At 34.5% G+C, this 72,089-nt stretch overlaps 2 protein-coding genes across 2 annotated transcripts; both read left to right on the forward strand.

The window, feature by feature from the left end:
- Positions 1-42,920: 42,920 nt before the first annotated feature.
- Positions 42,921-45,095, forward strand: LOC138911707 (uncharacterized). Its single transcript, XM_070211089.1, has 3 exons — positions 42,921-44,280; positions 44,361-44,626; positions 44,718-45,095. Exons 1-3 carry the CDS (start codon positions 42,921-42,923, stop codon positions 45,093-45,095), a joined length of 2,004 nt encoding a protein of 667 aa, XP_070067190.1.
- A 1,460-nt stretch (positions 45,096-46,555) lies between these two features.
- On the forward strand, positions 46,556-47,937 carry LOC138911708 (uncharacterized). Its single transcript, XM_070211090.1, has 3 exons — positions 46,556-47,071; positions 47,220-47,621; positions 47,713-47,937. The coding sequence occupies exons 1-3, from the start codon at positions 46,556-46,558 to the stop codon at positions 47,935-47,937; spliced, it is 1,143 nt and encodes a 380-aa protein (XP_070067191.1).
- The last annotated feature ends 24,152 nt before the right edge of the window (positions 47,938-72,089 follow it).

Consider the following 72,089-nt stretch of genomic DNA (forward strand, 5'->3'; position numbering starts at 1 on the left):
CGTTCCTATGGTAGCAATGTATATTATATAGTGGTCCGATCTTAATAAGATTTTGCATATATCTGAGGAGCATAGTAAAACTAATAAATGCCGAGTTTGGTCAATATATCTTGATAAACAAAATGTTTTTACATATAAAAACTTAATTTTCGACCGATCATTCCTATGGCAGCTATATGATATAGTAGTCCGATCTTAATAGGATTTTGCATATATATGAGGAGCATAGTTAAACTAATAAATGCCTAGTTTGGTTACGATATTTTGATAAACAAAATATTTTTTATACAGAAACTTTTTTTTTTAACGATCGTTCTTATGGCAGCTATATGATATACTGGATTTAGCATATATATGAGGAGATAATAGTCCGATCTTAATAGGAGATTGCATATATATGAGGAGCATAGTAAAACAAATAAATGCCGAGTTTGGTCGAGGTATCTTGATTAAAAAATTTTTTTTTAATAAAAAAAAATTAAACTTCGACCGATCGTTCCTATGGCAGCTATATGATGTAGTGGTCCGATCTTAATAGAATTTTGCATGTATATGAGGAGCACAGAAAAATTAATAAATGCCGTGTTTGGTTACGATATCTTGATAAACAAAATGCTTTTTATACAAAAACTTTTTTTCAACCGATCGTTCCTATGGTAGCTTTATTATATAGCATTCCGATCATAGTAGGATATTGCATATATATAAGGAGCATAGTAGAAATAATAAATGCCGAATTTGGTCCAGAAATCTTAAACAGCAAAATGTTTTTTCATACAAAAACTTAAGATATCTTGAAAAACAAAATGTTTTTTATACAAAAACTTAATTTACGACCGATCGTTCCTATGGCAGCTATGTATATTATATAGTGGTCCGATCTTAATAGGGTTTCGCATACATATGAGGATATAATGGTCCGATCTTAATAGAAGATTGCATATATATGAGGAGCATAGTAAAACTAATAAATGCCGAGTTTGGTCAAGATATCTTCATAAACAAAATGTTTTTCATACAAAAACTTAAGATATCTTGATAAACAAAATGTTTTTTATAAAAAAACTTAATTTTCGACCGATCATTCCTATGGCAGCTATATGATATAGTAGTCCGATCTTAATAGGATTTTGCATATATATGAGGAGCATAGTTAAACTAATAAATGCCTAGTTTGGTTACGATATTTTGATAAACAAAATATTTTTTATACAGAAACTTTTTTTTTTAACGATCGTTCTTATGGCAGCTATATGATATACTGGATTTAGCATATATATGAGGAGATAATAGTCCGATCTTAATAGGAGATTGCATATATATGAGGAGCATAGTAAAACTAATAAATGCCGAGTTTGGTCAAGATATCTTCATAAACAAAATGTTTTTCATACAAAAACTTAAGATATCTTGATAAACAAAATGTTTTTTATAAAAAAACTTAATTTTCGACCGATCGTTCCTATGGCATCTATATAATATAGTGGTCCGATCTTAATAGGGTTTCGCATATATATGAGGAGATTGGAGAGGAGATATAATAGGAGATTGCATATATATGAGGAGCATAGTAAAACTAATAAATGCAGAGTTTGGTCAAGATATCTTTATAAACAAAATGTTTTTCATACGAAAACTTAAGATATCTTGATAAACAAAATGTTTTAACATACAAAAACTTTATTTTCGACCGATCGTTCCTATGGCAGCTATAAAATATAGTGGTCCGATCTTAATAGGGTTTCGCATATATAGGAGCATATAATGGTCCGATCTTAATAGGAGATTGCATATATATGAGGAGCATAGTAAAACTAATAAATGCCGAGTTTGGTCAAGATATCTTGATAAAAAAAATGTTTTTCATACAAAAACTTAATTTTCAACCGATCGTTCCTATGGTAGCTATGTATATTATATAGTGGTCCGATCTTAATAAGATTTTGCATATATATGAGGAGCATAGTAAAACTTATAAAGGCCGAGTTTGGTCAAGATATCTTGATAAACAAAATGTTTTTTATACAAAGACTTTTTTTTCGAACGATCGTTTTTATGGCAGCTATATGATATACTGCATTTAGCATATATATGAGGAGATAATAGTCCGATATTAACAGGAGATTGCATATATATGAGGAGCATAGTAAACAAATAAATGCCGAGTTTGGTCGAGGTATTTTGATAAAAAAAATGTTTTTTTTTTTATAAAAAAAATTAAACTTCGACCGATCGTTCCTATGGCAGCTATATGATGTAGTGGTCCGATCTTAATAGAATTTTGCATTTATATGAGGAGCACAGAAAATTAATAAACGCCGTGTTTGGTTACGATATCTTGATAAACAAAATGTTCTTTATACAAAAACTTTTTTTCAAGCGATCGTTCCTATGGCAGCTATATTATATAGTGTTCCGATCATAATAGGATATTGCATATATATAAGGAGCATAGTAGAACTAATAAATGACGAATTTGGTCAAGATATCTTGAAAAACAAAATGTTTTTTCATACAACAACTTAGTTTTCGACCGATCGTTCCTATGGCAGCTATATGATATATTGGTCCGATCATAATAGGATTTCGCATTTTTATGAGGAGCATAGTAAAACAAGTCAATGCCGAGTTTATTCAAGATATCTTGATAAACAAAATGTATTTCATACAAAAACTTAAGATATCTTGATAAACAAAATGTTTTTTATAAAAAACTTAATTTTCGACCGATCGTTCCTATGGCATCTATATAATATAGTGGTCCGATCTTAATAGGGTTTCGCATATATATGAGGACATAATGGTCCGATCTTAATAGGAGATTGCATATATATGAGGAGCATAGTAAAACTAATAAATGCCGAGTTTGGTCAAGACATCTTTATAAACAAAATGTTTTTCATACAAAAACTTAAGATATCTTGATAAACAAAATGTTTTTACATACAAAAACTTAATTTTCGACCGATCGTTCCTATGGCAGCTATAAAATATAGTGGTCCGATCTTAATAGGGTTTCGCATATATAGGAGCATATAATGGTCCGATCTTAATAGGATATTGCATATATATGAGGAGCACAGTAAAACTAATAAAGCCGAGTTTGGTCAAGATATCTTGATAAACAAAATGTTTTTTATACAAAAACTTAATTTTCGACCGATCGTTCCTATGGCAGCTATATGATATAGTAGTCCGATCTTAATAGGATTTTGCAAATATATGAGGAGCTTAGTAAAACTAATAAATGCCTAGTTTGGTTACGATATCTTGATAAACAAAATGTTTTTTATACAAAAACTTAATTTTCGACCTATCGTTCCTATGGCAGCTATATAATATAGTGGTCCGATCTTAATAGGGTGTCGCATATATATGAGGATATAATGGTCCGATCTTAATAGGAGACTGCATATATATGAGGAACATAGTACAACTAATAAATGCCGAGTTTAGTCCAGATATTTTGATAAACGAAATGTTTTACATACAAAAACTTAATTTTCGACCGCTCGTTCCTATGGCAGCTATATAATATAGTGGTCCGATCTTAATGGGGTTTCGCATATATATGAGGATATAATGGTCCGATCTTAATAGGATATTGCATATATATGAGGAGCACAGTAAAACTAATAAATGCCGAGTTTGGTCAAGATATCTTGATAAACAAAATGTTTTTTATACAAAAACTTAATTTTCGACCGATCGTTCCTATGGCAGCTATATAATATAGTGGTCCGATCTTAATAGGGTTTCGCATATATATGAGGATATAATGGTCCGATCTTCATAGGAGATTGCATATATATGAAGAGCATAGTAAAACTAATAAATGCCGAGTTTGGTGAAGATATCTTGATAAACAAAATGTTTTTCATACAAAAACTTAATTTTCAACCGATCGTTCCTATGGTTGCTATGTATTTTATATAGTGGTCCGATCTTCATAAGATTTTGCTTATAAATGCCGAGTTTGGTCAATATAGCTTGACAAAATGTTTTTACATATAAAAACTTAATTTTCGACCGATCATTCCTATGGCAGCTATATGATATAGTAGTCCGATCTTAATAGGATTTTGCAAATATATGAGGAGCTTAGTAAAACTAATAAATGCCTAGTTTGGTTACGATATCTTGATAAACAAAAGGTTTTTATACAAAAACTTTATTTTTCGAACGTTTGTTCTTATGGCAGCTATATGATATACTGGATCTAGCATATATATGAGGAGATAATAGTCCGATCTTAATAGGAGATTGCATATGTATGAGGAGCATAGTTAAACAAATAAATGCCGAGTTTGGTCGAGGTATCTTGATAAAAAAAATGTTTTTTTTTTATAAAAAAAAATTAAACTTCGACCGATCGTTCCTATGGCAGCTATATGATGTAGTGGTCCGATCTTAATAGAATTTTGCATTTATATGAGGAGCACAGAAAAACTAATAAATGCCGTGTTTGTTTACGATATCTTGATAAACAAAATGTTTTTTATACAAAAACTTTCTTTCAACCGATCGTTCCTATGGCAGCTATATTATATAGTGGTCCGATCCTAATAGGATATTGCATGTATATAAGGAGCATAGTAGAACTAATAAATGCCGAGTTCGGTCCAGATATCTTGATAAACAAAATGTTTTTTCATACAACAACTTAGTTTTCGACCGATCTTTCCTATGGCAGCTATATGATGTAGTGGTCCGATATTAATTTTCGACCGATCGTTCCTATGGCAGCTATATGAAATAGTGGTCCGATGTTAAGAAGATTTCGCATATATGTGAGAATATAATGATCTGATCTTAATAGCAGGTTGCATATATATGAGGATTATAGTAAAACTAATTAATGCCGAGCTTGGTCAAAATATCTTAATAAACAAAATGTTTTTCATACAAAAACTTAATTTTCGACCGATCGTTCCTATGGCAACTATATGATGTAGTTGTCCGATCTTAATAGGAGACTGCATATATATGAGGAACATAGTACAACTAATAAATGCCGAGTTTAGTCCAGATATTTTGATAAACGAAATGTTTTTCATACAAAAACTTAATTTTCAACCGATCGTTCCTATGGCAGCTATATGAAATAGTGGTCCGATCTTAACATGATTTCGCATATATATGAGAATATGATTAGCGATCTTAACAGGAGATTGCATATATATGAGGATTATAGTAAAACTAACAGTTGCCGAGTTTGGTCAAGATATCTTGATAAACAAAATGTTTTTTCATAGAAAAACTTAATTTTCGACCTATCGTTCCTATGGCAGCTATATGATGTAGTGGTCCGATCTTAAAGGGAATTCGCATATTTATGAGGAGCATAGTAAAACAAATAAATGCCGAGATTGATCGAGGTATCTTGATAAAAAAATGTTTTTTTTTTATAAAAAAAATTAAATTTCGACCGATCGTTCCTATGGCAGCTATATGATGTAGTGGTCCGATCTTAATAGAATTTTGCATTTATATGAGGAGCACAGAAAAACTAATAAATGCCGTGATTGGTTACGATATCTTTATAAACAAAATGTTTTTTATACAAAAACTTTTTTTTCAACCGATCGTTCCTCTGGCAGTTATATTATATAGTGTTCCGATCATATTAGGATATTGCATATATATAAGGAGCATAGTAGAACTAATAAATGCCGAGTTTGGTCAAGATATCTTGAAAAACAAAATGTTTTTTCATATAACAACTTAGTTTTCGACCGATCGTTCCTCTGGCAGCTATATGATATATTGGTCCGATCATAATAGGATTTCGCACATTTATGAGGAGCATAGTAAAACTGGTAAATGCCGAGTTTATTCAAGATATCTTGATAAACAAAATGTTTTTCATACAAAAACTTAAGATATATTGAAAAACAAAATGTTTTTTATACAAAAACTTAATTTACGACCGATCGTTCCTATGGCAGCTATGTATATTATATAGTGGTCCGATGTTAATAGGGTTTCGCACACATATGAGGATATAATGGTCCGATCTTAATAGGAGATTGCATATATATGAGGAGCATAGTAAAACTAATAAATGCCGAGTTTGGTCAAGATATCTTCATAAACAAAATGTTTTTCATACAGAAACTTAATTTTTAACCGATCGTTCCTATGGTTGCTATGTATATTATATAGTGGTCCGTTCTTAATAAGATTTTGCATATATATGAGGAGCATAGTAAAACTAATAAATGTCGAGTTTGGTCAATATATCTTGATAAAAAATTGTTATTACATATAAAAACTTAATTTTCGACCGATCATTCCTATGGCAGCTATATGATATAGTAGTCCGGTCTTAATAGGATTTTGCATATATATGAGGAGCATAGTAAAACAAATAAATGTCGAGTTTGGTCGAGGTATCTTGATAAAAAAACGTTTTTTTTTATAAAAAAAATTAAACTTCGACCGATCATTCCTATGGCAGCTATATGATATAGTAGTCCGATCTTAATAGGATTTTGCATATATATGAGGAGCATAGTAAAACTAATAAATGCCTAGTTTGGTTACCATATCTTGATAAACAAATTGTTTTTTATACAAAAACTTTATTTTTCGAACGTTCGCTCTTATGGCAGCTATATGATATACTGGATTTAGCATATATATGAGGAGATAATAGTCCGATCTTAATAGGACATTGCATATATATGAGGAGCATAGTAAAACAAATAAATGCCGAGTTTGGTCGAGGTATCTTGATAAAAAAATGTTTTTTTTTATAAAAAAAAATTAAACTTCGACCGATCGTTCCTATGGCAGCTATATGATGTAGTGGTCCGATCTTAATAGAATTTTGCATTTATATGAGGAGCACAGAAAAACTAATATAACAAAATGTTTTTTATACAAAAACGTTCTTTCAACCGATCGTTCCTATGGCAGCTATATTATATAGTGGTCCGATCCTAATAGGATATTGCATGTATATAAGGAGCATAGTAGAACTAATAAATGCCGAGTTTGGTCCAGATATCTTGATAAACAAAATGTTTTTTCATACAACAACTTAGTTTTCGACCGATCGTTCCTATGGCAGCTATATGATATAGTGGTCCAATCATAATAGGATTTCGCATATTTATGACGAGAATAGTAAAACTAGTAAATGCCGAGTTTATTCAAGATATCTTGATAAACAAAATGTTTTTCATACAAAAACTTAAGATATCTTGAAAAACATATGTTTTTTATACAAAAACTTAATTATCGAGCGATCGTTCCTATGGCAGCTATGTATATTATATAGTGGTCCGATCTTAATAGGGTTTCGCATACATATGAGGATATAATGGTCCGATCTTAATAGGAGATTGCATATATATGAGGAGCATAGTAAAACTAATAAATGCCGAGTTTGGTCAAGATATCTTCATAAACAAAATGTTTTTCATACAAAAAGTTAAGATATCTTGATAAACAAAATGTTTTTTATACAAAAACTTAATTTTCGACCGATCGTTCCTATGGCAGCTATATAATATAGTGGTCCGATTTTAATAGGGTTTCGCATATATATGAGGATATAATGGTCCGATCTTAATAGGAGATTGCATATATATGAGGAGCATAGTAGAACTAGTAAATGCCGAGTTTGGTCAAGATATCTTGATAAATAAAATGTTTCTTATACAAAAACTTAATTTTCGACCGATCTTTCCTATGGCAGCTATATGATGTAGTGGTCCGATAATAATTTTCGACCGATCGTTCCTATGGCAGCTATATGATATAGTGGTGCGATCTTCATAGGATTTTGCATATATATGAAGAGCATAGTAAAATTAATAAATGCCGAGTTTGGTCAAGATATCTTGATAAACAAAATGTTTTTTATACAAAAACAAAATGTTCGACCGATCGTTCCTATGGCAGCTATATGAAATGGTGGTCCGATGTAAAGAAGATTTCGCATATATGTGAGAATATAATGATCTGATCTTAATAGCAGATTGCATATATATGAGGATTATAGTAAAACTAATTAATGCCGAGCTTGGTCAAAATATCTTAATAAACAAAATGTTTTTCAAACAAAAACTTAATTATCGACCGATCATTCCTTTGGCAGCTATATGATATATTGGTCCGATCTTAATGGGATTTTGTATATATATGAGGAGCATAGTTAAACTAATAAATGCCGAGTTTGGTCCAGATATTTTGATAAACGAAATGTTTTTCATACAAAAACTTAATTTTCAACCGATCGTTCCTATGGCAGCTATATGAAATAGTGGTCCGATCTTAACAGGATTTCGCATATATATGAGAATATGATTAGCGATCTTAACAGGAGATTGCATATATATGAGGATTATAGTAAAACTAACAGGTGCCGAGTTTGGTCAAGATATCTTGATAAACAAAATGTTTTTTCATAGAAAAACTTAATTTTCGACCTATCGTTCCTATGGCAGCTATATGATGTAGTGGTCCGATCTTAATAGGCATTCGCATATTTATGAGGAGCATAGTAAAACAAATAAATGCCGAGTTTGGTCGAGGTATCTTGATAAAAAAATGTTTTTTTTTTTATAAAAAAAATTAAATTTCGACCGATCGTTCCTATGGCAGCTATATGATGTAGTGGTCCGATCTTAATAGAATTTTGTATTTATATGAGGAGCACAGAAAAACTAATAAATGCCGTGATTGGTTACGATATCTTTATAAACAAAATGTTTTTTATACAAAAACTTTTTTTTCAACCGATCGTTCCTCTGGCAGCTATATTATATAGTTTTCCGATCTATAAGGATATTGCATATATATAAGGAGCATAGTAGAACTAATAAATGGCGAGTTTGGTCAAGATATCTTGAAAAACAAAATGTTTTTTCATATAACAACTTAGTTTTCGACCGATCGTTCCTCTGGCAGCTATATGATATGTTGGTCCGATCATAATAGGATTTCGCATATTTATGAGGAGCATAGTAAAACTAGTAAATGCCGAGCTTATTCAAGATATCTTGATAAACAAAATGTTTTTCATACAAAAACTTAAGATATCTTGAAAAACAAAATGTTTTTTACACAAAAACTTAATTTACGACCGATCGTTCCTATGGCAGCTATGTATATTACATGGTGGTCCGATCTTAATAGGGTTTCGCATACATATGAGGATATAATGGTCCGATCTTAATAGGAGATTGCATATATATGAGGAGCATAGTAAAACTAATAAATGCCGAGTTCGGTCAAGATATCTTCATAAACAAAATATTATTCATACAGAAACTTAATTTTTAACCGATCGTTCCTATGGTTGCTATGTATATTATATAGTGGTCCGATCTTAATAAGATTTTGCATATATATGAGGAGCATAGTAAAACTAATAAATGTCGAGTTTGGTCAAAATATCTTAATAAACAAAATGTTTTTCATACAAAAACTTAATTATCGACCGATCATTCCTTTGGCAGCTATATGATATATTGGTCCGATCTTAATGGGATTTTGTATATATATGAGGAGCATAGTTAAACTAATAAATGCCGAGTTTGGTCCAGATATCTTGATACCCAAAATGTTTTTCATACAAAAACTTAATTTTCGACCAATCGTTCCTATGGCAACTATATGATGTAGTTGTCCGATCTTAATAGGAGACTGCATATATATGAGGAACATAGTACAACTAATAAATGCCGAGTTTGGTCCAGATATTTTGATAAACGAAATGTTTTTCATACAAAAACTTAATTTTCAACCGATCGTTCCTATGGCAGCTATATGAAATAGTGGTCCGATCTTAACAGGATTTCGCATATATATGAGAATATGATTAGCGATCTTAACAGGAGATTGCATATATATGAGGATTATAGTAAAACTAACAGGTGCCGAGTTTGGTCAAGATATCTTGATAAACAAAATGTTTTTTCATAGAAAAACTTAATTTTCGACCTATCGTTCCTATGGCAGCTATATGATGTAGTGGTCCGATCTTAATAGGAATTCGCATATTTATAAGGAGCATAGTAAAACAAATAAATGCCGAGTTTGGTCGAGGTATCTTGATAAAGAAATGTTTTTTTTTTTTATAAAAAAAATTAAATTTCGACCGATCGATCCTATGGCAGCTATATGATCTAGTGGTCTGATCTTAATAGAATTTTGCATTTATATGAGGAGCACAGAAAAACTAATAAATGCCGTGATTGGTTACGATATCTTTATAAACAAAATGTTTTTTATACAAAAACTTTTTTTTCAACCGATCGTTCCTCTGGCAGCTATATTATATAGTGTTCCGATCATATTAGGATATTACATATATATAAGGAGCATAGTAGAACTAATAAATGCCGAGTTTGGTCAAGATATCTTGAAAAACAAAATGTTTTTTTCATATAACAACTTAGTTTTCGACCGATCGTTCCTCTGGCAGCTATATGATATATTGGTCCGATCATAATAGGATTTCGCACATTTATGAGGAGCATAGTAAAACTGGTAAATGCCGAGTTTATTCAAGATATCTTGATAAACAAAATGTTTTTCATACAAAAACTTAAGATATATTGAAAAACAAAATGTTTTTTATACAAAAACTTAATTTACGACCGATCGTTCCTATGGCAGCTATGTATATTATATAGTGGTCCGATGTTAATAGGGTTTCGCATACATATGAGGATATAATGGTCCGATCTTAATAGGAGATTGCATATATATGAGGAGCATAGTAAAACTAATAAATGCCGAGTTTGGTCAAGATATCTTCATAAACAAAATGTTTTTCATACAGAAACTTAATTTTTAACCGATCGTTCCTATGGTTGCTATGTATATTATAAAGTGGTCCGATCTTAATAAGATTTTGCATATATATGAGGAGCAAGTAAAACTAATAAATGTCGAGTTTGGTCAATATATCTTGATAAAAAAATGTTATTACATATAAAAACTTAATTTTCGACCGATCATTCCTATGGCAGCTATATGATATAGTAGTCCGATCTTAATAGGATTTTGCATATATATGAGGAGCACAGAAAAATTAATAAATGCCGTGTTTGGTTACGATATCTTGATAAACAAAATGCTTTTTATACAAAAACTTTTTTCAACCGATCGTTCCTATGGCAGCTATATTAGATAGCGTTCCGAACATAATAGGATATTGCATATATATAAGGAGCACAGTAGAACTAATAAATGCCGAATTTGGTCCAGATATCTTGAACAACAAAAGGTTTTTTCATACAACAACTTAGTTTTCGACCGATCGTTCTATGGCAGCTATATGATATATTGGTCCGATCATAATAGGATTTCGCATATTTATGAGGAGCATAGTAAAACTAGTAAATGCCGAGCTTATTCAAGATATCTTAATAAACAAAATGTTTTTCATACAAAAACTTACGATATCTTGAAAAACAAAATGTTTTTTACACAAAAACTTAGTTTACGACCGATCGTTCCTATGGCAGCTATGTATACTACATAGTGGTCCGATCTTAATAGGGTTTCGCATACATATGAGGTTATAATGGTCCGATCTTAATAGGAGATTGCATATATATGAGGAGCATAGTAAAACTAATAAATGCCGAGTTTGGTCAAGATATCTTTATAAACAAAATGTTTTTCATACAAAAACTTAAGATATCTTGATAAACAAAATGTTTTTACATACAAAAACTTTATTTTCGACCGATCGTTCCTATGGCAGCTATATAATATAGTGGTCCGATCTTAATAGGGTTTCGCATATATATGAGGACATAATGGTCCGATCTTAATGGGAGATTGCATATATATGAGGAGCATAGTAAAACTAATAAATGCCGAGTTTATTCAAGATATCTTGATAAACAAAATGTTTTTCATACAAAAACTTAAGATATCTTGAAAAACAAAATGTTTTTTATACAAAAACTTAATTATCGACCGATCGTTCCTATGGCAGCTTTGTATATTATATAGTGGTCCGATCTTAATAGGATTTCGCATATATATGAGGATATAATGGTCCGATCTTAATAGGAGATTGCATATATATGAGGAGCATAGTAAAACTAATAAATGCCGAGTTTGGTCAAGATATCTTCATAAACAAAATGTTTTTTATACAAAAACTTAAGATATCTTGATAAACAAAATGTTTTTTACACAAAAACTTAATTTTCGACCGATCGTTCCTATGGCAGCTATATAATATAGTGGTCCGATTTTAATAGGGTTTCGCATATATATGAGGATATAATGGTCCGATCTTAATAGGAGATTGCATATATATGAGGAGCATGGTAGAACTAGTAAATGCCGAGTTTGGTCAAGATATCTTGATAAATAAAATGTTTTTCATACAAAAACTTAATTTTCGACCGATCGTTCCTATATCAGCTATGTATATTATATAGTGGTCCGATATTAATAGGATTTTGCATATATATGAGGAGCATAGTAAAACTTATAAAGGCCGTGTTTGGTCAAGATATCTTGATAAACAAAATGTTTCTTATACAAAAACTTAATTTTCGACCGATCTTTCCTATGGCAGCCATTTTATGTAGTGGTCCGATATTAAGTTTCGACCGATCGTTCCTATGGCAGCTATATGATATAGTGGTGCGATCTTCATGGGATTTTGCATATATATGAGAAGCATAGTAAAATTAATAAATGCCGAGTTTGGTCAAGATATCTTGATAAACAAAATGTTTTTTATACAAAAACATAATTTTCGACCGATCGTTCCTATGGCAGCTATATGAAATAGTGGTCCGATGTTAAGAAGATTTCGCATATATGTGAGAATATAATGATCTGATCTTAATAGCAGATTGCATATATATAAGGATTATAGTAAAACTAATTAATGCCGAGTTTGGTCAAAATATCTTGATAAACAAAATGTTTTTCATACAAAAACTTAATTATCGACCGATCATTTCTTTGGCAGCTATATGATATATTGGTCCGATCTTAATGGGATTTTGTATATATATGAGGAGCATAGTTAAACTAATAAATGCCGAGTTTGGTCCAGATATCTTGATACCCAAAATGTTTTTCATACAAAAACTTAATTTTCGACCAATCGTTCCTATGGCAACTATATGATGTAGTTGTCCGATCTTAATAGGAGACTGCATATATATGAGGAACATAGTACAACTAATAAATGCCGAGTTTGGTCCAGATATTTTGATAAACAAAATGTTTTTCATACAAAAACTTAATTTTCAACCGATCGTTCCTATGGCAGCTATATGAAATAGTGGTCCGATCTTAACAGGATTTTGCATATATATGAGAATATGATTAGCGATCTTAACAGGAGATTGCATATATATGAGGATTATAGTTAAACTAACAGGTGCCGAGTTTGGTCAAGATATCTTGATAAACAAAATGTTTTCCATACAAAAACTTAACTTTAATAGGATTTTGCATATAGATGAGGAGCATATTAAAACTAATAAATGCCGAGTTTGGTCAAGATATCGTGATAAACAAAATGTTTTTTATACAAACACTTAATTTTCGACCGATCGTTCCTATGGCAGCTATGTATATTATATAGTTGTCCGATCTTTATAGGATTTTGCATATATATGAGGAGCATACTAAAACTAATAAATGCCGAGTTTGGTTACGATATCTTGATAAACAAAATGTTTTTTATACAAAAACTTAATTTTCGACCGATTGTTCCTATGGCAGCTATGTATATTATATAGTGGTCCGAACTTCATAGGAGATTGCATATATATGAGGAGCATAGTAAAAGGAATAAATTCCGAGTTTGGTCAAGGTATCTTGATAAACAAAATGTTTTTTCATAGAAAAACTTAATTTTCAAGCTATCGTTCCTATGGCAGCTATATGATGTAGTGGTCCGATCTTAATAGGAATTCGCATATTTATGAGGAGCATAGTAAAACTAATAAATGCCGAGTTTGGTCGAGGTATCTTGATAAAAAAATGTTTTTTTTTATAAAAAAAATATAATTTCGACCGATCGTTCCTATGGCAGCTATATGATGTAGTGGTCCGATCTTAATAGAATTTTGCATTTATATGAGGAGCACAGAAAAACTAATAAATGCCGTGATTGGTTACGATATCTTTATAAACAAAATGTTTTTTATACAAAAACTTTTTTTTCAACCGATCGTTTCTATTGCAGCTCTATTATATAGTGTTCCGATCATATTAGGATATTGCATATATATAAGGAGCATAGTAGAACTAATTAATGCCGAGTTTAATCAAGATATCGATCGTTCCTATGGCAGCTATGTGATATAGTGGTCCGATCTTAATAGGAGATTGCATATATATGAGGAGCATAGTAAAACTAATAAATGCCGAGTTTGGTCAAGATATCTTTATAAACAAAATGTTTTTCATACAAAAACTTAAGATATCTTGATAAACAAAATGTTTTTACATACAAAAACTTTATTTTCGACCGATCGTTCCTATGGCAGCTATATAATATAGTGGTCCGATCTTAATAGGGTTTCGCATATATATGAGGACATAATGGTCCGATCTTAATGGGAGATTGCATATATATGAGGAGCATAGTAAAACTAATAAATGCCGAGTTTATTCAAGATATCTTGATAAACAAAATGTTTTTCATACAAAAACTTAAGATATCTTGAAAAACAAAATGTTTTTTCATACAACAACTTAGTTTTCGACCGATCGTTCCTCTGGCAGCTATATGATATATTGGTCCGATCATAATAGGATTTCGCACATTTATGAGGAGCATAGTAAAACTGGTAAAGGCCGAGTTTATTCAAGATATATTGAAAAACAAAATGTTTTTTATACAAAAACTTAATTTACGACTGATCGTTCCTATGGCAGCTATGTATATTATATAGTGGTCCGATGTTAATAGGGTTTCGCATACATATGAGGATATAATGGTCCAATCTTAATAGGAGATTGCATATATATGAGGAGCATAGTAAAACTAATAAATGCCGAGTTTGGTCAAGATATCTTCATAAACAAAATGTTTTTCATACAGAAATTTAATTTTCGACCTATCGTTCCTATGGCAGCTATATAATATAGTGGTCCGATCTTAATAGGGTTTCGCATATATGTGAGGATATAATGGTCTGATCTTAATAGGAGATTGCATATATAAAAGGAGCATAGTAAAACTAATAAATGCCGAGTTTGGTGAAGATATCTTGTCAAACAAAATGTTTTTCATACAAAAACTAAATTTTCAACCGATCGTTCCTATGGTTGCTATGTATATTACATAGTGGTCCGATCTTACTAAGATTTTGCATATATATGAGGAGCATAGTAAAACTAATAAATGCCGAGTTTGGTCAATATATCTTGATAAACAAAATGTTTTTACATATAAAAACTTTATTTTCGACCGATCATTCCTATGGCAGCTATATGATATAGTAGTCTGATCTTAATAGGATTTTGCATATATATGAGGAGCATAGTAAAACTAATAAATGCCTAGTTTGGTTACGATATCTTGATAAACAAAATGTTTTTTATACATAAACTTTTTTTCGAACGATCGTTCTTATGGCAGCTATATGATATACTGGATTTAGCATATATATGACGAGATAATAGTCCGATCTTAATAGGAGATTGCATATATATGAGGAGCATACTAAAACAAATAAATGCCGAGTTTGGTCGAGGTATCTTGATAAAAAAATGTTTATTTTATAAAAAAAATTAAGCTTCGACCGATCGTTCCTATGGCAGCTATATGATATAGTGGTCCGATCTTAATAGAATTTTGCATTTATATGAGGAGCACAGAAAAATTAATAAATGCCGTGTTTGGTTACGATATCTTGATAAACAAAATGCTTTTTATACAACAACTTTTTTACAACCGATCGTTCCTATAGCAGCTATATTATATAGCGTTCCGATCATAATAGGATATTGCATATATATAAGGAGCATAGTAGAACTAATAAATGCCGAATTTGGTCCAGATATCTTGAACAGCAAAATGTTTTTTCATACAACAACTTAGTTTTCGACCGATCGTTCCTATGGCAGCTATATGATATATTGGTCCGATCATAATAGGATTTCGCATATTTATGAGGAGCATAGTAAAACTAGTAAATGCCGAGCTTATTCAAGATATCTTCATAAACAAAATGTTTTTCATACAAAAACTTAAGATATCTTGAAAAACAAAATGTTTTTTATACAAATACTTAATTTACGACCGATCGTTCCTATGGCAGCTTTGTATATTATATTGTGGTCCGATCTTAATAGGGTTTCGCATATATATGAGGACATAATGGTCCGATCTTAATAGGAGATTGCATATATATGAGGAGCATAGTAAAACTAATAAATGCCGAGTTTGGTCAAGATATCTTTATAAACAAAATGTTTTTTCATACAAAAACTTAAGATATCTTGATAAACAAAATGTTTTTACATACAAAAACTTTATTTTCGACCGATCGTTTCTATGGCAGCTATATAAAATAGTGGTCCGATCTTAATAGGGTTTCGCATATATATTAGGATATAATGGTCCGATCTTAATAGGAGATTGCATATATATGAGAACCATAGTAAAACTAATAAATGCCGAGTTTGGTCAAGATATCTTTATAAACAAAATGTTTTTCATACAAAAACTTAAGATATCTTGATAAACAAAATGTTTTTACATACAAAAACTTAATTTTCGACCGATCGTTCCTATGGCAGCTATATAATATAGTGGTCCGATCTTAATAGGGTTTCACATATATATGAGGATATAATGGTCCGATCTTAATAGGAGATTGCATATATATGAGGAGCATAGTAAAACTAATAAATGCCGAGTTTGGTCAAGATATCTTTATAAACAAAATGTTTTTTATACAAAAACTTAAGATATCTTGATAAACAAAATGTTTTTACATACAAAAACTTTATTTTCGACCGATCGTTCCTATGGCAGCTATATAATATAGTTGTCCGATCTTAATAGGGTTTTGCATATATATGAGAAAATATTGGTCCGATCTTAATAGGAGATTGCATATATATGAGGAGCATAGTAAAACTAATAAATGCCGAGTTTGGTCAAGATATCTTGATAAACAAAATGTTTTTTATACAAAAACTTAATTTTCAACCTATCGTTCCTATGGCAGCTATATAATATAGTGGTCCGATCTTAATAGGATTTCGCATATATATGAGGATATAATGGTCCGATCTTAATAGGAGATTGCATATATATGAGGAGCATAGTAAAACTAATAAATGCCGAATTTGGTGAAGATATCCTGATAAACAAAATGTTTTTCATACAAAAACTTGATTTTCAACCAATCGTTCCTATGGCAGCTATATAATATAGTTGTCCGATCTTAATAGGGCTTCGCATATATATGAGGATATAATGGTCCGGTCTTATTAGGAGATTGCATATATATGAGGAATAAGTAAAACTAATAAATGCCGAGTTTGGTCAAGATATCTTTATAAACAAAATGTTTTTCATACAAAAACTTAAGATATCTTGATAAACAAAATGTTTTTACATACAAAAACTTTATTTTCGACCGATCGTTTCTATGGCAGCTATATAATAGAGTTGTCCGATCTTAATAGGGTTTCGCATATATATGAGGATATAATGGTCCGATCTTAATAGGAGATTGCATATATATGAGGAGCATAGTAAAACTAATAAATGCCGAGTTTGGTGAAGATATCTTGATAAACAAAATGTTTTTCATACAAAAACTTAATTTTCAACCGATCGTTCCTATGGCAGCTATATGATCTAGTAGTCCGATTCTCATAGGATTTTGCATATATATGAGGAGCATAGTAAAACTAATAAATGCCTAGTTTGGTTACGATATCTTGATAAACAAAATGTTTTTTATACAAAAACTTTTTTTTTCAAACGATCGTTTTTTGGCAGCTATATGATATACTGGATTTTGCATATATATGAGGAGATAATAGTCCGATCCTAATAGGAGTTTGCATATATACGAGGAGCATAGTAAACAAATAAATGCCGAGTTTGGTCGAGGTATCTTGATAAAAGAAATGTTTTTTTTTATAAAAAAAATTAAACTTCGACCGATCGTTCCTATGGCAGCTATATGATGTAGTGGTCCGATCTTAATAGAATTTTGCATTTATATGAGGAGCACAGAAAAATTAATAAATGCCGTGTTTGGTTACGATATCTTGATAAACAAAATGCAAGATATCTTTATAAACAAAATGTTTTTCATACAAAAACTTAAGATATCTTGAAAAACAAAATGTTTTTTATACAAATACTTAATTTACGACCGATCGTTCCTATGGCAGCTTTGTATATTATATTGTGGTCCGATCTTAATAGAATTTTGCATATATATGAGGACATAATGGTCCGATCTTAATAGGAGATTGCATATATATGAGGAGCATAGTAAAACTAATAAATGCCGAGTTTGGTCAAGATATCTTTATAAACAAAATGTTTTTCATACAAAAACTTAAGATATCTTGATAAACAAAATGTTTTTACATACAAAAACTTTATTTTCGACCGATCGTTCCTATGGCAGCTATATAAAATAGTGGTCCGATCTTATTAGGGTTTCGCATATATATTAGGATATAATGGTCCGATCTTAATAGGAGATTGCATATATATGAGAACCATAGTAAAACTAATTAATGCCGAGTTTGGTCAAGATATCTTTATAAACAAAATGTTTTTCATACAAAAACTTAAGATATCTTGATAAACAAAATGTTTTTACATACAAAAACTTAATTTTCGACCGATCGTTCCTATGGCAGCTATATAATATAGTGGTCCGATCTTAATAGGGTTTCACATATATATGAGGATATAATGGTCCGATCTTAATAGGAGATTGCATATATATGAGGAGCATAGTAAAACTAATAAATGCCGAGTTTGGTCAAGATATCTTTTTAAACAAAATGTTTTTTATACAAAAACTTAAGATATCTTGATAAACAAAATGTTTTTACATACAAAAACTTTATTTTCGACCGATCGTTCCTATGGCAGCTATATAATATAGTTGTCCGATCTTAATAGGGTTTTGCATATATATGAGAAAATATTGGTCCGATCTTAATAGGAGATTGCATATATATGAGGAGCATAGTAAAACTAATAAATGCCGAGTTTGGTCAAGATATCTTGATAAACAAAATGTTTTTTATACAAAAACTTAATTTTCAACCTATCGTTCCTATGGCAGCTATATAATATAGTGGTCCGATCTTAATAGGATTTCGCATATATATGAGGATATAATGGTCCGATCTTAATAGGAGATTGCATATATATGAGGAGCATAGTAAAACTAATAAATGCCGAATTTGGTGAAGATATCCTGATAAACAAAATGTTTTTCATACAAAAACTTGATTTTCAACCAATCGTTCCTATGGCAGCTATATAATATAGTTGTCCGATCTTAATAGGGCTTCGCATATATATGAGGATATAATGGTCCGGTCTTATTAGGAGATTGCATATATATGAGGAATAAGTAAAACTAATAAATGCCGAGTTTGGTCAAGATATCTTTATAAACAAAATGTTTTTCATACAAAAACTTAAGATATCTTGATAAACAAAATGTTTTTACATACAAAAACTTTATTTTCGACCGATCGTTCCTATGGCAGCTATATAATAGAGTTGTCCGATCTTAATAGGGTTTCGCATATATATGAGGATATAATGGTCCGATCTTAATAGGAGATTGCATATATATGAGGAGCATAGTAAAACTAATAAATGCCGAGTTTGGTGAAGATATCTTGATAAACAAAATGTTTTTCATACAAAAACTTAATTTTCAACCGATCGTTCCTATGGCAGCTATATGATCTAGTAGTCCGATTCTCATAGGATTTTGCATATATATGAGGAGCATAGTAAAACTAATAAATGCCTAGTTTGGTTACGATATCTTGATAAACAAAATGTTTTTTATACAAAAACTTTTTTTTTCAAACGATCGTTTTTTGGCAGCTATATGATATACTGGATTTTGCATATATATGAGGAGATAATAGTCCGATCCTAATAGGATATACGAGGAGCATAGTAAACAAATAAATGCCGAGTTTGGTCGAGGTATCTTGATAAAAGAAATGTTTTTTTTTTATAAAAAAAATTAAACTTCGACCGATCGTTCCTATGGCAGCTATATGATGTAGTGGTCCGATCTTAATAGAATTTTGCATTTATATGAGGAGCACAGAAAATTAATAAATGCCGTGTTTGGTTACGATATCTTGATAAACAAAATGTTTTTATACAAAAACTTTTTTTCATCCGATCGTTCCTATGGCAGCTATATTATATAGTATTCCGATCATAATAGGGTATTGCATATATATAAGGAGCATAGTAGAACTAATAAATGCCGAATTTGGTCAAGACATCTTGAAAAACAAAATGTTTTTTCATACAACAACTTAGTTTTCGACCGATCGTTCCTACGGCAGCTATATGATATATTGGTCCGATCATAATAGGATTTCGCATATTTATGAGGAGCATAGCAAAACAAGTCAATGCCGAGTTTATTCAAGATATCTTGATAAACAAAATGTTTTTCATACAAAAACTTAATTTACGACCGATCGTTCCTATGGCAGCTATGTATATTATATAGTGGTCCGATCTTAATATGGTTTCGCATACATGACAGGATATAATGGTCCGATCTTAATAGGAGATTGCCTATATATGAGGAGCATAGTAAGACTTATAAATGCCGAGTTTGGTCAAGATATCTTCATAAACAAAATGTTTTTCATACAAAAACTTAAGATATCTTGATAAACAAAATGTTTTTTATAAAAAACTTAATTTTCGACCGATCGTTCCTATGGCATCTATATAATATAGTGGTCTGATCTTAATAGGGTTTCGCATATATATGAGGATATAATGGTCCGATCTTAATAGGAGATTGCATATATATGAGGAGCACAGTAAAACTAATAAATGCCGAGTTTGGTCAAGATATCTTGATAAACAAAATGTTTTTTATACAAAAACTTAATTTTCGACCGATCGTTTCTATGGCAGCTATATTATATAGTGGTCCGATCTTAATAGGGTTTCGCATATATATGAGGATATAATGGTCCGATATTAATAGGAGATTGCATATATGAGGAGCATAGTAAAACTAATAAATGCCGAGTTTGGTGAAGATATCTTGATAAACAAAATGTTTTTCATACAAAAACTTGATTTTCAACCAATCGTTCCTATGGCAGCTATATAATATAGTTGTCCGATCTTAATAGGGTTTCGCATATATATGAGGATATAATGGTCCGGTCTTAATAGGAGATTGCATATATATGAGGAGCATAGTAAAACTAATAAATGCCGAGCTTGGTCAAGATATCTTTATAAACAAAATGTTTTTCATACAAAAACTTAAGATATCTTGATAAACAAAATGTTTTTACATACAATAACTTTATTTTCGATCAATCGTTCCTATGGCAGCTATATAATAAAGTTGTCCGATCTTAATAGGGTTTCGCATATATATGAGGCTATAATGGTCCGATCTTAATAGGAGATTGCATATATATGAGGAGCATAGTAAAACTAATAAATGCCGAGTTTGGTCAAGATATCTTTATAAACAAACTGTTTTTCATACAAAAACTTAAGATATCTTGATAAACAAAATGTTTTTACATACAAAAACTTTATTTTCGACCGATCGTTCCTATGGCAGCTATATAATGTAGTTGTCCGATCTTAATAGGGTTTCGCATAAATATGAGGATATAATGGTCCGATCTTGATAGGAGATTGCATATATATGAGGAGCATAGTAAAACTAATAAATGCCGAGTTTGGTGAAGATATCTTGATAAACAAAATGTTTTTCATACAAAAACTTAATTTTCAACCGATCGTTCCTATGGTTGCTATGTATATTATATAGTGGTCCAATCTTAAAAAGATTTTGCATATATATGAGGAGCATAATAAAACTAATAAATGCCGAGTTTGGTCAATATATCTTGATAAACAAAATGTTTTTACATATAAAAACTTAATTTTCGACCGATCATTCCTATGGCAGCTATATGATATAGTAGTCCGATTCTCATAGGATTTTGCATATATATGAGGAGCATAGTAAAACTAATAAATGCCTAGTTTGGTTACGATATCTTGATAAACAAAATGTTTTTTATACAAAAACTTTTTTTCAAACGATCGTTTTTATGGCAGCTATATGATATACTGGATTTTGCATATATATGAGGAGATAATAGTCCGATCCTAATAGGAGATTGCATATATATGAGAAGCATAGTAAACAAATAAATGCCGAGTTTGGTCGAGGTATCTTGATAAAAGAAATTTTTTTTTTTTATAAAAAAAATTAAACTTCGACCGATCGTTCCTATGGCAGCTATATGATGTAGTGGTCCGATCTTAATAGAATTTTGCATTTATATGAGGAGCACAGAAAATTAATAAATGCCATGTTTGGTTACGATATCTTGATAAACAAAATGTTTTTATACAAAAACTTTTTTTCAACCGATCGTTCCTATGGCAGCTATATTATATAGTATTCCGATCATAATAGGGTATTGCATATATATAAGGAGCATAGTAGAACTTATAAATGCCGAATTTGGTCAAGATATCTTGAAAAACAAAATGTATTTTCATACAACAACTTAGTTTTCGACCGATCGTTCCTATGGCAGCTATATGATATATTGGTCCGATCATAATAGGATTTCGCATATTTATGAGGAGCATAGTAAAACAAGTCAATGCCGAGTTTATTATTTAAAATGTTTTTCATACAAAAACTTAAGATATCTTGAAAAACAAAATGTTTTTTATACAAAAACTTAATTTACGGCCGATCGTTCCTATAGCAGCTATGTATATTATATAGTGGTCCGATCTTAATAGGGTTTCGCATACATAACAGGATATAATGGTCCGATCTTAATAGGAGATTGCCTATATATGAGGAGCACAGTAAAACTAATAAATGCCGAGTTTGGTCAAGATATCTTGATAAACAAAATGTTTTTTATACAAAAACTTAATTTTCGACCGATCGTTCCTATGGTTGCTATGTATATTATATAGTGGTCCGATCTTAATAAGATTTTGCTTATATATGAGGAGCATAGTAAAACTAATAAATGCCGAGTTTGGTCAATATAGCTTGATAAACAAAATGTTTTTACATATAAAAACATAATTTTCGACCGATCATTCCTATGGCAGCTTATGATATAGTAGTCCGATCTTAATACGATTTCGCATATATATGAGGAGCATAGTAAAACTAATAAATGCCTAGTTTGGTTACGATACAAAAACATTATTTTTCGAACGATCGTTCTTATGGCAGCTATATGATATACTGGACTTAGCATATATATGAGGAGATAATAGTCCGATCTTAATAGGAGATTGCATATATATGAGGAGCATAGTCCAACAAATAAATGCCGAGTTTGGTCGAGGTATCTTGATAAAAAAATGTTTTTTTTTTATAAAAAAAATTAAACTTCGACCGATCGTTCCTATGGCAGCTATATGATGTAGTGGTCCGATCTTAATAGAATTTTGCATTTATATGAGGAGAACAGAAAAACTAATAAATGCCGTGTTTGTTTACGATATCTTGATAAACAAAATGTTTTTTTTGTACAAAAACTTTCTTTCAACCGATCGTTCCTATGGCAGCTATATTATATAGTGGTCCGATCCTAATAGGATATTGCATATATATAAGGAGCATAGTAGAACTAATAAATGCCGAGTTTGGTCAAGATATCTTGATAAACAAAATGTTTTTTATATAAAAACTTAATTTTCGACCGATCGTTCCTATGGCAGCTATATAATATAGTGGTCCGATCTTTATAGGGTTTCGCATATTTATGAGGAGAATAGTAAAACTAGTAAATGCCGAGTTTATTCAAGATATCTTGATAAACAAAATGTTTTTCATACAAAAACTTAAGATATCTTGAAAAACAAAATGTTTTTATACAAAAACTTAATTTTCGACCGATCGTTCCTATAGCAGCTATGTATATTATATAGTGGTCCGATCTTAATAGGGTTTTGCATACATATGAGGATATAATGGTACGATCTTAATAGGAGATTGCATATATATGAGGAGCATAGTAAAACAAATAAATGCCGAGTTTGGTCGAAGTATCTTGATAAAAAAAATGTTTTTTTTTATAAAAAAAATTAAACTTCGACCGATCGTTCCTATGGCAGCTATATGATGTAGTGGTCTGATCTTAATAGAATTTTGCATTTATATGATGAGAACAGAAAAACTAATAAATGCCGTGTTTGTTTACGATATCTTGATAAACAAAAGGTTTATATATACAAAAACTTTGTTTCAACCGACCGTTCCTATGGTAGCTATATTATATAGTGGTCCGATTCTAATAGGATACTGCATTAATATAAGGAGCATAGTAGAACTAATAAATGCCGAGTTTGGTCGAGATATCTTGATAAACAAAATACTTTTTATATAAAAACTTAATTTTAGACCGATCGTTCCTATGGCAGCTATATAATATAGTGGTCCGATTTTAATAGGGTTTCGCATATTTATGAGGAGAATAGTAAAACTAGTAAATGCCGAGTTTATTCAAGATATCTTGATAAACAAAATGTTTTTCATACAAAAACTTAAGATATCTTGAAAAAAAAATGTTTTTTATGCAAAAACTTAATTTTCGACCGATCGTTCCTATGGCAGATATGTATATTATATAGTGGTCCGATCTTAATAGGGTTTCGCATACAAATGGATATAATGGTCCGATCTTAATAGGAGATTGCATATATATGAGGAGCATTGTAAAACTAATAAATGCCGAGTTTGGTCAAGATATCTTCATAAACAAAATGTTTTTCATACAAAAACTTAAGATATCTTTATAAACAAAATGTTTTTTATACAAAAACTTAATTTTCGTTCCTATGGCAGCTATATAATATAGTGGTCCGATCTTAATAGGGTTTCGCATATATATGAGGATATAATGGTCCGATCTTAATAGGAGATTGCATATATATGAGGAGCATAGTAAAACTAATAAATGCCGAGTTTGGTCGAGGTATCTTGATATATAAAATGTTTTTTTCTTTACAAAATCTTAAATTTCGACCGATTGTTCCTATGACATCTATATGATATACTGGTCCGATTGTAATAGGATTTCGCATATATATGAGAATATAATGGACCGATTTTAATAGGAGATTTCTATATATGAGGATTATAGTAAAACTAATTAATGCCGAGTTTGGTCAAGATATCTTGATAAACAAAATGTTTTTCACACAAAAACTTAATTTTCAACGGATCGTTCCTATGGTAGCATATGATATATGAGTCCGATCTTAATAGGAATTTGTATATATATGAGGAGCATAGTAAAACCAATAAATTCCGAGTTTGGTCAAGGTATCTTGATAAACAAAATGTTTTTTCATACAAAAACTTAATTTTCGACCTATCGTTCCTATGACAGCTATATGATATATGAGTCCGATACTATAAGGATCTTGTATATATATGAGGAGCATAGTAAAACGAATAAATTCCGAGTTTGGTCAAGGTATCTTGATAAACAAAATGTTTTTTTATATAAAAACTTAATTTTCGACCTATCGTTCCAATGGCAGCTATATGATGTATTGGTCCGATCTTAATAGGACTTCGCATATTTATGAGGAGCATAGTAAAACTAATAAATGCCGAGTTTGGTCAAGATATCTTGATACACAAAATGTTTTTTACCACCTGCGCAATATCCTGGCATCAGAAGATGTCATTCTAACGTACCCCGACTTTAAATTACCATTCGACCTAACCACCGACGCTTCAGCCAGTGGAATAGGCGCGGTATTGTCCCAGAACAAGAGGCCCATTACAATGATATCGCGCACGCTTAAGGATTGCGAGCTAAATTACGCCACCAACGAAAGAGAATTGTTAGCGATAGTTTGGGCCATAGGCAAACTACAGAACTACCTTTACGGCACTCAGGGGGTTAGGATCTTCACAGACCACCAGCCGCTGACTTATGCGGTATCTGACAGAAACACCAACGCTAAAATCAAGCGATGGAAGGCCTTTATAGACGAAAACAACGGGAAGGTGTTTTACACGCCAGGGAAGCAAAACCTTGTGCGCTGTCTCGGCAACACTTGAACAACCTAGAGGTTGAGCCTCAGTCCGACGCTGCCACGGTGCATAGCGAGCTTTCGCTCTCATACACCAACGAGACTACGGATAAACCCCTAAGCTGCTTCAGAAACCAAATTATTTTGGAAGAGGCAAACCAACCACTTCGGCGAGACTTCATTGTTTTTGGCAATAGAACTCGCCACGTCATTTACTTTAATAACAAAAACCTACTTGTCGAATCTGTTAAAGAAATCATCAACGCCAACGTCGTAAACGCGATCCACTGCGACTTTCCGACACTAGCTTGTGTTCAGCATGCCTTGAGGCAGGAGTTTCCTGCAACGAAATTTTGGCATTGTAAAAACTTTGTAACTGACATTACAAATACCAATGAACAGCTGGAAATTGTTAATGCCGAACATGCGCAGGAAAACGCCAAGCAAATTCTTCGCGACTACTATTTCCCCAACATGTCAAAACTGGCCAGCGAAGTCGTCGCGAGTTGCAAAGTCTGCAATAAAGCCAAATACGATCGCCACCCCAAGCGACAGGAGTTAGGCTGCACCCCAATTCCTTCATATGTAGGGGAGATGTTACATATTGACATTTTTTCTTCCGACAAAAAGATCTTCATAACTTGCATCGATAAGTTCTCAAAGTTCGCCATCGTACAGCCCTTATCTTCTAGTGCAATAGTTGATGTACGGGCCCCTATACAATTGGTAAATTTCTACCACAAAACTAAAACCATCTATTGTGACAATGAGGCTTCCTTCAATTCTGAAACGATTACGTCTTTGCTGAAAAACCAATACAGCATCGATGTCATTAATGCGCCACTGCTTCACAGTAGCTCCAATGGCCAAGTGGAAAGATTCCACAGAACCTTGGCAGAAATAGCCAGGTGCCTCAAAATCGATAAAAAAAATTGACGACACTGTGGAATTAATTTTGCGGGCTACAGTAGAATATAATAGATCGTTGCACTAAGTCACGGGTTAACTGGGCTATTAGAGCCAAGATTGACAAGGCGCAACAAACCAACCTCGATAGAATCAACACTTCAAGACAAAACAGAGTCTTTGAAGTTGGGGAAAAGGTACTCGTGCGCAATAATAAAAGACTCGGAAATAAGCTGACGCCGCTCTACTCAGAAGAGCGCATAGAAGCAGACCTAAAAACGTCTGTTCTCATTAAAGGGAGGGTGGTCCATAAGGACAATATAAAATAAACACCTCCTCAACATTACTACAATCTCCACAGGCTTGCCGTTAAACTCATCTTACTGCTGTCCATAGCGAATGCGAGAATTACCGACTTCTCTCACGCGAAGTATATTCCGGTACTGGACGGGAATGTTCTGGTGTGGGAACAATATGGCCTAGTTAGGCACTCGACAAATTTGTCTGAGTTCTCCAGCATAATTGACTCTACGGTCAGAATGCTGGAGCTGTTCCCACAGTCGCATATGAGAAAGTTATTGGAAGTGCATGTCGATCATGCCCCGAACATTGTGGATGAATTAACCGTGCACCATAGAATGGCCAGGAGCCTAGATTTCCTGGGCACTGCACTTAAGGTCGTGGCAGGCACGCTCGACGCGGAGGACCTCTATAAATTAAAACTAACGAAGCAGCGCTGATCGAAGCAAGCAATAGGCAGGTTGTAATCAATACAGAAACACAGAAACACATTAACCAACTTACAGATACAGTAAATAAAATGCTCAAGGAAAAAAGGGACGGGTTAGTTGACTCCGGCCACCTTTTCGAAACACTTCTAGCCAGGAATAGAATCCTTATTTCAGAATTAGAGAATTGCATGCTCACAATCACACTTGCCAAGAACAACATTATAAATCCGGTTATATTTAATCACAATGACCTTAAATCTATCTTTGACGAACAGGATTTTGCATATATATTAGGAGCATAGTAAAACTAATAAATGCCGACTTGGTCAAAATATCTTGATAAATAAAATATTTATCATACAAAAACTTAATTTTCGACCGATCGTTCCTATGGCAGCTATGTATATTATACAGTGGCCCGATCTTAATAGGATTTTGCATATATATGAGGAGCATATTAAAACTAATAAATGCCAGGTTTGGTCAAGATATCGTGATAAACAAAATGTTTTTTATACAAAAACTTAATTTTCGACCGATAGTTCCTTTGGCAGCTATGTATATTATATAGTTGCCCGATCTTAATAGGATTTTGCATATTTATGAGGAGCATATTAAAACTAATAAATGCCGAGTTTGGTCAAGATATCTTGATAAACAAAATGTTTTTTATACAAAAACTTAATTTTCGACCGATCGTTCCTATGGCAGCTATGTATATTATATAGTGGTCCCATCTTAATAGGATTTTGCATATATATGAGGAGTATAGTAAAACTAATAAATGCCGAGTTTGGTCAAGGTATCTTGATAAACAAAATGTTTTTTCATACAAAAACTTAATTTTCGACCTATCGTTCCTATGGCAGCTATATGATATAGTGGTCCGATCTTAATAGGACTTCGCATATTTATGAGGAGCATAGTAAAACTAATAAATGCCGAGTTTGGTCGAGGTATCTTGATAAATAAAATGTTTTTTTTTACAAAAACTTAAATTTCGACCGATTGTTCCTATGACAATTATATGATATACTGGTCCGATCGTAATAGGATTTCGCATAAATATGAGAATATAATGGTCCGATCTTAATAGGAGATTTCTATATATGAGGATTATAGTAAAACTAATTAATGTCGAGTTTGGTCAAGATATCTTGATAAACAAAGTGTTTTTCACACAAAAACTTAATTTTCGAGCGATCGTTCCTATGGTAGCTATATGATATATGAGTCCGATCTTAATAGGAATGGTAGCTATATGATATATGAGTCCGATCTTAATAGGAATTTGTATATATAAATGAGGAGCATAGTAAAACCAATAAATTCCGAGTTTGGTCAAGGTATCTTGATAAACAAAATGTTTTTTCATACAAAAACTTAATTTTCGACCTATCGTTCCTATGGCAGCTATATGATATAGTGGTCCGATCTTAACAGGATTTTGCATATATATTAGGAGCATAGTAAAACTAATAAATGCCGACTTGGTCAAAATATCCTGATAAATAAAATATTTTTCATACAAAAACTTAATTTTCGACCGATCGTTCCTATAACAGCTATCTATATTATATAGTGGTCCGATCTTAATAGGATATTGCAAATATATGAGGAGCATATTAAAACTAATATATGCCGAGTGTGGTCAAGATATCTTGATAAACAAAATGTTTTTTATACAAAAACTTAAATTTCGACCGATCGTTCCTATGGCAACTATGTATATTATATAGTGGTCCGATCTTAATAGGATTTTGCATATATATGAGAAGTATAGTAAAATTAATAAATGCCGAGTTTGGTCAAGATATCCTGATAAACAAATTGTTTTTCATACAAAAACTTAAATTTCGACCGATAGTTCCTATGGCAGCTATGTATATTATATAGTTGCCCGATCTTAATAGGACTTTGCATATATATGAGGAGCATATTAAAACTAATAAATGCCGAGTTTGGTCAAGATATCTTGATAAACAAAATGTATTTTTTTACAAAAACTTAATTTTCGACCGATAGTTCCTATGGCAGCTATGTATATTATATAGTTACCCGATCTTAATAGGATGTTGCATATATATGAGGAGCATATTAAAACTAATAAATGCCGAGTTTGGTCAAGATATCTTGATAAACAAAATGTTTTTTATATAAAAACTTAATTTTCGACCGATCGTTCCTATGGCAGCTATGTATATTATATAGTGGTCCGATCTTAATAGGATTTTGCATATATATGAGAAGTATAGTAAAATTAATAAATGCCGAGTTTGGTCAAGATATCTTGATAAACAAAATGTTTTTTATACAAAAACTTAATTTTCGACCGATAGTTCCTATGGCAGCTATGTATATTATATAGTTACCCGATCTTAATAGGATTTTGCATATATATGAGGAGAATTTTAAAACTAATACATGCCGAGTTTGGTCAAGATATCTTGATAAACAAACTGTTTTTTATATAAAAACTTAATTTTCGACCGATCGTTCCTATGGCAGCTTTGTATATTATATAGTGGTCCGATCTTAATAGGATTTTGCATATATATGAGGACTATAGTAAAATTAATAAATGCCGAGTTTGGTCAAGATATCCTGATAAACAAATTGTTTTTCATACAAAAACTTAATTTTCAACCGATCGTTCCTATGGCAGCTATGTATTTTATATAGTGGTCCGAACTTTATAGGAGATTGCATATAGATGAGGAGCATAGTAAAACGAATAAATTCCGAGTTTGGTCAAGGTATCTTGATAAACAAAATTTTTTTTCATATAAAAACTTAATTTTCGACCTATCGTTCCAATGGCAGCTATATGATGTAGTGGTCCGATCTTAATAGGACTTCGCATATTTATGAGGAGCATAGTAAAACTAATAAATGCCGAGATTGGTCGAGATATCCTGATAAATAAAATGTTGTTTTTACAGAAACTTAAATTTCGACCGATTGTTCCTATGACATCTATATGATATACTGGTCCGATTGTAATAGGATTTCGCATATATATGAGAATATAATGGACCGATTTTAATAGGAGATTTCTATATATGAGGATTATAATAAAACTAATTAATGCCGAGTTTGGTCAAGATATCTTGATAAACAAAATGTTTTTCACACAAAAACTTAATTTTCAACCGATCGTTCCTATGGTAGCTATATGATATATGAGTCCGATCTTAATAGGAATTTGTATATATATGAGGAGCATAGTAAAACCAATAAATTCCGAGTTTGGTCAAGGTATCTTGATAAACAAAATGTTTTTTCATACAAAAACTTAATTTTCGACCTATCGTTCCTATGACAGCTATATGATATAGTGGTCCGATCTTAACAGGATTTTGCATATATATGAGGAGCATAGTAAAACTAATAAATGCCGACTTGGTCAAAATATCTTGATACATAAAATATTTATCATACAAAAACTTAATTTTCGACCGATCGTTCCTATGGCAGCTATGTATATTATACAGTGGCCCGATCTTAATAGGATTTTGCATATATATGAGGAGCATATTAAAACTAATAAATGCCGAGTTTGGTCAAGATATCGTGATAAACAAAATGTTTTTTATACAAAAACTTAATTTTCGACCGATAGTTCCTTTGGCAGCTATGTATATTATATAGTTGCCCGATCTTAATAGGATTTTGCATATTTATGAGGAGCATATTAAAACTAATAAATGCCGAGTTTGGTCAAGATATCTTGATAAACAAAATGTTTTTTATACAAAAACTTAATTTTCGACCGATCGTTCCTATGGCAGCTATGTATATTATATAGTGGTCCGATCTTAATAGGATTTTGCATATATATGAGGAGTATAGTAAAACTAATAAATGCCGAGTTTGGTCAAGGTATCTTGATAAACAAAATGTTTTTTCATACAAAAACTTAATTTTCGACCTATCGTTCCTATGGCAGCTATATGATGTAGTGGTCCGATCTTAATAGGACTTCGCATATTTATGAGGAGCATAGTAAAACTAATAAATGCCGAGTTTGGTCGAGGTATCTTGATAAATAAAATGTTTTTTTTTACAAAAACTTAAATTTCGACCGATTGTTCCTATGACAGCTATATGATAAACTGGTCCGATCGTAATAGGATTTCGCATAAATATGAGAATATAATGGTCCGATCTTAATAGGAGATTTCTACATATGAGGATTATAGTAAAACTAATTAATGCCGAGTTTGGTCAAGATATCTTGATAAACAAAATGTTTTTTATACAAAAACTTAAAATTCGACCGATCGTTCCTATGGCAACTATATGATATAGTAGTCCGATCTTAATAGGATTTTGCATATATATGAGTAGCATAGTAAAACTAATAAATGACGAGTTTGGTCAAGATACCTTAATAAACAATATGTTTTTCATACAAAAACTTAATTTTCGACCGATCGTTCCTATGGCAACTATATGATGTAGTTGTCCGATCTTAATAGGATCTTTCATATATATGAGGAGTATAGTAAAAATAATAAATGCCGAGTTTGGTCCAGATATCTTGATACCCAAAATGTTTTTCATAGAAAAAATTAATTTTCGACCGATCGTTCCCATGGCAACTTTATGATGTAGTTTTCCGATCTTAATAGGAGATTGCATATATATGAGGAGCATAGTACAACTAATAAATGTCGAATTTGGTCCAGATATCTTGATAAACAAAACGTTTTTCAAACAAAAACTTAATTTTCAACCGATCGTTCCTATGGCAGCTATATGAAATAGTGGTCCGATCTTAACAGGATTTCGCATATATATGAGAATATAATGGTCCGATCTTAACAGGAGATTGCATATATATGAGGATTTTAGTAAAACTAATAAGTGCCGAGTTTGGTCAAGATATCTTGATAAACAAAATGTTTTTCATACAAAAACTTAATATTAATAGGATTTTGCATATATATGAGGAGCATATTAAAACCAATAAATCCCGAGTTTGGGCAAGATATCTTGATAAACAAAATGTTTTTTATACAAAAACTTAATTTTCGACCGATCGTTCCTATATCAGCTATGTATATTATATAGTGGTCCGATCTTAATAGGATTTTGCATATATATGAGGAATATATTAAACTTATAAATGCCGAGTTTGGTCAAGATATCTTGAAAAACAAAATGTTTTTCATACAAAAACTTTTTTTTCGACCAATCGTTCCTATGGCAGCTATGTATATTATATAGTGGTCCGATCTTAATAGGAGTTTGCATATATATGAGAAGTATAGTAAAACTAATAAATGCCGAGTTTGGTCAAGATATCCTGATAAACAAAATGTTTTTCATACAAAAACTTAATTTTCAACCGATCGTTCCTATGGCAGCTATGTATTTTATATAGTGGTCCGATTTTCATAGGAGATTGCATATATATGAGGAGCATAGTAAAACGAATAAATTACGTGTTTGGTAAAGGTATCTTGATAAACAAAATGTTTTTTCATACAAAAACTTAATTTTCGACCTATCGTTCCTATGGCAGTTATATGATGTAGTGGTCCGCTCTTAATAGTACTTCGCATATTTAAGAGAAGCATAGTAAAACTACTAAATGCCGAGTTTCGTCGAGATATCTTGATAAATAAAATGTTTTTTTTTTACAAAAACTTAAATTTCAACCGATTGTTCCTATGACAGCTATATGATATACTGGTCCGATCGTAATAGGATTTCGCATATATATGAGAATATAATGGTCCGATCATAATAGGAGATTTCTATATATGAGGATTATAGTAAAACTAATTAATGCCGAGTTTGGCCAAAATATCTTGATAATCAAAATGTTTTTCACACAAAAACTTAATTTTCGACCGATCGTTCCTATGGCAGCTATATGATATATGAGTCCGATCTTAATAGGAATTTGTATATATATGAGGAGCATAGTAAAACCAATAAATTCCGAGTTTGGTCAAGGTATCTTGATAAACAAAATGTTTTTTCATACAAAAACTTAATTTTCGACCTATCGGTCCTATGGCAGCTATATGATATAGTGGTCCGATCTTAACAGGATTTTGCATATATATTAGGAGCATAGTTAAACTAATAAATGCCGACTTGGTCAATATATCTTGATAAATAAAATATTTTTCATACAAAAACTTAATTTTCGACCGATCGTTCCTATAACAGCTATGTATATTATATACTGGTTCGATCTTAATAGGATTTTGCAAATATATGAGGGCATATTAAAACTAATAAATGCCGAGTTTAGTCAAGATATCTTGATAAACAAAATGTTTTTTCATACAAAAACTTAATTTTTGACCTATCGTTCCTATGGCATCTATATGATATAGTGGTCCGATCTTAACAGGATTTTGCATATATATTAGGAGCATAGTAAAACTAATAAATGCCGACTTGGTCAAAATATCTTGATAAATAAAATATTTTTCATACAAAAACTTAATTTTCGACCGATCGTTCCTATGGCAGCTATGTATATTATATAGTGGTCCGATCTTAATAGGATTTTGCAAATATATGAGGAGCATATTAAAATTAATAAATGCCGAGTTTTGTCAAGGTATCTTGATAAACAACATGTTTTTTCATACAAAAACTTAATTTTCGACCGATCGTTCCTATGACAGCTTTGTATATTATATAGTGTTCCGATCTTAATAGGATTTTGCAAATATATGAGGAGCATATTAATATATTTGGTCAAGATATCTTGATAAACAAAATGTTTTTTATACAAAAACTTAATTTTCGACAGATCGTTTCTATATCAGCTATGTATATTATATAGTGGTCCGATCTTAATAGGATTTTGCATATATATGAGGGATATATTACACTTATAAATGCCGAGTTTGGTCAAGAAATCTTGATAAACAAAATGTTTTTCATACAAAAACTTAATTTTCCACCGATCTTTCCTATGGCAGCTATGTAAATTATACAGTGGTCCGATCTTAATAGGAGTTTGCATATATATGAGGAGCATATTAAAACTAATAAATGCCCAGCTTGGTCAAGATATCTTGATAAACAAAATGTTTTATATACAAAAACTTCATTTCCGACCGTTCGTTCCTATGGCACCTATGTATATTATATAGTGGTCCGAACTATATAGGAGATTGCAAATATATGAGGAGCATAGTAAAACGAATAAATTCCGAGTTTGGTCCAGATATCTTGATAAACAAAATGTTTTTTCATACAAAAACTTAATTTTCGACCTATCGTTCCTATGGCAGCTATATGATGTAGTGGTCCGATCTTAATAGGACTTCGCATATTTATGAGGAGCATAGTAAAACTAATAAATGCCGAGTTTGGTCGAGGTATCTTGATAAATAAAATGTTTTTTTTTACAAAAACTTAAATTTCGACCGATTGTTCCTATGACAGCTATATGATAAACTGGTCCGATCGTAATAGGATTTCGCATAAATATGAGAATATAATGGTCCTATCTTAATAGGAGATTTCTACATATGAGGATTATAGTAAAACTAATTAATGCCGAGTTTGGTCAAGATATCTTGATAAACAAAATGTTTTTTATACAAAAACTTAAAATTCGACCGATCGTTCCTATGGCAACTATATGATATAGTAGTCCGATCTTAATAGGATTTTGCATATATATGAGTAGCATAGTAAAACTAATAAATGACGAGTTTGGTCAAGATACCTTAATAAACAATATGTTTTTCATACAAAAACTTAATTTTCGACCGATCGTTCCTATGGCAACTATATGATGTAGTTGTCCGATCTTAATAGGATCTTTCATATATATGAGGAGTATAGTAAAAATAATAAATGCCGAGTTTGGTCCAGATATCTTGATACCCAAAATGTTTTTCATAGAAAAAATTAATTTTCGACCGATCGTTCCCATGGCAACTTTATGATGTGGTTTTCCGATCTTAATAGGAGATTGCATATATATGAGGAGCATAGTACAACTAATAAATGTCGAATTTGGTCCAGATATCTTGATAAACAAAACGTTTTTCAAACAAAAACTTAATTTTCAACCGATCGTTCCTATGGCAGCTATATGAAATAGTGGTCCGATCTTAACAGGATTTCGCATATATATGAGAATATAATGGTCCGATCTTAACAGGAGATTGCATATATATGAGGATTTTAGTAAAACTAATAAGTGCCGAGTTTGGTCAAGATATCTTGATAAACAAAATGTTTTTCATACAAAAACTTAATATTAATAGGATTTTGCATATATATGAGGAGCATATTAAAACCAATAAATCCCGAGTTTGGGCAAGATATCTTGATAAACAAAATGTTTTTTATACAAAAACTTAATTTTCGACCGATCGTTCCTATATCAGCTATGTATATTATATAGTGGTCCGATCTTAATAGGATTTTGCATATATATGAGGAATATATTAAACTTATAAATGCCGAGTTTGGTCAAGATATCTTGAAAAACAAAATGTTTTTCATACAAAAACTTTTTTTTCGACCAATCGTTCCTATGGCAGCTATGTATATTATATAGTGGTCCGATCTTAATAGGAGTTTGCATATATATGAGAAGTATAGTAAAACTAATAAATGCCGAGTTTGGTCAAGATATCCTGATAAACAAAATGTTTTTCATACAAAAACTTAATTTTCAACCGATCGTTCCTATGGCAGCTATGTATTTTATATAGTGGTCCGATTTTCATAGGAGATTGCATATATATGAGGAGCATAGTAAAACGAATAAATTACGTGTTTGGTAAAGGTATCTTGATAAACAAAATGTTTTTTCATACAAAAACTTAATTTTCGACCTATCGTTCCTATGGCAGTTATATGATGTAGTGGTCCGCTCTTAATAGTACTTCGCATATTTAAGAGAAGCATAGTAAAACTACTAAATGCCGAGTTTCGTCGAGATATCTTGATAAATAAAATGTTTTTTTTTTACAAAAACTTAAATTTCAACCGATTGTTCCTATGACAGCTATATGATATACTGGTCCGATCGTAATAGGATTTCGCATATATATGAGAATATAATGGTCCGATCATAATAGGAGATTTCTATATATGAGGATTATAGTAAAACTAATTAATGCCGAGTTTGGCCAAAATATCTTGATAATCAAAATGTTTTTCACACAAAAACTTAATTTTCGACCGATCGTTCCTATGGCAGCTATATGATATATGAGTCCGATCTTAATAGGAATTTGTATATATATGAGGAGCATAGTAAAACCAATAAATTCCGAGTTTGGTCAAGGTATCTTGATAAACAAAATGTTTTTTCATACAAAAACTTAATTTTCGACCTATCGGTCCTATGGCAGCTATATGATATAGTGGTCCGATCTTAACAGGATTTTGCATATATATTAGGAGCATAGTTAAACTAATAAATGCCGACTTGGTCAATATATCTTGATAAATAAAATATTTTTCATACAAAAACTTAATTTTCGACCGATCGTTCCTATAACAGCTATGTATATTATATACTGGTTCGATCTTAATAGGATTTTGCAAATATATGAGGGCATATTAAAACTAATAAATGCCGAGTTTAGTCAAGATATCTTGATAAACAAAATGTTTTTTCATACAAAAACTTAATTTTTGACCTATCGTTCCTATGGCATCTATATGATATAGTGGTCCGATCTTAACAGGATTTTGCATATATATTAGGAGCATAGTAAAACTAATAAATGCCGACTTGGTCAAAATATCTTGATAAATAAAATATTTTTCATACAAAAACTTAATTTTCGACCGATCGTTCCTATGGCAGCTATGTATATTATATAGTGGTCCGATCTTAATAGGATTTTGCAAATATATGAGGAGCATATTAAAATTAATAAATGCCGAGTTTTGTCAAGGTATCTTGATAAACAACATGTTTTTTCATACAAAAACTTAATTTTCGACCGATCGTTCCTATGACAGCTTTGTATATTATATAGTGTTCCGATCTTAATAGGATTTTGCAAATATATGAGGAGCATATTAATATATTTGGTCAAGATATCTTGATAAACAAAATGTTTTTTATACAAAAACTTAATTTTCGACAGATCGTTTCTATATCAGCTATGTATATTATATAGTGGTCCGATCTTAATAGGATTTTGCATATATATGAGGGATATATTACACTTATAAATGCCGAGTTTGGTCAAGAAATCTTGATAAACAAAATGTTTTTCATACAAAAACTTAATTTTCCACCGATCTTTCCTATGGCAGCTATGGAAATTATACAGTGGTCCGATCTTAATAGGAGTTTGCATATATATGAGGAGCATATTAAAACTAATAAATGCCCAGCTTGGTCAAGATATCTTGATAAACAAAATGTTTTATATACAAAAACTTCATTTCCGACCGTTCGTTCCTATGGCACCTATGTATATTATATAGTGGTCCGAACTATATAGGAGATTGCAAATATATGAGGAGCATAGTAAAACGAATAAATTCCGAGTTTGGTCCAGATATCTTGATAAACAAAATGTTTTTTCATACAAAATCTTAATTTTCGACCTATCGTTCCTATGGCAGCTATATGATGTAGTGGTCCGATCTTGATAGGACTTCGCATATATATGATGAGCATAGTAAAACTAATAAATGCCGAGTATGGTCGAGGTATCTTGATAAATAAAATGTTTTTTTATAAAAAAACTTAAATTTCGACCGATCGTTCCTATGGCTGCTATATGATATAGTGGTCCGATTGTATTAGGATTTCGCATATATATGAGAATATAATGGTCCGATCTTAATAGGAGACTTCATATATATGAGGATTATAGTAAAACTAATTAATGCAGAGTTTGGTCAAGATATCTTGATAAACAAAATGTATTTTATACAAAAACTTAATTTTCGGCCGATCGTTCCCATGGCAGCTATATTATATGTGAGTCCGATCTTAATAGGATTTAGTATATATATGAGGAGCATAGTAAAACTAATAAATGCAGAGTTTGGTCCAGATATCTTGATAAACAAACTGTTTTTCCTCCAAAAACTTAATTTTCGACCGATCGTTCCCATGGCAGCTATATGATATATTAGTCCGATCTTAATAGGATTTTGTATATATATGAGGAGCATAGTAAAACTAATAAATGCCGAGTTTGGTCCAGATATCTTGATAAACAAAATGTTTTTCCTACAAAAACTTAATTTTTGACCGATCGTTCCTATGGCAGCTATATGATATAGTGGTCCGATCTTAACAGAATTTTGCATATATATGAGGAGCATAGTAAAACTAATAAATGCCGACTTGGTTAAAATATCTTGATAAATAAAATGTTTTTCATACAAAAACTTAATTTTCGACCGATCGTTCCTATGGCAGCTAAGTATTTTATATAGTGGTCCGATCTTAATAGGATTTTGCAAATATATGAGGAGCATATTAAAACTAATAAATGCCGAGTTTGGTCAAGTGTTACGGGGCGAGGTGAAAATAGCTGTTGACTAAGTCCTACTGGGTCTCGCATTTTTTTCTGTAAGCAGCCTTCGCTGCTTACACTGGAAGCTCACCGTTAGAGTTAGTTTTTACATGATATGTCGATCGCACGCAGCTGCACAAGCTGCATTTTTGTCGAGGTTCATTTTCGTTTTGTGCTTGCAGCTGAGTAGAAGTAAAAGAGAACAGAAGCGCGTGCGGAGCACGAATGTAAGTCTCATAATCATGTAAAATATAGGTTGTTAAATAATGAAAGAATAATAAAGATTTAGCGTTCGAATTATATTATATCGTACCGCCTCCTACGAATCGAATTGAATCGAGTTGTATCTTTCGACGCTAGAAGTCCCTGCCGAATACACGCCCCGGCACGAGTCTTGGTGCCAACATTCTGAAATATTCTCTGCAGCAGAGAGTATCCGAGGGATTCTCTGCTACGGCGCAGATTTCTGCGAAGCAAGCGACTTGCAAAGTCACAACCTTAGCTGCCTATAGAGAGACACGTGGTACAAGAGCTAGACTCACACTTAGCAGCCATAACTTCAAAGCGGATTGCATAGTATTGGTGTGGCAAGATGGCTGACGGTAATGAACAAGATGCAAGGGCGAGAAGGACGACAAGTAGTATTCAACCCGGTGGAACTGCAACGCTTGTAACGGCATGGTCAACGAGACAGGCTAACGGATCGCCTGTTCCTGCTGGAGTACAAGATAAAGTCGCCGGTGTAGAAAAAGGTAGCGGGGCAGCAATCATAGAAACTTATAGCGGCTGTCCGTCTACGTCGTCCGCTGCGAATGGTCCAAGGGAACGTTTAGCACCAAGGCAGCAAAGAACTGAGAAAGTGGGAGCTCTTTTCGACCCTTTTGGATACCAGAACGTGATCTACAAGCAGAAACAGGATGCGGCTAATTGGAGTGTACACCCCACTTTGCCGTATCAAGCAAATACGGCGGTGTTTAACCAGGCTACGGAGCCCAGTACTGCCGCGTACATGGGCCACACAAGTCTGGGAGCGCTCAATAGATCGATTGAGCACGTGCCACGGCAGCAATTCGACAATGTGCATTGTAATAATGCGATGCCGTGGAATGGATCGCTGACACCTGCGCAAATCAGCGCGCGACATGTCATCAGCAAAGATTTACCAATTTTTACTGGCAAACCAGAAGAATGGTTGATCTTTATCAGCAATTATGAGCAATCCACAGAGAGATGTGGGTTCAGCAACGAGGAAAATCTCATCAGGCTTCAGAAGTGCCTCAGGCACATTGCGAATGATGTATGGCCGCTCTGAAATAGTACATGCTGCTCTGCAGCAAAAGCTCCGAGAGGAAACAGCAATAAAGTCGGACAACTTGAACACCGTTATCCGACTGGCCCTAGCTGTCCAAAACTACTGCGCAACGATAGCGGCCATTGGTATGCACGAATATCTTTACGATCCCGCGCTGCTGAACGAGCTTGTTGCTAAGATGCCCAGCAATATGAAATTGGATTAGGGCCGGCATCGAATGTCGAATGAAGGTAGCAGTTTGGCCACTTTTGATAACTGGCTGTTCAATGTGGCAATGTGCGCGACTATGGTCACGCCCTACGAGACACCACTGGCTGTTAACGAAAAGAAGAGCTCCACGAAAACCAGTAGAGAGCGAATTTTTGTGCACAACACGGTAGATAGCCCTGAGGGTTCTCAGCAACAACGTTCACAACAGGAACAGGAGAGGGTTTCATGTGCGAAGTACGCCGGTAACCACCGTCTATCAGATTGCGACGACTTCAGATCAATGGGTACAAATCAGCGCTAGGAACTTGTTAAGAAAAGAGGCTCTGTTTTTGCTGATTTCTACGTCATCGTGCACAACAGTGTAAATCAAAGAAGAAGTGTCATGTAGATGGTTGCGAGTCAACGCACCATGTGCTGCTGCATACGCCTACCATGAGTGGTAGTAAAGTCGAGCACACGAGCCAACCACCGGATTAAGGCAGGTGAATCTGCCGTTATGTTTCACGCAGCTCCGCAAGTAAGACACTGTTTCGATATGTTCCAATCACGCTCTATAGTAAATCAAAAAGCGTGCACGCATATGCATTAGTGGATGAGTGTACGTTAATAGAAAGAGCGCTTGCAGACGAGCTGGAATTAGATGGTCCTGCGACCCAGCTGTGTCTTAAATGGACAGGGGACATAACCAAGAGTGAACCTGAGTCGATGTTCGTGGCTGTGAACAACGTCAAGGCTCAGCTTATCATTGGTTTAGACAATATCAAAATAACTGCACCCTTGGAGATATGAGAAGGTGAAAACGACGACGTCGGCCGTATATGGCTGCCCCATTGTGGGAGACAGCACCACGCCTCGGCTGCTACATATTTGATAGTGCAGTGCGGCGCGTGGGATGGATGAAGCTCTGAAGAACTATTTTTCAATTGAGTCACTAGGTGTGAGCGTTTCCTCACATCCGCTGAGGCAACAACAACCTATCTGGAAGACGAAAAGCGTTGGCAGACCGGACTGCACCTGCCAGACTCTTATCAGATGGCTGTTAAGCGCCTGAAATGTTTAGAGGCAACGATGTCAAAAGACCCCCCACTGAAAGAGTTCATGATGAACACGATGCACGATTACAAACAGAAGGGATATATCCGCCGGTTGAAGGATAGTGAGTTAGTAGCTAACACTACATCGTGGTTTCTTCCTATATTTACAGTCACCAATCCGAACAAGGAAAAGACGCGCCTGGTTTGGGATGCGGCTGGCAAAGTTAGTGGCATGTCGCTGAACGATTGTTTGTTGAAAGGTCCAGATACACTAGCATCTTTGATGGGGGTGCTAATACGCTTCCGATAGCCACCTGTCGCAGTATCCGGTGACATAAGGGAAATGTTTCATCAAGTTTCATGCGCCAAGAAGACCAACCGGCACAGAAGTTTCTCTGGCGTGATGGAGATTCGTCACGCTTTCCCGAAACATACGTTATGCAAGTCATGACGTTTGAAGCATGCTGCTCGCCAGCTCTAGCAAATTACGTCAAGAATCGCAATGCCGAGTGGTTTGTAGCGGAGCATCCGGATGCCGTAAAGGCGATTTGCGAAAACACATTTGTCGACGACTGCAGTCGGTGGATACTGGAGCTGAAATGATACAGTTAGCTGAGACTGTTAAAAGGATTCATGCTAGTGGCGGCTTCGAGATGCGCCGCTGGACATCAAATTCGAAGCAAGTTATACAGGCGCTGGAAGACGACTGTGAGGAGTTGTACAAGCGTATCAGCGCTCAGGATGAAGCGCAAGAGAAGGTCTTAGGCCTGTGGTAGCTACCTGAACAAGATCTGTTGACGTTTGTGGTGACGCCGAACTTACTCGCGAAGGCATCTAAGGAGCGCCCAACTAAACTAAAAGACGTATTCTGAGTGTGATCATGTCTATTTTCGACTCGCTTGGGCTGCTAGGATTCTTTAATATACGGGCTAAGATCATCCTTCAGAACATATGGCGCCCAATATCGGATGGGATGACGACCTTACCAACGAAGTCGAAGCCGATTGGCAACACTGGCTTGATCTACTTTCAAATTTGAATGCCGTCCGCATTCCACGGTGCATGAAGTGGGTGAGCCGAGCCCAGGCTGTGCAGATGCATACATTCGTTGACGCCAGTATGAATGCCTACGCCGCAGTTGTATTTTTGCGGGAACTTGATGGCCAAGTACATTGCAGTTTGGTCGCCTCGAAAACGAGAGTAGCACCCCTAAAGCCCGTGTCCATACCTCGAATGGAACTGATGGCCGCGGTCTTAGGTCTGAGACTGGCCAAATGTATCCAAAAGGAAATGTCGGTACGCATACATACACGAACATTCTGGACAGATTCAAAGGATGTGCTCTACTGGATCCGTTCCGATGCTCGAAAGTTCCAGCAATTCATAGCGCTTCGGATAGGAGAGATTTTAGAAGAATCAGATGTGGACAGCTGGCGATGGGTACCATCGGCTCAAAACGTGGCAGACGATGGTACGAAATGGACTAAAACGCCTGAAATTCATGGCTCAACCAGGTGGTTCAATGGACCACCATTTTTGTATCTAGAAGAATCGCAGTGGCCACAATCGGAAATACGCCCTGCATTAAACATGTTGTACCATGCTGAAGAACAACCCAATCACACGTCGTCCTGGAGATGTATTCTGCCGGATCTGCAGCGTATCAGCAAGCTAGAAAAATTGAGAGCCGTACAACTATGCGTACTGGATTTCCTACGGAATAATACTAAGAAGGTCAGATTGGACGGAGAACTGGATCTGCAGAAGACGCTGCTCCTTAAAAGAAGCAATGAAATGGATGTGATTTTTATCCGGATTTGTCAAGAAGAGGAGTTCTATAGTGAGATCACCTGCTTAAGATCGGGGCGCCGCTTAACCGATCGCAAAAGCTTGCTGTTTAAGTGCTTCGCTTATGTGGATGACTCGGGCATTCTACGTATTAAAGGACGGATAGACAATATAGAAGGAGTCGAAGTCTGCGTAAAACGCCCGATAATTCTGCCAAGACGACATCAATTGACGTATCTGCTGGTTGAGTTTTATCACCGCAGATATCATCACCTACACAACGAAATCGTCGTAAATGAACTGCGGCAGCGGTACTGGGTTTGTTGCTTACGAGGTTTGGTGAGAGAAGTTTCCAATACCTGCCCAGCGTGCCGCATACGACGCGCCCGCCCAAAGCCGCCAGGGATGGGCGACCTGCCAATCGAACGATTATCGCCCTATACTCCACCGTTCACATATATTGGAGTGGATTACTTCGGCCCCTCCGACATTGTCGTTGGACGTGCTATTTACATGCCTCACGGTGCGCGCCGTTCACCTGGATATAGCTACGTCGCTCTCAACTGACTTATACTTATGCGTTCTGAAGTCGTTCGTGGCCAGACGCGGATGCCCGCATCCGCATGCTGTCGGACAATGGCACAAATTTCAGAGGCGCTAGCAGAGTATTAAAAGATGAAATTGAACATAGATCGTCGGCTCTGATCGAGCGACAGTACCCAGAACTCGAGTTTACCTTTATCCCGCCAGGATCACCCCACATGGGAGGATCGTGGGAACGAATGGTGCGCTCTACAAAGTCAATACTGTCGGAAATTCTGCCGCCCTCTGGGTTTCGAGAGGAGGTGCTACGAGCAGCATTGGCTGACGTAGAAAGCGTGCTCAACTCAAGGCCACTCACTTATGTTCCCTTGGAAACATCTGAGTCCGAAGCCCTGACTCCAAATCATTTTCTAATAGGTCTTTCAAGCGGATTGCGTGAGAGAGGATTACGGGAGCAAGGCGGAGCTAGCACGAGGCTTCCGAGTCGCCAGTCAATTGGCTGTCCAATTTTGGAAGAGATGGCTGCGCGAGTATCTGCCTACACTCACCAGACGTACTAAGTGGTTTCAACCGTCACTCGAACCAATATCAGTCGACGACATCGTCATAATAGTGGACGACGGTGCCAAGCGAAACTGTTGGACAAGAGGAGTGGTCGTAGACGTGCACCGTTCAAAGGATGGCCAGGTCCGAAGTGCCGTGGTGCGAACCGCCGATGGAATTATTACTCGCCCCGCCGTCAAGCTAGCTAAGCTTGACATTAAAGTTGATAACACACTGCACGGACGAACGTGAATTACTGGATGGGGAATGTTACGGGGCGAAGTGAAAATAGCTGTTGACTAAGTCCTACTGGGTCTCGCATTTTTTCTGTAAGCAGCCCTCGCCGCTTACACTGGAAGTGCACCGTTAGAATTAGTTTTTACATGATAAGTCGATCGCACGCAGCTGCACAAGCTGCATTTTTGTCGAGGTTCATTTTCGTTTTGTGCTTGCAGCTGAGCAGAAGTGAAAGAGAACAGAAGCGCGTGCGGAGCACGAATGTAAGTCTCATAATCATGTAAAATATAGGTTGTTAAATAATGAAAGAATAATAAAGATTTCAGCGTTCGAATTATATTATATCGTACCGCCTCCTACGAATCGAATTGAATCGAGTTGTATCTTTCGACGCTAGAAGTCCCTGCCGAATACGCGCCCCGGCACGAGTCTCGGTGCCAACAGTCAAGGAATCTTGATAAACAAAATGTTTTTTATACAAAAACTTAGTTTAAGACCAATCGTTCCTATGGCAGCTATGTATATTATATAGTGGTCCGATCTTAATAGGACTTTGCATATATATGAGGAGTATAGTAAAACTAATAAATGTTTTTCATACAAAAACTTAATTTTCGACCGATCGTTCCTATGGCAGCTATATGATATATTGGTCCGATCTCAATGGTATTTTGTATATATATGGAAGCATAGTAAAACTATTAAAGGCCGAGTTTGGATGAAGCGCTAGAGAAGGTCTTAGGCCTGTGGTGGCTACCTGGACAAGATCTGTTGACGTTTGTGGTGACGCCGAACTTACTCGCGAAGGCATCTAAGGAGCTCCCAACTAAACTAAAAGACGTGTTCTGAGTGTAATCATGTCTATTTTTCCGAACGAAGACGAAGCCGATTGGCAACACTGGCTTGATCTACTTTCAATTTTGAATGCCGTCCGCATTCCACGGTGCATGAAGTGGGTGAGCCGAGCCCAGGCTGTGCAGATGCATACATTCGTTGACGCCAGTATGAATGCCTACGCCGCAGTTGTATTTTTGCGGGAACTTGATGGCCAAGTACATTGCAGTTTGGTCGCCTCGAAAACGAGAGTAGCACCCCTATAGCCCGTGTCCATACCTCGAATGGAACTGATGGCCGCGGTCTTAGGTCTGAGACTGGCCAAATGTATCCAAAAGGAAATGACGGTACGCATATATACACGAACATTCTGGACAGATTCAAAGGATGTGCTCTACTGGATCCGTTCCAATGCTCGAAAGTTCCAGCAATTCATAGCGCTTCGGATAGGAGAGAATTTAGAATAATCAGATGTGGACAGCTGGCGATGGGTACCATCGGCTCAAAACGTGGCAGACGATGGTACGAAATGGACTAAAACGCCTGAAATTCATGGCTCAACCAGGTGGTTCAATGGACCTCCATTTTTGTATCTAGAAGAATCGCAGTGGCCACAATCGGAAATACGCCCTGCATTAAACATGTTGTACCATGCTGAAGAACAACCCAATCACACGTCGTCCTGGAGATGTATTCTGCCGGATCTGCAGCGTATCAGCAAGCTAGAAAAATTGAGAGCCGTACAGCTATGCGTACTGGATTTCCCACGGAATATTACTAAGAAGGTCAGATTGGACGGAGAACTGGATCTGCAGAAGACGCTGCTCCTTAAAAGAAGCAATGAAATGGATGTGATTTTTATCCGGATTTGTCAAGAAGAGGAGTTCTATAGTGAGATCACCTGCTTAAGATCGGGGCGCCGCTTAACCGATCGCAAAAGCTTGCTGTTTAAGTGCTTCGCTTATGTGGATGACTCGGGCATTCTACGTATTAAAGGACGGATAGACAATATAGAAGGAGTCGAAGTCTGCGTAAAACGCCCGATAATTCTGCCAAGACGACATCAATTGACGTATCTGCTGGTTGAGTTTTATCACCGCAGATATCATCACCTACACAACGAAATCGTCGTAAATGAACTGCGGCAGCGGTACTGGGTTTGTGGCTTACGAGCTTTGGTGAGAGAAGTTTCCAATACCTGCCCAGCGTGCCGCATACGACGCGCCCGCCCAAAGCCGCCAGGGATGGGCGACCTGCCAATCGAACGATTATCGCCCTATACTCCACCGTTCACATATACTGGAGTGGATTACTTCGGCCCCTCCGACATTGTCGTTGGACGTGCTATTTACATGCCTCACGGTGCGCGCCGTTCACCTGGATATAGCTACGTCGCTCTCAACTGACTTATACTTATGCGTTCTGAAGTCGTTCGTGGCCAGACGCGGATGCCCCCGCCGCATGCTGTCGGACAATGGCACAAATTTCAGAGGCGCTAGCAGAGTATTAAAAGATGAAATTGAACATAGATCGCCGGCTCTGATCGAGCGACAGTACCCAGAACTCGAGTTTACCTTTATCCCGCCAGGATCACCCCACATGGGAGGATCGTGGGAACGAATGGTGCGCTCTACAAAGTCAATACTGTTGGAAATTCTGCCGCCCTCTGGGTTACGAGAGGAGGTGCTACAAGCAGCATTGGCTGACGTAGAAAGCGTACTCAACTCAAGGCCACTCACTTATGTTCCCTTGGAAACATCTGAGTCCGAAGCCCTGACTCCAAATCATTTTCTTATAGGTCATTCAAGCGGATTGCGTGAGAGAGGATAACGGGAGCAAGGCGGAGCTAGCACGAGGCTTCCGAGTCGCCAGTCAATTGGCTGACCAATTTTGGAAGAGATGGCTGCGCGAGTATCTGCCTACACTCACCAGACGTACTAAGTGGTTTCAACCGCCACTCGAACCAATATCAGTCGACGACATCGTCATAATAGTGGACGATGGTGCCAAGCGAAACTGTTGAACAAGAGGAGTGGTCGTAGACGTGCACCGTTCAAAGGATGGCCAGGTCCGAAGTGCCGTGGTGCGAACCGCCGATGGAATTATTACTCGCCCCGCCGTCAAGCTAGCTAAGCTTGACATTAAAGTTGATAACACACTGCACGGACGATCGTGAATTACTGGATGGGGAATGTTACGGGGCGAAGTGAAAATAGCTGTTGACTAAGTCCTACTGGGTCTCGCATTTTTTCTGTAAGCAGCCCTCGCCGCTTACACTGGAAGCGCACCGTTAGAATTAGTTTTTACATGATAAGTCGATCGCACGCAGCTGCACAAGCTGCATTTTTGTCGAGGTTCATTTTCGTTTTGTGTTTGCAGCTGAGGAGAAGTGAAAGAGAACAGAAGCGCGTGCGGAGCACGAATGTAAGTCTCATAATCATGTAAAATATAGGTTGTTAAATAATGAAAGAATAATAAAGATTTCAGCGTTCGAATTATATTATATCGTACCGCCTCCTACGAATCGAATTGAATCGAGTTGTATCTTTCGACGCTAGAAGTCCCTGCCGAATACGCGCCCCGGCACGAGTCTCGGTGCCAACAGTCAAGGAATCTTGATAAACAAAATGTTTTTTATACAAAAACTTAGTTTTCGACCAATCGTTCCTATGGCAGCTATGTATATTATATAGTGGTCCGATCTTTAAAGGACTTTGCATATATATGAGGAGTATAGTAAAACTAATAAATGTTTTTCATACAAAAACTTAATTTTCGACCGATCGTTCCAATATCAGCTATATGATATGGTGGTCCGATCTTAATAGGAGATTGCATATATATGAGGAGCATAGTTAAACCAATAAATTCCGAGTTTGGTCAAGGTATCTTGATAAACAAAATGTTTTTTCATACAAAAACTTAATTTTCGACCTATTGTTCCTATAGCAGTTATATGATATAGTGTTCCGATCTTAATAGGACTTCGCATATTTATGATGAGCATAGTAAAACTAATAAATGCCGAGTTTGGTCGAGATATCTTGATAAACAACATGTTTTTCATACAAAAACTTAATTTTCGACCGATCGTTCCTATGGCAGCTGTATATATTATATAGTGGTCCGATCATAATAGGATTTTGCATTTATATGAGGCGCATAGAAAAACTACTGAATGCCGAGTTTGGTTACGATATCTTGATAAACAACATTTTTTTTATACAAAAACTTAATTTTCGACTGATCGTCCAATATCAGCTATATGATATGGTGGTCCGATCTAAATAGAATTTTGCATATATACGAGGAGCATATTCAAACCAATAAATGCCGAGTTTGGTCCAGATATCTTGATAAACAAAATGTTTTTTTTTTTATAAAAAAACTTAATTTTCAACCGATCGTTCGTATGGCAGCTATATGAAATAGTGATCCGATCTTAATAGGATTTGACATATATATGAGAATATAATGGTCCGATCTTAACAGGAGATTGCATATATGTGAGGACTAGAGTAAAACTAATAAGTGCCGAGTTTGGTCAAGATATCTTGATAAACAAAATGTTTTTCATACAAAAACTTAATTTTCAACCGATCGTTCCTATGGCAGCTATATGATGTAGTTGTCCGATCTTAATAGGATTTTGCATATATATGAAGAGAATAGTAAAACTAATAAATGCCAAGTTTGGTCAAGATATTTTGATAAACTAAATGTTTTTCATACAAAAACTTAATTTTCGACCGATCGTTCCTATGGCAGCTATACGATATATTGGTCCGATCTTAATAGTATTTTGTATATATATGGAAGCATAGTAAAACTAATAAATGCCGAGTTTGGTCCAGATATCTCGACCGATCGGTCCTATGGCAGCTATATGATGTAGTTGTCCGATCTTAATAGGATTTTGCATATAGTGAGGAGCATAGTACAACTAATAAATGCTGAGTTTGGTCAAGATATCTTGATAAGCAAAATGTTTTTTATACAAAAACTTAATTTTCGATCGTTCGTTCCTATGGCAGCTATGTATATTATATAGTGGTCCGATCTTAATAGGATTTTGCATATATATGAGGAGCATATTAAAACTAATAAATGCCGAGTTTGGTCAAGATATCTTGATAAACAAAATGTTTTTTATAAAAAAACTTAGTTTTCGACCGATCGTTTCTATGGCAGCTATGTATATTATATAGTGGTCCGATCTTAATGGGATTTAGCTTATATATGAGGAGTATAATAAAGCTAATAAATGCCGAGTTTGGTCAAGATATCTTGATAAACAAAATGTTTTTTCATGCAAAAACTTAATTTTCGACCTATCGTTCCTATGGCAGCTATATGACATAGTGGTCCGATCTTAATAGGATTTTGCATCTATATGAGGAGCATATTAAAACTAATAAATGCCGAGTTTGGTCAAGATATCTTAATAAACAAAATGTTTTTCATACAAAAACTTAATTTTCGACCGATCATTCATATGGGAGCTGTATGATATATTAGTCCGATCTTAATAGAATTTAGTATATATATGAGGAGCATAGTAAAATTAATAAATGCCGAGTTTGGGCAAGATATCTTGATAAACAAAATGTTTTTCATACAAAAACTTAATTTTCGACCGATCGTTCCTATGGCAGCTATACGATATATTGGTCCGATCTTAATGGGATTTTGTATATATATGAGGAGCATAGTAAAACTAATAAATGCCGAGTTTGGTCCAGATATCTTGATAAACAAAATGTTTTTCATACAAAAACTTAATTTTCGACCGATCGTTCCTATGGCAGCTATGTATCTTATAATAGGATTTTGCATATATATCAGGAGCATATTAAAACTAATTAATGCCAAATTTGGTCAAGATACCTTGATAAACAAAATGTTTTTTATACAAAAACTTAAATTTCGACCTATCGTTCCTATGGCAGCTATATGACATAGTGGTCCGATCTTAATAGGATTTTGCATCTATATGAGGAGCATATTAAAACTAATAAATGCCGAGTTTGGTCAATATATCTTAATAAACAAAATGTTTTTCATACAAAAACTTAATTTTCGACCGATCATTCCTATGGGAGCTGTATGATATATTAGTCCGATCTTAATAGAATTTAGTATATATATGAGGAGCATAGTAAAATTAATAAATGCCGAGTTTGGGCAAGATATCTTGATAAACAAAATGTTTTTCATACAAAAACTTAATTTTCGACCGATCGTTCCTATGGCAGCTATACGATATATTGGTCCGATCTTAATGGGATTTTGTATATATATGAGGAGCATATTAAAACTAATAAATGCCGAGTTTGGTCAAGATATCTTAATAAACAAAATGTTTTTCATACAAAAACTTAATTTTCGACCGATCATTCCTATGGGAGCTGTATGATATATTAGTCCGATCTTAATAGAATTTAGTATATATATGAGGAGCATATTAAAACTAATAAATGCCGAGTTTGGTCCAGATATCTTGATACACAAAATGTTTTTCATACAAAAACTTAATTTTCGACCGATCGTTCCTATGGCAGCTATATGATGTAGTCGTCCGATCTTAATAGGATTTTGCATATAGTGAGGAGCATGGTACAACTAATAAATGCCGAGTTTGGTCTAGATATCTTGATAAACAAAATGTTTTTCATACAAAAACTTAATTTTCGACCGATCGTTCCTATGGCAGCTATGTATCTTATATAGTGGTCTTAATAGGATTTTGCATATATATCAGGAGCATATTAAAACTAATTAATGCCAAGTTTGGTCAAGATACCTTGATAAACAAAATGTTTTTTATACAAAAACTTAAATTTCGACCGATCGTTCGTTCCTATGGCAGCTATGTATTTTATATAGTAGTCCGATCTTAATAGGATTTTGCATATGTATGAGGAGTATATTAAAACTAATAAATGCCGAGTTTGGTCAAGATATCTTGATAAACAAAATGTTTTTTATAAAAAAACTTAGTTTTCGACCAAACGTTCCTATGGGAGCTATGTATATTATATAGTGGTCTTAATAGGATTTTGCATATATACGAGGAGCATATTAAAACTAATTAATGCCGAGTTTGGTCAAGATATCTTGATAAACAAAATATTTTTCATACAGAAACTTAATTTTCAACCGATCGTTCCTATGGCAGCTATGTCTATTATATTGTGGACCGAACTTAATAGTAGATTGCAAATATATGAGGAGCATAGTAAAACGAATAAATTCCGAATTTGGTCGAGGTATCTTGATAAATAAAATGTTTTTTTTATACAAAAACTTAAATTTCGACCGATCGTTCCTGTTGCAGCTATATGATGTAGTGGCCCGATCTTAATAGGATATTTTATATATATGAAGAGCATAGTAAAACTAATAAATGCCGAGTTTGGTCAAGATATCTTGAAAAACAAAATTTTTTTTCATACAACAACTTAGTTTTCGACCGATCGTTCCTATGGCAGCTGTATGATATATTGGTCCGATCTTAATAGAATTTAGTATATATATGAGGAGCATAGTAAAATTAATAAATGCCGAGTTTGGGCAAGATATCTTGATACACAAAATGTTTTTCATACAAAAATTAACTTTCGACCGATCGTTCCTATGGCAGCTATATGATGTAGTCGTCCGATCTTAATAGGATTTTGCATATAGTGAGGAGCATAGTACAACTAATAAATGCCGAGTTTGGTCTTGATAAACAAAATGTTTTTCATACAAAAACTTAATTTTCGACCGATCGTTCCTATGGCAGCTATGTATATTATATAGTGGTCTTCATAGGATTTTGCATATATATGAGGAGCATATTTAAACTAATTAATGCCGAGTTTGGTCAAGATAACTCGATAAACAAAATGTTTTTTATACAAAAACTTAAATTTCGACCGATCGTTCGTTCCTATGGCAGCTATGTATTTTATATAGTGGTCCGATCTTAATAGGATTTTGCATATATATGAGGAGCATATTAAAACTAATAAATGCCGAGTTTGGTCAAGATATCTTGATAAACAAAATGTTTTTTATAAAAAAACTTAGTTTTCTACCAATCGTTCCTATGGCAGCTATGTCTATTATATAGTGGCCCGAACTTAATAGTAGATTGCATATATATGAGGAGCATAGTAAAACGAATAAATTCCGAGTTTGGTCAAGGTATCTTGATAAACAAAATGTTTTTTCATGCAAAAACTTAATTTTCGACCTATCGTTCCTATGGCAGCTATATGACATAGTGGTCCGATCTTAATAGGACTTCGCATATATATGAGGAGCATAGCAAAACTAATAAATGCAGAGTTTGGACGAGGTATCTTGATAAATAAAATGTTTTTTATACAAAAACTTAAATTTCGACCGATCGTTCCTATGGCAGCTATATGATGTAGTGGCCCGATCTTAATAGGATTTTTCATATATATGAGGAGCATATTAAAACTAATAAATGCCGAGTTTGGTCAAGATATCTTGAAAAACAAAATTTTTTTTCATACAACAACTTAGTTTTCGACCGATCGTTCCTATGGCAGCTATATGTGATAGTGGTCCGATCTTAATAGGATTTTGCGTATATATGAGGAGCATATTAAAACTAATAAATGCCGAGTTTGGTCAAGATATCTTGATAAACAAAATGTTTTTCATACAAAAACTTAATTTTCGACCGATCGTTCCTATGGCAGCTATACGATATATTGGTCCGATCTTAATAGGATTTTGTATATATATGAGGAGCATAGTAAAACTAATAAATGCCAAGTTTGGTCCAGATATCTTGATACACAAAATGTTTTTCATACAAAAACTTTATTTTCGACCGATCGTTCCTATGGCAGCTATATGATGTAGTCGTCCGATCTTAATAGGATTTTGCATATAGTGAGGAGCATAGTACAACTAATAAATGCCGAGTTTGGTCAAGATATCTTGATAAACAAAATGTTTTTTATAAAAAAACTTAGTTTTCTACCAATCGTTCCTATGGCAGCTATGTCTATTATATAGTGGCCCGAACTTAATAGAAGATTGCATATATATGAGGAGCATAGTAAAACGAATAAATTCCGAGTTTGGTCAAGGTATCTTGATAAACAAAATGTTTTTTCATGCAAAAACTTAATTTTCGACCTATCGTTCCTATGGCAGCTATATGACATAGTGGTCCGATCTTAATAGGACTTCGCATATATATGAGGAGCATAGCAAAACTAATAAATGCAGAGTTTGGACGAGGTATCTTGATAAATAAAATGTTTTTTATACAAAAACTTAAATTTCGACCGATCGTTCCTATGGCAGCTATATGATGTAGTGGCCCGATCTTAATAGGATTTTTCATATATATGAGGAGCATATTAAAACTAATAAATGCCGAGTTTGGTCAAGATATCTTGAAAAACAAAATTTTTTTTCATACAACAACTTAGTTTTCGACCGATCGTTCCTATGGCAGCTATACGATATATTGGTCCGATCTTAATAGGATTTTGCGTATATATGAGGAGCATATTAAAACTAATAAATGCCAAGTTTGGTCCAGATATCTTGATACACAAAATGTTTTTCATACAAAAACTTTATTTTCGACCGATCGTTCCTATGGCAGCTATATGATGTAGTCGTCCGATCTTAATGGGATTTTGCATATAGTGAGGAGCATAGTACAACTAATAAATGCCGAGTTTGGTCCAGATATCTTGATAAACAAAATGTTTTTCATACAAAACTTAATTTTCGACCGATCGTTTCTATGGCAGCTATGTATATTATATAGTGGTCTTAATAGGATTTTGCATATATATGAGGAGCATATTAAAACTAATTAATGCCGAGTTTGGTCAAGATATCTTGATAAACAAAATATTTTTCATACAAAAACTTAATTTTCAACCGATCGTTCCTATGGCAGCTATGTCTATTATATAGTGGTCTGAACTTAATAGTAGATTGCATATATATGAGGAGCATAGTAAAACGAATAAATTCCGAGTTTGGTCAAGATATCTTGATAAACAAATTGTTTTTCATACAAAAACTTAGTTTTCGACCGATCGTTCCTATGGCAGCTAAACGCTATATTGGTCCGATCTTAATAGGATTTTGTATATATATGAGGAGCATAGTAAAACTAATAAATGCCAAGTTTGGTCCAGATATCTTGATACACAAAATGTTTTTCATACAAAAACTTTATTTTCGACCGATCGTTCCTATGGCAGCTATATGATGTAGTCGTCCGATCTTAATGGGATTTTGCATATAGTGAGGAGCATAGTACAACTAATAAATGCCGAGTTTGGTCCAGATATCTTGATAAACAAAATGTTTTTCATACAAAACTTAATTTTCGACCGATCGTTTCTATGGCAGCTATGTATATTATATAGTGGTCTTAATAGGATTTTGCATATATATGAGGAGCATAGTAAAACTAATAAATGCCAAGTTTGGTCCAGATATCTTGATACACAAAATGTTTTTCATACAAAAACTTTATTTTCGACCGATCGTTCCTATGGCAGCTATATGATGTAGTCGTCCGATCTTAATAGGATTTTGCATATAGTGAGGAGCATAGTACAACTAATAAATGCCGAGTTTGGTCAAGATATCTTGATAAACAAAATGTTTTTTATAAAAAAACTTAGTTTTCTACCAATCGTTCCTATGGCAGCTATGTCTATTATATAGTGGCCCGAACTTAATAGAAGATTGCATATATATGAGGAGCATAGTAAAACTAATAAATTCCGAGTTTGGTCAAGGTATCTTGATAAACAAAATGTTTTTTCATGCAAAAACTTAATTTTCGACCTATCGTTCCTATGGCAGCTATATGACATAGTTGTCCGATCTTAATAGGACTTCGCATATATATGAGGAGCATAGCAAAACTAATAAATGCAGAGTTTGGACGAGGTATCTTGATAAATAAAATGTTTTTTATACAAAAACTTAAATTTCGACCGATCGTTCCTATGGCAGCTATATGATGTAGTGGCCCGATCTTAATAGGATTTTTCATATATATGAGGAGCATATTAAAACTAATAAATGCCGAGTTTGGTCAAGATATCTTGAAAAACAAAATTTTTTTTCATACAACAACTTAGTTTTCGACCGATCGTTCCTATGGCAGCTATACGATATATTGGTCCGATCTTAATAGGATTTTGCGTATATATGAGGAGCATATTAAAACTAATAAATGCCAAGTTTGGTCCAGATATCTTGATACACAAAATGTTTTTCATACAAAAACTTTATTTTCGACCGATCGTTCCTATGGCAGCTATATGATGTAGTCGTCCGATCTTAATGGGATTTTGCATATAGTGAGGAGCATAGTACAACTAATAAATGCCGAGTTTGGTCCAGATATCTTGATAAACAAAATGTTTTTCATACAAAACTTAATTTTCGATCGATCGTTTCTATGGCAGCTATGTATATTATATAGTGGTCTTAATAGGATTTTGCATATATATGAGGAGCATATTAAAACTAATTAATGCCGAGTTTGGTCAAGATATCTTGATAAACAAAATATTTTTCATACAAAAACTTAATTTTCAACCGATCGTTCCTATGGCAGCTATGTCTATTATATAGTGGTCTGAACTTAATAGTAGATTGCATATATATGAGGAGCATAGTAAAACGAATAAATTCCGAGTTTGGTCAAGATATCTTGATAAACAAATTGTTTTTCATACAAAAACTTAGTTTTCGACCGATCGTTCCTATGGCAGCTAAACGCTATATTGGTCCGATCTTAATAGGATTTTGTATATATATGAGGAGCATAGTAAAACTAATAAATGCCGAGTTTGGTCCAGATATCTTGATACACAAAATGTTTTTCATACAAAAACTTAATTTTCGACCGATCGTTCCTATGGCAGCTATATGATGAAGTTGTCCGATCTTAATAAGATTTTGCATATAGTGAGGAGCATAATGCAACTAATAAATGCCGGGTTTGGTCCAGATATCTTGATAAACAAAATGTTTTTCATACAAACACTTAATTTTCAACCGATCGTTCCTATGGCAGCTATGTCTATTATATAGTGGACCGAACTTAATGGTAGATTGCATATATATGAGGAGCATAGTAAAACGAATAAATTTCGAGTTTGGTCAAGAATTCTTGATAAGCAAAATGTTTTTTATACAAAAACTTAATTTTCGACCGATCGTTCGTTCCTATGGCAGCTATGTATATTAGATAGTGGTCCGATCTTAATAGGATTTTGCATATATATGAGGAGCATATTAAAACTAATAAATGCCGAGTTTGGTCAAGATATCTTGATAAACAAAATGTTTTTTATAAAAAAACTTAGTTTTCGACCGATCGTTTCTATGGCAGCTATGTATATTATATAGTCGTCCGATCTTAATGGGATTTAGCTTATATATGAGGAGTATAGTAAAGCTAATAAATGCCGAGTTTGGTCAAGATATCTTGATAAACAAAATGTTTTTCCTACAAAAACTTAATTTTCAACCGATCGTTCCTATGGCAGCTATGTCTATTATATAGTGGACCGAACTTAATAGTAGATTGCATATATATGAGGAGCATAGTAAAACGAATAAATTCCGAGTTTGGTCAAGGTATCTTGATAAACAAAATGTTTTTTTATACAAAAACTTAATTTTCGACCGATCGTTCCCGTGGCTGCTATATGATGTAGTCGTCCGATCTTAATAAGATTTTGCATATAGTGAGGAGCATAGTACAACTAATAAATGCCGAGTTTGGTCCAGATATCTTGATAAACAAAATGTTTTTCACACAAAAACTTAATTATCGACCGGTCGTTCGTATGGCAGCTATGTATATTATATAGTGGTCTTAATAGGATTTTGCATATATATGAGGAGCATATTAAAACTAATTAATGCCGAGTTTGGTCAAAATACCTTGATAAACAAAATGTTTTTATACAAAAACTTAAATTTCGACCGATCGTTCGTTCCTATGGCCGCTATGTATTTTATATAGTGGTCCGATCTTAATAGGATTTTGCATATATATGAGGAGTATAGTAAAACTAATAAATGCCGAGTTTGGTCAAGATATCTTGATAAACAAAATGTTTTTCATACAAAAACTTAATTTTCAACCGATCGTTCCTATGGCAGCTATGTCTACTATATAGTGGACCGAACTTAATAGTAGATTGCATATATATGAGGAGCATAGTAAAACGAACAAATTCCGAGTTTGGTCAAGGTATTTTGATAAACAAAATGTTTTTTCATGCAAAAACTTAATTTTCGACCTATCGTTCCTATGGCAGCTATATGACATAGTGGTCCGATCTTAATAGGACTTCGCATATATATGAGGAGCATAGTAAAACTAATAAATGCCGAGTTTGGTCGAGGTATCTTGATAAATAAAATGTTTTTTTTTTACAAAAACTTAAATTTCGACCGATCGTTCCTATGGCAGCTATATGATATACTGGTCCGATCGTAATAGGATTTCGCATATATATGAGAATATAATAGTCCGATCTTAATAGAAGATTTCATATATATGAGGATTAAGTAAAACTAATAATGCCGAGTTTGGTCAAGATATCTTGATAAGCAAAATGTTTTTCATGCAATGTAAGGTAGCTTCTGGCCTGGGTATAGTTGTCAGTCTTACCAGGTCTAGCGAGTTACAAGTTATTTATAATTTCGCTGGGAGAGAGGGCTTGAGGGGGGGGGTTAGTATCCTGACCAAACCAAACCCAGATCTACCTCTACACACCTACACCATCGGGACGTGGCCTCGTACCGTCTATACTAGCGGGCCGTGGCTTTGCTCCAACCACTCTAGTGGGCCGTGGCCTCGCACCAACTCCATTACCTAAACACTCTATATTTCTGCCGGGCCGTGGCCTCGTACCACTATGCTAGCGGGCCGTGGCCTCGCACCAACTTCACTAGCGGGCCGTGGCCTCGCACGAACTACACTCCCTAAACATTCAATCTTTCTGCCGGGCCGTGGCCTCGTACCACTATGCTAGCGGGCTGTGGCCTCGCACCAACTACACTAGCGGACCGTGGCCTCGCACCAACTACACTAGCGGGCCGTGGCCTCGCACCAACTCCACTACCTAAACACCAACCGACAATGCCCACCCCGGAGCCACAATTTCGTACCGCATGCTCCTCGTTCGAGGTTAGGTCGAACACCGGTTAGTTTCGATGTTAAGGTAAGCCGGGTTACCAGGAAACAGGGAATAATCCAATACTTTCTAGATAATTACAACGTTGGCACTTTATTTATTATTATTCATTCCGACCTTATCGTAAATCCTAAGCTAAACCCTGCCGCACTGTTTTCTGGAGCCCTAGCGCTCCACTATACCATCTATGATTTCCTTGATCTCGCGCAGCACTTCTACTCACCCTTAACGTTCGATCACAAGCGCCGGCACGCTCGCCGGCAAGCAATGCGCTCGCTTCGGCTGCTCAACTTCGCCGCGAGCTTTCGCAACTTCGCCTCGGAGCTTTCGCTCTTCGCCGCCGAATTGAAGTTGCGCTCTCAAAGACGGTGTTGAGCAACCGATCGACAACGCACGGTCGCAGCGGCGGCCGGCGGTTAAATTCAAATTCTCTATTTAAATCAATTATAATATTCGCGGCTCCTTGCCTCTTTGCTACTAATCGATCTGATTATATTACTGATGGCTCCTTGCCTCTTATTTCACTAAGATCTTAACCTAATATAATTAATACTTATAACTAAAGAAAATTAACGCGTTGTCCCGCCAGCGGCTCCTTGCCGTAATTTGGCCAAAGGGATGACGGCTCCTTGCCGTGAAAACGGTGGGGTGGCTGGTCTCCTTAGCCGCCTCACAACAAAAACTTAATTTTCGACCGATCGTTCCGATGGCAGCTATATGATATATTAGTCCGATCTTAATAGGATTTTGTATCTATATGAGGAGCATAGTAAAACTAATAAATGCCGAGTTTGGTCCAGATATCTTGATAAACAAAATGTTTTTCATACAAAAACTTAATTTTCGACCGATCGTTCCTATGGCAGCTATATGATATAGTGGTCCGATCTTAACATGATTTTGCATATAGATATAAGGAGCATAGTAAAACTAATAAATGCCAACTTGGTCAAAATATCTTGATAAATAAAATGTTTTTCATACAAAAACTTAATTTTCGACCGATCGTTCCTATGGCAGCTATATGATATAGTGGTCCGATCTTAATAGGACCTTGCAAATATATGAGGAGCATATTAAAACTAATAAATGCCGAGTTTGGTCAAGATATCTTGATAAACAAAATGTTTTTTATACAAAAACTTAATTTTCGACCAATCGTTCCTATGGCAGCTATGTGTATTATATAGTGGTGGTTATATAGTGGTCCGATCCTAATAGGATTTTGCGTATATATGAGGAGCATATTAAAACTAATAAATGCCGAGTTTGGGCGAGATATCTTGATAAACAAAATGTTTTTCATACAAGAACTTAATTTTCGACCGATCATTCCTATGGCAGCTATATGATATATTGGTCCCATCTTAATAGGATTTAGTATATATATGGGGAGCATAGTAAAACTAATAAATGCCGAGTTTGGGCAAGATATCTTGATAAACAAAATGTTTTTCATACAAAAACTTAATTTTAGACCGATCGTTCCTATGGCAGCTATGTGATGTAGTTGTCCGATCTTAATAGGATTTTGCATATATATGAAGAGCTTAGTACAACTAATAAATGCCGAATTTGGTCCAGATATCTTTATAAACAAAAGGTTTTCATACAAAAACTGAATTTTCGACCGATCGTTCTTATGGCAGCTATACGCTATATTGGTCCGATCTTAATAGGATTTTGTATATATATGAGGAGCATAGTAAAACTAATTAATGCCGAGTTTGGTCCAGATATCTTGATACACAAAATGTTTTTCATACAAAAACTTAACTTTCGACCGATCGTTCCTATGGCAGCTATATGATGTAGTTGTCCGATCTTAATAGGATTTTGCATATAGTGAGGAGCATAATGCAACTAATAAATGCCGAGTTTGGTCCAGATATCTTGATAAACACAATGTTTTTCATACAAACACTTAATTTGCAACCGATCGTTCCTATGGCAGCTATGTCTATTATATAGTGGACCGAACTTAATAGTAGATTGCATATATATGAGGAGCATAGTAAAACGAATAAATTTCGAGTTTGGTCAAGAATTCTTGATAAGCAAAATGTTTTTTATACAAAAACTTAATTTTCGACCGATCGTTCGTTCCTATGGCAGCTATATATATTAGATAGTGGTCCGATCTTAATATGATTTTGCATATATATGAGGAGCATATTAAAACTAATAAATGCCGAGTTTGGTCAAGATATCTTGATAAACAAAATGTTTTTTATAAAAAAACTTAGTTTTCGACCAATCGTTCCTATGGCAGCTATGTATATTATATAGTGGTCCGATCTTAATAGAATTTAACTTATATATGAGGAGTATAGTAAAACTAATAAATGCCGAGTTTGGTCAAGATATCTTGATAAACAAAATGTTTTTCATACAAAAACTTAATTTTCAACCGATCGTTCCTATGGCAGCTATGTCTACTATATAGTGGACCGAACTTAATAGTAGATGGCATATATATGAGGAGCATAGTAAGACGAACAAATTCCGAGTTTGGTCAAGGTATATTGATAAACAAAATGTTTTTTCATGCAAAAACTTAATTTTCGACCTATCGTTCCTATAGCAGCTATATGACATAGTGGTCCGATCTTAATAGGACTTCGCATATATATGAGGAGCATAGTAAAACTAATAAATGCCGAGTTTGGTCGAGGTATCTTGATAAATAAAATGTTTTTTTTTTACAAAAACTTAAATTTCGACCGATCGTTCCTATGGCAGCTATATGATAACTGGTCCGATCGTAATAGTATTTCGCATATATATGAGAATATAATAGTCCGATCTTAATAGAAAATTTCATATATATGAGGATTAAGTAAAACTAATAATGCCGAGTTTGGTCAGGATATCTTGATAAACAAAATGTTTTTCATACAATGTAAGGTAGCTTCTGGCCTGGGTATAGTTGTCAGTCTCACCAGGTCTAGCGAGTTACAAGTTATTTATAATTTCGCTGGGAGAGAGGGCTTGAGGGGGGGTTAGTATCCTGACCAAACCAAACCCAGATCTACCTCTACACACCTACACCATCGGGACGTGGCCTCGTACCGTCTATACTAGCGGGCCTCGCTCCAACCACTCTAGTGGGCCGTGGCCTCGCACCAACTCCACTACCTAAACACTCTATATTTCTGCCGGGCCGTGGCCTCGTACCACTATGCTAGCGGGCCGTGGCCTCGCACCAACTTCACTAGCGGGCCGTGGCCTCGCACTAACTACACTCCCTAAACACTCTATCTTTCTGCCGGGCCGTGGCCTCGTACCACTATGCTAGCGGGCCGTGGCCTCGCACCAACTACACTAGCGGACCGTGGCCTCGCACCAACTACACTAGCGGGCCGTGGCCTCGCACCAACTCCACTACCTAAACACCAACCGGCAATGCCCACCCCGGAGCCACAATTTCGAACCGCATGCTCCTCGTTCGAGGTTAGGTCGAACACCGGTTAGTTTCGATGTTAAGGTAAGCCGGGTTACCAAGAAACAGGGAATAATCCAATACTTTCTAGATAATTACAACGTTGGCACTTTATTCATTATTATTCATTCCGACCTTATCGTAAATCCTAAGCTAAGCCCTGCCGCACTGTTTTCTGGAGCCCTAGCGCTCCACTATACCATCTATGATTTCCTTGATCTCGCGCAGCACTTCTACTCAACCTTAACGTTCGATCACAAGTGCCGGCACGCTCGCCGGCAAGCAATGCGCTCGCTTCGGCTTCGGAGCTTTCGCTCTTCGCCGCCGAATTGAAGTTGCGCTCTCAAAGACGGTGTTGAGCAACCGATCGACAACGCACGGTCGCAGCGGCGGCCGGCGGTTAAATTCAAATTCTCTATTTAAATCAATTATAATATTCGCGGCTCCTTGCCTCTTTGCTACTAATCGATCTGATTATATTACTGATGGCTCCTTGCCTCTTATTTCACTAAGATCTTAACCTAATATAATTAATACTTATAACTAAAGAAAATTAACGCGTTGTCCCGCCAGCGGCTCCTTGCCGTAATTTGGCCAAAGGGATGACGGCTCCTTGCCGTGAAAACGGTGGGGTGGCTGGTCTCCTTAGCCGCCTCACAACAAAAACTTAATTTTCGACCGATCGTTCCTATGGCAGCTATATGATATATTAGTCCGATCTTAATATGATTTTGTATCTATATGAGGAGCATAGTAAAACTAATAAATGCCGAGTTTGGTCCAGATATCTTGATAAACAAAATGTTTTTCATACAAAAACTTAATTTTCGACCGATCGTTCCAATATCAGCTATGTGATATGGTGGTCCGATCTTAATAGGAGATTGCATATATATGAGGAGCATAGTAAAACCAATAAATTCCGAGTTTGGTCAAGGTATCTTGATAAACAAATAATTTATTCATACAAAAACTTAATTTTCCACCTTTCGTTCCTATGGCAGCTATATGATATAGTATTCCGATCTTAATAGGACTTCGCATATTTATGATGAGCATAGTAAAACTAATAAATGCCGAGTTTGGTCGAGGTATCTTGATAAATAAAATGTTTTTTTATACAAAAACTTAAATTTCGATCGATCGTTCCTAAGGCAACTATATGATATAGTAGTCCGATCTTAGTAGGATTTTGCATTTATATGAGGAGCATAGAAAAACTAATAAATGCCGAGTTTAGTTACTATATCTTGATAAACAAAATGTTTCTTATACAAAAACTTAATTTTCCACCGCTCTTTCCTATAGCAGCTATATGATAAAGTGGTCCGATCTTAATAGGATTTCCCATATATATGAGGATATAATGGTCCGATCTTAATAGGAGATTGCATATATTTGAGTAGTATAGTAAAACTAATAAATGCCGAGTTTGGTCAAGATATCTTGATAAACAAAGTGTTTTTCATACAAAAACTTAATTTTCGATCGATCGTTCCTATGGCAGCTATATGATATATTGGTCCGATCTTAATAGGATTTTGTATATATATGAGGACCATTGTAAAACTAATAAATGCCGAGTTTGGTCCAGATATCTTGAAACCCCAAATTTACAAACACTTAATTTTCGACCGATCGTTCCTATGGCAACTATATGATGTAGTATTCCGATCTTAATAGGAGATTGCATATATATGAGGAGCATAGTACAACTAATAAATTCCGAGTTTGGTCCAGATATCTTGATAAACAAAACGTTTCTTATGCAAAAACTTAATTTTCGACCGATCTTTCCTATGGCAGCTATATGATATTGTGGTCCGATCTTAATAGGATTTCCCATATATATGAGGATATAATGGTCCGATCTTAATAGGAGATTGCATATATTTGAGTAGTATAGTAAAACTAATAAATGCCGAGTTTGGTCAAGATATCTTGATAAACAAAGTGTTTTTCATACAAAAACTTAATTTTCGATCGATCGTTCCTATGGCAGCTATATGATATATTGGTCCGATCTTAATAGCATTTTGTAAATATATGAGGAGCATAGTAAAACTAATAAATGCCGAGTTCGGTCCAGCTATCTTGATACCAAAAATTTTTTTTCATATAAAAACTTAATTTTCGACCGATCGTTCCTATGGCAACTATATGATGTAGTGGTCCGATCTTAATAGGAGATTGCATATATATGAGGAGCATAGTACAACTAATAAATTCCGAGTTTGGTCCAGATATCTTGATAAACAAAATGCTTCTTATGCAAAAACTTACTTTTCGACCGATCTTTCCTATGGCAGCTATATGATATTGTGGTCCGATCTTAATAGGATTTCCCATATATATGAGGATATAATGGTCTGATCTTAATAAGAGATTGCATATATATGAGGAGCATAGTAAAACTAATAAATGCCGAGTTTGGTCAAGATATCTTGATAAACAAAATGTTTTTCATACAAAAACTTAATTTTCAACCGATCGTTCGTATGGCAGCTATATGATGTACTGGTCCGATCTTAATAGGACTTCGCATATTTATGAGGAGCATAGTAAAACTAATAAATTCCGAGTTTGGTCGAGGTGTCTTGATAAATAAAATGTTTTTTTATACAAAAACTTAAATTTCGACCGATCGTTCCTATGGCAGCTATATGATATAGTATTCCAATAGTAATAGGATTTCGCATATATATGAGAATATAATGGTCCGATCTTAATAGGAGATTTCATATATCTGAGGATTATAGTAAAACTAATTAATGCCGAGTTTGGTCAAGATATCTCGATAAACAAAATGTTTCTTCATACAAAAACTTAATTTTCGACCTATTGTTCCTATGGCAGCTATATAATATAGTGTTCCGATCTTAATAGGACTTCGCATATTTATGATGAGCATAGTAAAACTAATAAATGCCGAGTTTGTTTGAGGTATCTTGATAAATAAAATGGTTTTTTTATACAAAAACTTAAATTTCGACCGATCGTTCCTATGGCAACTCTATGATATAGTAGTCCGATCTTAATAGGATTTTGAATTTATATGAGGAGCATAGAAAAACTAATAAATGCCGAGTTTAGTTACGATATCTTGATAAACAAAATGTTTTTTATACAAAAACTTCTTTTTCGAACGATCTTTCCTATGGCAACTATATGATATACTGGATTTCGCATATATATGAGGATATAATAGTCCGAACTTAATAGGAGATTGCATATATATGAGGAGCATAGTAAAACATATAAATGCCGAGTTTGGTCGCGATATCTTGATAAACAAAATATTTTTCACACAAAAACTTAATTTTCGACCGATCGTTCCTATGGCAGCTATATATATTATATAGTGGTCCGCTCTTAATAGGATTTTGCATATATACGAGGAGCATATTCAAACTAATAAATGCCGAATTTGGTCAAGATATCTTGATAAACAATATGTTTTTTTTTATAAAAATACTTAATTTTCAACCGATCGTTCGTATGAAATAGTGGTCCGATCTTAATAGGATTTCGCATATATATGCGAATATAATGGTTCGATCTAAACAGGAGATAGCTTATATATGAGGACTATAGTAAAACTAAAAAGTGCCGAGTTTGGTCATGATATCTTGATAAACAAAATGTTTTTCATACCAAATATTAATTTTCGATCGATCGTTCCTATGGCAGCTATGTATATTATATAGTAATATGATCTTATTAGGATTTTGCATGTATATGAGGAGCATATTTAAACTAATAAATGCCGAGTTCGGTCAAGATATCTTGATAAACAAAATGTTTTTTTTTTTTATAAAAAAACAATTTTCAACCGATCGTTCCTATGGCAGCTATATGAAATAATGGTCCGATCTTAATAGGATTTTGCATATATATGAGCAGCATAGTAAAACGAATAGTTTCTGAGTTTGGTCAAGGTGTCTTGATAATCAAAATGCTTTTTCATACAAAAACTAAATTTTCGACCTATCGTTCCTATGGCAGCTATATGATGTAGTGGTCCGATCTTAATAGGACTTCGCATATTTATGAGGAGCATAGTAAAACTAAAAAACGCCGAGTTTGGTCGAGGTATCTTGATAAATAAAATGTTTTTTTATATAAAAACTTAAATTTCGACGGATCGTTCCTATGGCAGCTATATGATATATTAGTCCGATCTTAATAGGATTTTGTATATATATGAGGAGCATAGTTAAACTAATAAATGCCGAGTTTGGTCCAGATATCTTGATAAACAAAATGTTTTTCATACAATAACTTAAATTTCGACAGATCGTTCCTATGGCAGCTATATGATATATTAGTCCGATCTTAATAGGATTTTGTATAAATATGAGGAGCATAGTAAAACTAATAAATGCCGAGTTTGGTCCAGATATCTTGATAAACAAAATGTTTTCCATACAATAACTTAATTTTAGACCAATCGTTCCTATGGCAGCTATGTGTATTATATAGTGGTCCGATCCGATCGATAGGATTTTGCATATATATGAGGACTATAGTAAAAGGAATAAGTGCCGAGTTCGGTCAAGATATCTTGATAATCAAAATGTTTTTCATACAAAAATATAATTTTCTTCCGATCGTTCCTATGGCAGCTATGTATTTTATATAGTGGTCCGATCTTAATAGGATTTTCCATATTTATGATGAGTATAGTGAAACTAATAAATGCCGACTTTGGTCAAGATATCTTGATTAACAAAATGTTTTTCATACAAAAACTTAATTTTCGACCGATCGTTCCAGTATCAGCTATATGATATGGTGGGTCGATATTTATAGGAGATTGCATATATATGAGGAGCATAGTAAAACCAATAAATTCCGAGTTTGGTCAAGGTATCTTGATAAACAAAATGTTTTTTCATACAAAAACTTAATTTTCGACCTTTCGTTCCTATGGCAGCTATATGATATAGTGTTCCGATCTTAATAGGACTTCGCATATTTATGATGAGCATAGTAAAACTAATAAATGCCGAGTTTGGTCGAGGTATCTTGATAAATAAAATGTTTTTTAATACAAAAACTTAAATTTCGATCGATCGTTAAGGCAACTATATGATATAGTAGTCCGATCTTAGTAGGACTTTGCATTTTTATGAGGAGCATAGAAAAACTTATAAATGCCGAGTTTGGTTACTATATCTTGATAAACAAAATGTTTCTTATACAAAAACTTAATTTTCCACCGATCTTTCTTATAGCAGCTATATGATAAAGTGGTCCGATCTTAATAGGAATTCCCATATATATGAGGATATAATGGTCCGATCTTAATAGGAGATTGCATATATTTGAGTAGCATAGTAAAACTAATAAATGCCGAGTTTGGTCAAGATATCTTGATAAACAAAATGTTTTTCATACAAAAACTTAATTTGCGACCGATCGTTCCTATGGCAGGTATATGAAATTGTGGTCCGATCTAAAGAAGATTTTGCATATATGTGAGAATATAATGATCTGATCTTAATAGGAGATTGCATATATATGAGCATTATAGTAAAACTAATTAGTGCCGAGTTTGGTCAAGATATCTTGATAAACAAAATGTTTTTCATACAAAAACTTAATTTTCAACCGATCGTTCGTATGGCAGCTATATGATGTAGTGGTCCGATCTTAATTAGACTTCGCATATTTATGAGGAGCATAGCAAAACTAATAAATTCCGAGTTTGGTCGAGGTATCTTGATAAATAAAATGTTTTTTTATACAAAAACTTAAATTTCGACTGATCGTTCCTATGGCAGCTATATGATATTTTAGTCCGATCTTAATAGGATTTTGTATATATATGAGGAGCATATTAAAATTAATAAATTCAGAGTTTAGTTACGATATCTTGATAAACCAAATGTTTTTTATACAAAATGAGAATATAATAGTCCGATCTTAATAGAAAATTTCATATATATGAGGATTAAGTAAAACTAATAATGCCGAGTTTGGTCAGGATATCTTGATAAACAAAATGTTTTTCATACAATGTAAGGTAGCTTCTGGCCTGGGTATAGTTGTCAGTCTCACCAGGTCTAGCGAGTTACAAGTTATTTATAATTTCGCTGGGAGAGAGGGCTTGAGGGGGGGTTAGTATCCTGACCAAACCAAACCCAGATCTACCTCTACACACCTACACCATCGGGACGTGGCCTCGTACCGTCTATACTAGCGGGCCTCGCTCCAACCACTCTAGTGGGCCGTGGCCTCGCACCAACTCCACTACCTAAACACTCTATATTTCTGCCGGGCCGTGGCCTCGTACCACTATGCTAGCGGGCCGTGGCCTCGCACCAACTTCACTAGCGGGCCGTGGCCTCGCACGAACTACACTCCCTAAACACTCTATCTTTCTGCCGGGCCGTGGCCTCGTACCACTATGCTAGCGGGCCGTGGCCTCGCACCAACTACACTAGCGGACCGTGGCCTCGCACCAACTACACTAGCGGGCCGTGGCCTCGCACCAACTCCACTACCTAAACACCAACCGGCAATGCCCACCCCGGAGCCACAATTTCGAACCGCATGCTCCTCGTTCGAGGTTAGGTCGAACACCGGTTAGTTTCGATGTTAAGGTAAGCCGGGTTACCAAGAAACAGGGAATAATCCAATACTTTCTAGATAATTACAACGTTGGCACTTTATTCATTATTATTCATTCCGACCTTATCGTAAATCCTAAGCTAAGCCCTGCCGCACTGTTTTCTGGAGCCCTAGCGCTCCACTATACCATCTATGATTTCCTTGATCTCGCGCAGCACTTCTACTCAACCTTAACGTTCGATCACAAGTGCCGGCACGCTCGCCGGCAAGCAATGCGCTCGCTTCGGCTTCGGAGCTTTCGCTCTTCGCCGCCGAATTGAAGTTGCGCTCTCAAAGACGGTGTTGAGCAACCGATCGACAACGCACGGTCGCAGCGGCGGCCGGCGGTTAAATTCAAATTCTCTATTTAAATCAATTATAATATTCGCGGCTCCTTGCCTCTTTGCTACTAATCGATCTGATTATATTACTGATGGCTCCTTGCCTCTTATTTCACTAAGATCTTAACCTAATATAATTAATACTTATAACTAAAGAAAATTAACGCGTTGTCCCGCCAGCGGCTCCTTGCCGTAATTTGGCCAAAGGGATGACGGCTCCTTGCCGTGAAAACGGTGGGGTGGCTGGTCTCCTTAGCCGCCTCACAACAAAAACTTAATTTTCGACCGATCGTTCCTATGGCAGCTATATGATATATTAGTCCGATCTTAATATGATTTTGTATCTATATGAGGAGCATAGTAAAACTAATAAATGCCGAGTTTGGTCCAGATATCTTGATAAACAAAATGTTTTTCATACAAAAACTTAATTTTCGACCGATCGTTCCAATATCAGCTATGTGATATGGTGGTCCGATCTTAATAGGAGATTGCATATATATGAGGAGCATAGTAAAACCAATAAATTCCGAGTTTGGTCAAGGTATCTTGATAAACAAATAATTTATTCATACAAAAACTTAATTTTCCACCTTTCGTTCCTATGGCAGCTATATGATATAGTATTCCGATCTTAATAGGACTTCGCATATTTATGATGAGCATAGTAAAACTAATAAATGCCGAGTTTGGTCGAGGTATCTTGATAAATAAAATGTTTTTTTATACAAAAACTTAAATTTCGATCGATCGTTCCTAAGGCAACTATATGATATAGTAGTCCGATCTTAGTAGGATTTTGCATTTATATGAGGAGCATAGAAAAACTAATAAATGCCGAGTTTAGTTACTATATCTTGATAAACAAAATGTTTCTTATACAAAAACTTAATTTTCCACCGCTCTTTCCTATAGCAGCTATATGATAAAGTGGTCCGATCTTAATAGGATTTCCCATATATATGAGGATATAATGGTCCGATCTTAATAGGAGATTGCATATATTTGAGTAGTATAGTAAAACTAATAAATGCCGAGTTTGGTCAAGATATCTTGATAAACAAAGTGTTTTTCATACAAAAACTTAATTTTCGATCGATCGTTCCTATGGCAGCTATATGATATATTGGTCCGATCTTAATAGGATTTTGTATATATATGAGGACCATTGTAAAACTAATAAATGCCGAGTTTGGTCCAGATATCTTGAAACCCCAAATTTACAAACACTTAATTTTCGACCGATCGTTCCTATGGCAACTATATGATGTAGTATTCCGATCTTAATAGGAGATTGCATATATATGAGGAGCATAGTACAACTAATAAATTCCGAGTTTGGTCCAGATATCTTGATAAACAAAACGTTTCTTATGCAAAAACTTAATTTTCGACCGATCTTTCCTATGGCAGCTATATGATATTGTGGTCCGATCTTAATAGGATTTCCCATATATATGAGGATATAATGGTCTGATCTTAATAGGAGATTGCATATATATGAGGAGCATAGTAAAACTAATAAATGCCGAGCTTGGTCAAGATATCTTGATAAACAAAATGTTTATCATACAAAAACTTAATTTGCGACCGATCGTTCCTATGGCAGCTATATGAAATAGTGGTCCGATCTTAAGAAGATTTCGCATATATGTGAGAATATAATAATCTGATCTTAATAGGTTATTGCATATATACGAGCATTATAGTAAAACTATTTAATGCCGAGTTTGGTCAAGATATCTTGATAAACAAAGTGTTTTTCATACAAAAACTTAATTTTCGATCGATCGTTCCTATGGCAGCTATATGATATATTGGTCCGATCTTAATAGCATTTTGTAAATATATGAGGAGCATAGTAAAACTAATAAATGCCGAGTTCGGTCCAGCTATCTTGATACCAAAAATTTTTTTTCATATAAAAACTTAATTTTCGACCGATCGTTCCTATGGCAACTATATGATGTAGTGGTCCGATCTTAATAGGAGATTGCATATATATGAGGAGCATAGTACAACTAATAAATTCCGAGTTTGGTCCAGATATCTTGATAAACAAAATGCTTCTTATGCAAAAACTTACTTTTCGACCGATCTTTCCTATGGCAGCTATATGATATTGTGGTCCGATCTTAATAGGATTTCCCATATATATGAGGATATAATGGTCTGATCTTAATAAGAGATTGCATATATATGAGGAGCATAGTAAAACTAATAAATGCCGAGTTTGGTCAAGATATCTTGATAAACAAAATGTTTTTCATACAAAAACTTAATTTTCAACCGATCGTTCGTATGGCAGCTATATGATGTACTGGTCCGATCTTAATAGGACTTCGCATATTTATGAGGAGCATAGTAAAACTAATAAATTCCGAGTTTGGTCGAGGTGTCTTGATAAATAAAATGTTTTTTTATACAAAAACTTAAATTTCGACCGATCGTTCCTATGGCAGCTATATGATATAGTATTCCAATAGTAATAGGATTTCGCATATATATGAGAATATAATGGTCCGATCTTAATAGGAGATTTCATATA

The sequence above is a fragment of the Drosophila virilis genome, unplaced genomic scaffold, assembly GCF_030788295.1.
Source record: "Drosophila virilis strain 15010-1051.87 unplaced genomic scaffold, Dvir_AGI_RSII-ME tig00002137, whole genome shotgun sequence".
In the NCBI taxonomy this organism is placed as follows: domain Eukaryota; kingdom Metazoa; phylum Arthropoda; class Insecta; order Diptera; family Drosophilidae; genus Drosophila; species Drosophila virilis.

What these genes read in the sequence shown, in the direction of transcription:
- LOC138911707 (XM_070211089.1), top strand. Translation starts at nt 42,921, where the DNA reads ATGGCGCCCAATATCGGATGGGATGACGACCTTACCAACGAAGTCGAA. An exon ending in TGCTATTTACATGCCTCACG is followed by an intron (nt 44,281 to 44,360) that starts GTGCGCGCCGTT and finishes GTTCGTGGCCAG; the next exon opens with ACGCGGATGCCCGCATCCGC. An exon ending in TACGAGCAGCATTGGCTGAC is followed by an intron (nt 44,627 to 44,717) that starts GTAGAAAGCGTG and finishes ATTTTCTAATAG; the next exon opens with GTCTTTCAAGCGGATTGCGT.
- LOC138911708 (XM_070211090.1), top strand. Translation starts at nt 46,556, where the DNA reads ATGTTGTACCATGCTGAAGAACAACCCAATCACACGTCGTCCTGGAGA. An exon ending in AACTGCGGCAGCGGTACTGG is followed by an intron (nt 47,072 to 47,219) that starts GTTTGTGGCTTA and finishes CATATACTGGAG; the next exon opens with TGGATTACTTCGGCCCCTCC. An exon ending in TACAAGCAGCATTGGCTGAC is followed by an intron (nt 47,622 to 47,712) that starts GTAGAAAGCGTA and finishes ATTTTCTTATAG; the next exon opens with GTCATTCAAGCGGATTGCGT.